Source organism: Coffea arabica, chromosome 9c (genome assembly GCF_036785885.1).
Source record: "Coffea arabica cultivar ET-39 chromosome 9c, Coffea Arabica ET-39 HiFi, whole genome shotgun sequence".
Classification (NCBI taxonomy): Eukaryota; Viridiplantae; Streptophyta; class Magnoliopsida; order Gentianales; family Rubiaceae; genus Coffea; species Coffea arabica.
In genome coordinates this window covers 12,689,000-12,761,088 of record NC_092326.1, presented here as the reverse complement: position 1 = coordinate 12,761,088, position 72,089 = coordinate 12,689,000, and positions in this window count along the sequence as shown.

Sequence of the window (72,089 nt, the reverse complement as noted above, 5' to 3'; positions counted from 1 at the left end):
CCCTGGGGTACGCCCTAGAGAGAGATAGGGCAATTACAATCCAAAAACCCAAGTATAACAAAATTTATACTTCAAATATCTCCAATACGATACAAAAGGGTCACTAGCTTCAACCAAAAATCGCTAGTCTAGAGTCCCCAACTTTCATTTCCGAAACCTGTTAAGGAAAACAACTTAAGGTGAGTTAACGCTTAATGAGGCCAAAAAAATCAAGTAAGCAAACACGTAGCACAAATTAAACCAAATATCACATTTAAAAGTGACTTAACATGAAATTTCATTTAAGTGCACAAATAGAAAGTAAAATACAAGTAGAAAGGATACAGGATCTCTCATGAGCTATTTCCACGTCTCGGCTGGTTCAATCCATCGTTGGTTGACTCTCCGTCAACTCAAGTAGCAACACATCAGTAGAGCTCCACTTACTTCCCCCATCCACCATATCACCCACTCGGATTTGGAACCAAACAAGCACGAGGTGGCAATACTAATTGAGTATGCCAAGCAAGATCTCAAAAGATCAAGCTATAACATTTCTCAAGGTTCACCAAGCTTCTCGACCAAGCCTTTGCCGGCTCGAGTTACAAGGTTAGCCAATGGGTTGGGGCGTCCCCACAAGTACAATTGGTCGATGAGACAACGCTTCAATCAACTTACAATCGATCATAGCACTAAGTCGGGATAAGAGGCACCTCCTGCCCGAATAGAGTGTGATACATGCTACCGCTCAGTGCTCACGAGTCAAAACATGTTCAAGTACAAGTGTAAGTCATACAAATTTAAATTTCAAGTAGCAAGCATTTAAGAAGGAGAGAATGAGAGCGATAAAGTATACCCTCATCTCGACAAGTTCATAAGAATCACATATCACTTGTATAGATATTATTTCAATCATAGCAACATGAATCAAGCACTTGACACTCACCAAAATTCAAAGGCAAAGCAAGAGCAAAAGCAAGAGGTCAGACGAGTTCCTCGGTGTTAACGTGACCACCTGAGATATGCACAATCACGGTTACCTAGGTATTCGACCAAGGCTAATAAGAAAATATCCTCTTGCTACCCATACTCAAAAGTCACAAGTTCAAGTCGAATTAAACAATCACGGTTACCTAGGTATTTGTGACGCTCCACTTCTCCCTAGGGCAAACCCAAGGGTATCGGCGGAACGCCTGCTTAACTCTCGCCAGGACTCGTTACAAAACCCAAAATATAAATACAAGCATTCACTCTTAACCATAGATGGGGTCTATTATACCCACTAGTCAAACATACATAAATACAAGCCCATCCAAAATACAATAATAATATCCCAAGTACTATATTCCAAAAATGCACAGATCAAATCATTCTTATACTGTGAGAACCCTCGAAATTTTCACATTTGTTTCAGCATTTTGGTTATTCTCATTGTCCTTTTTAAATTGAAAAGAAAACCACTCACTATCCATTTCTAAGGAGGGTTTCATTGCATATATATAAATGTGTGTTTGTGTATATATCTTTGTTGGAAGAACGGATGAGCGTCACGTTCAAGCTTGGAAAGAAAACATTTTTATGAAAACGGGAAAGGGCCAAATCCGACCGTAAATCCGGCCGGTTATTGGCCGGATTGCTGGCCGGATTGGTCAAGGGTTTTGAAAAATTTTGGTTTCGCCTCAGCCTCAAATCCGAACGGAAATCCGGCCAGTTCTTGGCCAGATTGCCGGTCGGATTGTTGGAGCCTTTTGAAAAAAAATTTGATTTTTGCTACTGCCCTGAATCCGGCCAAGAATCCGACCGGATTGTGACGTGGCACGGGCGGCCATCAATTTTGACCGCCCATTCCCTTCCATTTTTATACTGTTTTGGCCCCAAAAATATCTTCATTTTGCTCCTTGTTCAGCTGTGCACTTTGAGAGAGGAAAGAAAAGCTCTTCATTTTTCTAGTTTCAATTTTCACACAAATCTTGATTTTTAACCGATGGATTTTCAAACTACTCCGTACAAGTGCTAGCTAAGGAGGGTTAAAGGTGATAGTGGAATTGTTTTTGGAGGGGAAGCCTTAAGTCTCTACCTTTCTTGAGCTCATAAGGTGAGTTGTTAAGAAATTCTCTTTTGATGCTAATATTGGTTAATTAGTGGCTTGTAATGGTTAGAGATGCTATATTGTGGATGATTTCATGGTTTTAAGTCAAGTTGGTTTAATTTCTGATTTATGGGCTATTTTTCTGATTTTATATTAAAAGCATGGATTGGTCTTGGATTGATGGATTGAAATGGTGTTAAATGGAACCTTTATATATTAATTGCAGTTGTTTGCTGAAAATTTCTGCTTATGGGGATGAATTCCGGTCCTAGGGTTTTGAATTTGAGGGTTTTCTAATGGTGGCTTTTGAGCTTCTAATTGGCTTTGATTGAAGGATATTGTGACCTAATTGGACGTGTTTTATTGTTTATAAACCGAATTTGTGATTGTGGTTGATTCTTGTAAGGTTGGGTTTTGATTGTAGGAAGAAAATAAAGTATTTAGGGGGGAAATGCCGTCCGTTTATTTTCTTGTCTTGTGAGTAGGTTAAAATGGTTTTTGATATGTGTTTTGTGTCAAGTTGCGCGTATTTCATGGAAAACTACTTTGGTGCTCTCGAAGGGTGTTCGAGAAGCTATTTTCCATTTGAACTCATATATTTTCGCTGGGTGAATATCATGACCGTTTTACTATTTTAAAACATAATACCTCTTCAATTTGAAATTTCAAATGTTTACTTACTCCTTCCCAAAATAAAGAGATATGAATTAGGGCTTTCTCGGTTACGAGGAAACTACTTTTAAGTGAGGTTTTAAATGTGAGATTTAGGTATTTTTGTCCTCCTTTCACATGATTTTCATCCAAACATTTCATCTATAATATCTATTTGAATATGAGTTGATTTTGAACCACATAAATGATACTGAAAACAATATTTCTTAGCCTATCTAGTAGGATTCCAACTTGTCTTTGGTCCAAGTATTTTCCGTTGGAAATTTTATAACCCTTTTGAGTTTGGTTTATGAAACCCTAGTTATTTCCATCCTCCGATCTAACTACCCTCTTTTCACTAGAAATTCGTTTTTATTTGTTTTACTCGTCATATGTCAGATTTTCTTCGATTTCACTTACTTGTTTTACTAGACGAACGGTGATATTCTTTCTCGTTAATCTTAGGTTTCATCGGGGACTGAGGGTAATATCTAGAAGGATATTTGCACGTTGTTTTGCGTAAATAGGTGAGTGTTCCTTGATTGCTATATTTTTCTTGACTTCATGACTTGTGTTATTGTTTGATAATGTGTTAAGTGCTCTCAATGATTTCCAAAACGAGTTTTCTGGGCGAGTGTGTGCTTTATCGCACTCGACCTAAATGAATGTGAAATTTTCAATGATTTAATGATTGAAATGTTACTTGTGCATGATGTAAGCCTTTTGGCTGAATTGGGCCCTGTCCTTCGTTACCGATTGACTCGAGCCAGAAGCGGACTCCGTCGGGCGATATGGTGACCCTGAGTGAACGTATGTTATACTCAAGTATTACCTTGAATTCTGGTGGAGCCTGGCCAACGTCCCGGAGGGAGTGAATGAAATGAACGAACGAACGAGGGTTTTACTTGCAAAAATGCATTTTCAATTGACTGGAGGAATAAGGGAAATGACAGGAGAACGAATGAACGAATGAATACATGGCTTCCTGTGAGCCCATATCCTTTTAATGAATGTGTTATTATCGCTTTATATTGTAAATGTTTCATGACTTATTGTTTGATTTATGGCTTGATTATATGTTCGGAACCTCACTGAACTTTTAGCTCATCCCTTTAGTTTTGTTTTCCTTAACAGGGGAAGGCAAGCAAGGACGAGAGTTTTGTATCAACTAGCCTAGTCGAGTTTCTTAAATTTTGTAATGGTTCTCGTTCTAGTGTGTGGCACGGGTTGGATGTATGAAGATTGAGAACCTTTGTATATTCGATGGTTGTACTCCTTTTTGAGATAGCAATGTATATAAGTTTTGCTTTAAGTTTGGATCGTTGTTATGTTTATTCTTGTGGGTTTATTTCGGTTTTGATTGACGATTGAAGTGAACGACTGAGTCCAAGCGAGAGTTGGGCAGGCGGTCCGCTGAATCCTTTGCTTCGCCTTAGGGGAAGGTGGGGCTGTCACAGTTGGTATCAGAGCTTAGGCTTCAGATCCCTGTAGTGTATCCTAGGCTTGAAGTTTAGGATGCCAGACTGTGGGTCTGGTTTGAAATATAAGTGATTTCTTGTAGGATTGAAAATCAGACAAGTAGGTGTTGTTTGACTCTTGGTGCTTGTTTAGAATGTTTGAGTGACTTTTGAGGATTTTGGATCTGGTAGGTACAAGTGGGAATGTCGAGGACGACATTCTTTTAAGGAGGGGAGATTGTGACGCCCCGAAAGAAGGAGGGTTTTCATTTATATATATATATATTAGTTGGACGAGCGGAGGAGCACAGCGTTTGAACTTGGAAAGAAGAAAATATTTTTGTGAAAAGGGGAAGGGCCAAATCAGGCCGCAAATCCAGCCAGTTATTGGCTGGATTGCTGGCCGGATTGTTGTTGGTTTTTGAAAAAAAAAAAGATTTCGTCTCTGCCTTCAATCCGGCCAAGAATCCGGTTAGAAATCCGGCCAGATTCCTGCCGGATTGTGACGTGGCAGCTCCGGCAGCCACTTTTGACCAGTTGTTTTCCTTCATATATATCTTGTTTTGGCTGCAAAATATCTTCATTTTTGCTTCCTCCTTGTCCGGCTCTTTGGAGAGAAAAACAAGAGAAAACCTCTTCATTTTCTATCTTCAACTTTGTCCAAATCTTGTGTTTTAATCGGTGGATTTACAAATTACTCCATACAAGGGCTCACTAAGGAGGTTTAAAACTTTTGACGGAATGATTTTGAAAGGGAAGCTCTAAGGTGTTAGTTTTCTTGAATTTGAGGTAAGTTGCTAAGAAAGTTCCCTTTTGGTTTTAATAATGATATAGTAGTGATTTGTAGTGGTTAAATATGTTGTATTGTGGATGATTTCTGTGACGCCCCGAAAAGTATGAGTGCGAGAACCTGAAAATTTTCTAATTTTCTAGGGTTTATTTTATTTAATCGCCCGCCTTTTCTACATTTTCTTTATTAGAAAAATTCCCCAGATAAAGTTTATGAGTAAATATAGTTTTAAGATGATTTTTCTAGTATTGGGTAGTTTTTGAGAAATAAAGAGCGTATATCGGACGTGGGACCCGCTAGTGCGAAAAGTTCGGAAAAATTCGGCCAGTTAGGTTAAGTTTTGGATACTGGGTTTAATTTACCGGATGTTAAGAGATAATTAGAGGTTGCTTAGATGGTTAATGATGGAGAGACAAAAGGATAAGTGTTACAATTAAAAGGTGCTAGGTGTCGCGACCCGATTGGAGTTGGACTTTGACTTAACTTTCTTACCTTTACTAAATACCAAAATTTGACCAAAAATATCCCATTTCTTCTTCCTTCTTGGCTGAACACTTGAGAGAAAGAAATAGAGGAAAAGTTTCATCTTCAACTTCAAATCCAAGCCAAATCTTAAGTTCCAACCATTGGAAACTCAAATTACTCCATACAAAGTGCTAGTTAAGGAAGATTAGGAACTTGAATGGAAGGATTTTTGGAGGACAAAGACTAAGCTCCTACCTTTCTTGTGGTTTTAAGGTATTTTACCAAGAACATCCTCTTTACTTCAATTAATTGCTTATTAGTGGTTTTTAGTTGTTTTAGATGTTGTTTTGTGGAAGATTAGCACTTGAATGCATGAATTCCAGATTAGGGTTTCACTAACCCCTATTTTGCCCGTTTCTGTTTGACCAGGTTAGAGGCCGAATTGGCCTTAGCACAAAACATAAAAGTTGTAGAGAATGATTTTTTATAGTTACCTGTAAATTTTCAGCTCAATCTGAGCTCGGTACCCTGTGAAAAGACCGAAATACCCCTGCTACCCTGTTTCTATCCGAGAATAGTAATCAGCTTTGGTAATTGGGTAGTTTGACTGGGAATACTACCGATTTGGTTGTTGATGTCTTCTTACGAATTATAGCCTTGTATCTTATATTTCAAATGGCTTTGGAATCACTTGAATTGGAGTTGTATATGCTGAGATAATTTGGAAATACCCAGACTGGTCTAGATAGGAGTTCAGCGAACAGGGTTGTCTTTTCACCCAATCTGACTGTGACTTTTCACCATGATCCTTACCGAATTAGATTTTGGCCAAAACATGAAAGTTGTATCCAATGGTATAAACTAGTAGCCTGCACAATTTCAGCTTGATCTGACCACTGTAACATGTGAAATGACCGAAATACCCTTGACTGTCCATGAAACCTGTTTCGCGCCCAGAATTCTGTTTTTGTGTAGTTTTCCATTTTTGATCATGAAAATGCATGATTTGGCCATGGAGGTCTTCATAAGAAATGTAGGGTTGTGTTTTAGCTTCGAAACACCATAAGATACACTTCAATCGGACTTCGGTAGCCTGAATTATTGCTGTTTAACAATTGTGCGGTTAGCCAACCTGTTTGTGAGATTCTGGTTTCATATATGTCAATTTTGACCTAGTTGTACTATGAACTGGACTGAGCGACCTTCTGTAACATTGTAGCCCTATCTCTTAGCTTCGAAATGGTGGGTCTTACAACTCCATCTGACAATCGTAGTGCCAATGGTGCCAAAACCGCTAATGACATCAAATCTGTTTTGGGTTTTAGGGCTTGGATTCGGACAAGATAATGGTATATGACGGATGGGTTCTGAGCCGTGGAGGTGAATGACCCTAAACTATTTCCAAAGTTACTTATGAAAGTACTTGTGAAATGCTTCTTGCATTATTTATTCGATTGCATATCATGCGTGCTTGCATGTGGATTCATGACATGATTTGGTTTCAATGAGTTCTGGGAAAGTCTAGTGCTGGACACCAACGTCTCCACCTCTGTGTACTGTTCATCTGGAGGAAATGGCTCCCCCTCTGATTGTTTACTGTTAAATGTTTGTTTGGAGCGTTGGGTGTTTAAGTACAACGATTTCACTGGCTCACGAGAGCAATAAATGTACATTTGATCTTGGAATCATGGCATCACTGAAATGAACGATTGTGAAACTGATTTGCTTACTGGTTTTATTGGTTACTCGCTGAGCTTTTAGCTCACCCCAAAATGTTTTATTCCCCTCCACAGGGCTCAAGGCGAAGGAAGGCTTGTTGTGATTTTATTGTTGTGGAATTCCTCTTGTATAAGAATTGGGATCATGGATCAGAGTGGCGTAGTGGAAGCATGGACGCTTCGCTTTTGATATGTAAATGTTGGAGAATTTGATGTAATTTTTGAGATTTATATTGTAATCTGTTTGAGGAATGTAGTGAACGACAGAGTCCCGGCGAGAGCTGGGCAGGCGGCCCGCCGAACCCTTTGGTTCGCCTTAGGGAAAGGTGGGGCTGTCACAATTTCATGATATTAGGTAAAGTTGGAACAATTTCTGATTTATTTGGAATTTTTATGATTTAATATGATTATGGTTCATTAGTCTTGGAATGATAGCTTGTTGTGGTATGAAATGGAGCTTGTATACGTTGGATAAGATCGTTTGCAGAAAATTTCTGGTTTGTGCGGAAGTTCCGGTTTCTAGGGTTTAATTTGGGGGTTTTCTAATGGTTGGCTTTAAGCTTCTAATTGGCTTGATTGAAGGGGAATTGTGGCCTAACTGAATGTATGGTATTTGTGACGCCCCGAAAGATACGTGTGAGAACCCAAAACATTTATATATTTTCGAGACATTATTTTGTTTCCTTGTCTATAATTTTATGCCTTTCTTCAATATATTAATTTCCTATACATTTATTGTAAGGGAATATAGTTTTCCAACCATTTTTCTAGTACAAGTTAGTCCAAGTTAATTTTGAAGTGCGTTTTGAACGTGGGACCCGCTAGTGCGGTAAATGCAATATATTTTTGATAACTTGTTGGAGTTTTGTATTAAGTGATATTATTTTGCAAGATGTTAAGAGATAATTAGATGTTACTTATATGGATTATCATTGGAGAGACAAAAGATAAGTTTTAAACCAAAAGGTGACAAGTGTCACCATCCAATTCACCCTTGGACTTTTGACCAAGATATTTATATCTTCTTAAAGCTAATTTTGACCAAATATTTCTTCATTTTAGCTCCATGGCCGACTCTCTCTCTCTACAAAAAAAGGAAAGAAAGCTCTCAACTTGTTTCTTCAATTTCTTGCTTGGATCTAGCAAATCAACCGTTTAAACTTCCAATTTCTCCATAAAAACCCTTAGTTTAGTGGTTGTGAGGTTGGTTGTGAAGTGGTTTGGAAGAAAGTGGTGTTAAGTTGCTTCCTTTCTTGAGGTTCCTAGGTGAGTAGCTAATGGATTCCTTCTTTGGTCTTGATGATGTCAAATTAATGGTTTGTATTGGTTAAAGATGTGATTGTATGGAGGATTAACACTTGAATGCATGAGTTTCAGATTAGGGTTTCATTTTGTTTCCAATTCTGCCCGTTTCTGTTTGGCTCGTATAGAGGCTGAATTGGCCTTAGCACAAAACATGAAAGTTGTAGAGAATGATGTTTTCTAGTTGCCTAAAATTTTTCAGCCCAATCCGAGCTCGGTAGCCTGAGATAAGACTGAAATACCCAGACTGGTCTAGGTAGGAGTTCAGCGAACAGGGTTGTCTTTTCACCCAATCTGATCGTGACGTTTCACCATGATCCTTACCGAATTAGATTTTGGCCAAAACATGAAAGTTGTAGCCAATAGTATAAAATGGTTGCCTACAAAAGTTCAGCTTAATCCGACCACTGCATCATGTGAAATGACCAAAATACCCTTGACTGTCCATGAAACCTGTTTCGCGCCCAGAATTCTATTTTCATGTAGTTTTCCATTTTGGATCGTGAAAATGCATGATTTGGCCTTGGAGGTCTTCATAAGAAATGTAGGGTTGTGTTTTAGCTTCGAAAAACCATAAGATACACTTCAATCGGACTTTGGTAGCCTGAGTTATTGCTGTTTAACAATTGTGCGGTTAGCCAACCTGTTTGTGAGATTCTGGTTTCGTATATTTCAATTTTGACTTAGATACATTGCAAACTGGACTGAGTGACTTTCTGGAATATTGTAGCCCTATCTCTTAGCTTCGAAACGGTGTATCTTACACCTCCATCCGATAATCGTAGTGCCAATGGTGCCAAAACCGCTAAATGACATCAAATCTGTTTTTGGGTTTAGGGCTTGGATTCGGACAAGATAATGGTATATGACGGATGGGTTCTGAGCCGTGGAGGTGAGTGACTCTAAACTATTTCTAAAGTACTTGTGAAATGCTTCTTGCGTTATTTATTCGATTGCATATCATGCGTGCTTGCATGTGAGTTCATGACATGTTTTGGCTTAAATGAGTACTTGGAATTCGTGTGCTGAACACCAACGTCTCCACCTCTGTGTACTGTTCATCTGGAGCAAATGGCTCCCCCTCTGACTGTTTACTGTTAAATGTTTGTTTGGAGCGTTGGGTGTTTAAGTACAACGATTTCACTGGCTCACGAGAGCAATAAATGTACATTTGATCTTAGAATCATGACATCACTGAAATGAACGACAGTGAAACTGATTTGCTTACCGATTTTATTAGTTACTCGCTGAGCTTTTAGCTCACCCAAAAAAAAAAGTTTTATTCCCCTCCACAGGGCTCGTGGCGAAGGAAGGGCTTGTTGTGCTTATTCACGTGTATGGATGGCCTATATTTTGTACAATTTGGATTTGGAATCATTTTATGTATAGTGGAGAATCGTTTCCGCTTCGCTTGTGGCATGTAATTATTGGAGACTTGGATGTCTATTTGTGGACCATGTGATGTATATTTGAGATTTATATTGTAATTTATTTGAGGACTGTAGTGAACGACTGAGTCTCGGCGAGAGCTGGGCAGGCGGCCCGCCGAACCCTGGGGTACGCCTTAGGGGGAGGTGGGGCCGTCACAGTATTGCTTATGAACCATATGGGTGATTGTGGTTAATTGTTATGAGAATTGGTATTTGGTTGTAGGTTGGACAAATAAAGAAATGAAGGGGAAATGCTGTCCAAACTTTGAAAGTGTTTGATTGCTTTGAGGTTGTGATCTAGGGCTTGGATTTGGGCAAGGCAATGATATATGATGGATGGTTCCTGAGTCGTGGAGGTGAGTGACCCCAAACTATTTGCAAAGCTACTTATGAACTATTTCTTGCATTATTTATTCGATTGCATATCATGTGTGCTTGCATGCGGATTCATACCATGATTTGGGCTCCAATGAGTTCTTGGGAAGTCTTGTGTTGAACCCCAATGTCTCCACCTCTGTTTATTTGGAGCAAATGGCTCCCTATCACTATCTCACTATTAATTTATCATTTTGAGCGTTGGATGCTAAGTACAATGATTTCACTGGCTCACGAGAGCAATAAACGTACATTTGATTACTGCTTCATGACATCATTGAAATGAACTATTGTGAAACTCATTTGATTCTTGATTTTACTGGTTACTCGCTGAGCTTCTAGTTCACCCCAAAACTATTTTATTCCCCTCCACAAGCTCGAGGTGAAGGAAGCATTTGTATTAAAGTTCTCTGTGTGAATGGTTGGATGATCTTCTATACAGTTGGAGTTCTAGTTTTACTTTGTGTAATATTTGAGGCTGCAATTGTACTTGTATTTGTAATTATGTGAGAACTGAGGACCCTTGTCTTATTCGGGAAATTAGTATTGCTTTTATCTCTTGAGGTTTTAGTTTGTAGTGTAATCGAATTTGTGGAACATTTGATGTGTATTTGAGATTTATATTGTAATTCAATTGAGGACTGTAGTGAACAACTGAGTCCCGGCGAGAGCTGGGCAGGCGGTTCGCCGAACCATTTGGTTCACCTTAGGGGGAGGTGGGGCTGTCACAGTTGGTGTCAGAGCCTGCTTCGCGTGATCTCTGCGCGGAGTGAGCCTGGACTAAGTGGTGAATAAGTATGAAGGACTAAATGCTTGTTCGAGCATAAGTTATGAATTGTGTGAGGATCGTAAATTGCCCTAATTTTATATTATTTATTTTATTTCCTCGCCTGCATTTCTCTTCATTATACCCCACTATTTCGATTTTTCCAGAGCTTTTATAAGTTAAAAGAGTTTTAAAATCATTTTTCTAGTGTAAGTTAGTTCATGAGAAATTAGGTGTGAATATTGGACGTGGGACCCGCTAGTGCGGAAAGTTCGGTAAAATTCAGCCAATTAGGTTAAGTGTTGTATACCGAGATTAATTTACTAGGCGATAAGAGGTAATTAGAAGTTACCTATATGGATTAGTATTAGAGAGACAAAAGGATAAGTGTTAAACTTAAAAGGTGCCACATGTCGCTTTTCCATTCGAGTTTGGACTTTGACCATTATTTCTTACCTTTACTAATACTCAATTTTGATCCAAAAATCATATTGTTTCTACTCCTCTTGGCCGACTCCCTCACTAGAAGAAAAGAAAATAAAGCTCTCAACTAGTTTCCTCAATTTCTTGCTTGAATCTGTGAGAACCCGTAATTTTCTCATTTTCTCGGGTTTTATTCTATTTAATGGCTTGTTTTCTGCATTTTCTTTATTAGGAAAATTTTCTAGATAATTTTTATGAGTAAATATATTTTTTAGGTGATTTTTCTAGTATCGGTTAGTTTTTGAGAAATTAAGAGCGTATACCGGACGTGGGACCCGCTAGTGCGAAAAGTTTGAAAAAATTCGGCCAACTAGGTCAAGTTTTGGATAGTGGGCTTAAATTATCGGGTGCTAGGAGATAATTAGAGGATACCTTATGGATTAGAGTGAGAGGGAACAAAAGGATATTCATGCATTTAATGGGGTCACAAGTGTCACCATGTGATTAAATCTTGCCATTTTGACCACTATTCATGCCTTTACCAAATTAATATGGGTTAAATACCAAAAACCCCCCTGTGGTTTGCCTAATGTTCACTTTACCTCCCTATGGTTTGGAAACCTACAATTTGACTCCCTGTCGTTTCAACTAAAGTAAAAGTCTAACGAAAAACATCTAAACTAACGTCTGAAAGGAAAATGTCAAAATTGCCCCTCTATAAGGGTTTTGCATTAAGTACCAAAAACCCCCCTGTGGTTTGTCAAATGTACACTTTACCTCCTTATGGTTTGAAAATATACAATTGAACTCCCTGTCGTTTCACCTAAAGTAAAAATCTAACAGAAATTCCGTTAAATACACTTTAGTTGAAACGACAGGGAGTCAAATTGTAGGTTTCCAAACCATTGGGAGGTAAAGTGAACATTAGGCAAACCACAGGGGGGTTTTTGGTATTTAACCCAATTAATATCAAAATTCACCAAAAATTCACCATTTTTCTCCCTCTCTTGGCCGGCCTCTTCAAGCAACAAAAGAAAAGAAAACTCTCCACAATCTTGTCTTCAATCTTGCCCAATCTTTCAATTAAACCGATTAATCTTCCAATTACTCCATAAAACCTCTTAGTTTGGTGGAGTTAATCTTGGTTGTGAAGTGGTTTGGAAGCTTAAGGTGTTAAGTTGCTTCTTTCTTGACTTTATAAGGTGAGTGGTGGAGGAACTCCTTTTCTCTCTTCAATAATGCTTAATTAGTGATTAATGTGAGCTTAAGTGATGATTTTAGTGGTTATTTTGTGATTTTTGGATGAAATTGGTGAAGTTTTATATTTATTTGTGATTTTTCTGTTTTCATATGATTATTATTGTGTGACCATGTATGATGGTTGGAAATGATCTAAAATGAAGCTAGAGGATGTGAGTGGTGGTTAATTGCGGAAAATTTCCGCATTGAACGGAAATTTCGGAAGTTAGGGTTTCGATTACCCCCTTTCTGCCTGGCACTGTTCATCATAGCTAGAGGCCGAATTAGCCTTGGGTTAAAACATGAAAGTTGTAGGGAATAATATTTTAGAGATTGCTACAAAATTTCAGGCCAATCGGAGTAGCGTAGCTTGTGAAAGGACTGAAATATCCCTGCCACCCTGTTTTTACCCAAACTTGAGAATTGCTTCTGTTTCTGTAATTGGTTAATTTGGTTGGGAATACTTCTGATTTGGTTGTTGACATCTTATTAAGAAATGTATCCTGGTGTCTTAGCTTTCGGATGGCTTTGGAATCACCTGAATTAGATTTTTGTACCCTGAATTATGGATGTTTAACCAGAATGTGGTTTGTTAACCTGTTTATGCGGTTCTGGTTTAGTGTACTGAACCTTTGACCTAGTTCCTCTACAAACTGGACTGAGTGACCTTCTTCAACATTATAGCCCTTTCTATTAGATTCAAAACGGTATAAATTACACCCCAATCCGATAAGCGTAGCTTAGGTTGCGATCGAAACATCGAGAGACGTCAAACCTGCCTGTTTGGCCTATTGTCTTTTAAATTGGTTTTTGGTTACATTATTAACCTTGTGTTGTAATTGATTATATATGAAGGGTATTGTGACCCTAATTAGATGTTTTTAATAGCTTGTGAATTATATTTGAAGTTGTGGTTGATTTCGGTTGAATTTCGTGTTGAATTGTAGGGTGAAAAGTAAGAAAAATAAGGGGAAACGCTGTTAAAATTTTCGCAGGAACCCCGGAGCAGTTCTGGGAAATCTGCAATATCTGGATGTCAAAATATTGGAATTGAGTTCCGTTTGTTGTGTTTTAAACTATATTCACAGGGCTATGAACCGTGTAAATTTCAGTCTCTGGTTTGGTCTGTGGGATTTATGGTGATTTTTCAAAGTTAACCGAAATTGTATACCTGTTCTGCCTTTTCTGGTTACCAATTTGAGGCTCGAATTTGATTGGCTTGTGATCTGAATTTTCTAAATGTGTCTTCTGAGAAATTTTACCCCTTTGAGTCTATTTTCCAACGGTGTAAATTTTACCAATTTCGGACTTAAGAATCCTGAGATATGATTTTCAATTAGGGGTGTGCAAAACTGGAAAAAAATTCTGTTTTCTTGGAATTATTCTCGCTTTCAATTTCACCTTGAGATATGAGCTAGTACACCATTGTAAGTATAATTTTGAGAGGAGTGAGGGGTTTTGGGGTCATGTATGTCCTTAGGACCAACCATTTTTTTTATTCTTAAGCCATCTTTTATTTTTCATACTAGTATATAACTTGGAGAGGTACCTGACTAGTAATCGAACCTCATTTGTGCATCCTATTTACTCGGTTTTGGATGAAGAAATGTCAACTGTTTTACCTTTGTTATTCTTAGGGTTTCACGGTGATTAGGCCACTTTGGGTGGAAATTTTTGGAAGTACCTGTACCTGAACTGGTGAGTGTACCACTCCCCTTATTTGTTACTTAACTTGATTTCTGTACTTGCAATCTGTGATTTGAATGACTGTACTATCTATTTATTCTGTTGGAGACGAGGGTGTACTTTATCACACTCGCTCTCTTGTCTGTCCATAGCCTATTTACTGTGTATAGTCTGTTAACTGTATCTGAATCTGTTCGGACGTCGTTTGGAGGCTGGTATCCAACAACCTTTCTGTGACCTCTAAGCTCAACACCTGTGGCTAGTGACTCAAGTCGGGCCGGCAAGGGCCTGGTCGATTAGATAACGAACCACAGTAGTCTGTTCTGGGAATCTTTGGATATTGAGACTCTTGATTCCGGTATACTCAAGTATTACCATTTTTGTACTGTATAGAGTTCGGGCCCGGTAGGGGTATGTTTGGTGGACGGAAATTGGTGTAAAGTGGGGTCTACGGACATGTTGGTTCTAATTACGTTGACGGAGGGTCAACGGGTTAGGATCAAGTACTGCAAATGGAAATCTGGCTCCTGAGAGCCACTCGTATCCTTTTCCTTTGAACCATGGTGTTTAAATGCTTTCCTTATATCCGGTATATGTATCTGATTGATTCAACATGAAAGGCCATGATTTTATCCCTATATGTTTGGTACCTCATTGAGCATAAACTCACCCCTTTCTGTTACCTTTGTTTTCCTTACAGGGAACCACTCTTTGGAACTGTGACTTTGAAGCCTGAGTTGAGCTAGTTAGATATTTTGTATTGCTCCTCAATGGTTGGAAACCCTAATTGTACTTGCTCTTTTGAAAACGAAGCCCTAATTGTATTTTGTGTAGTATGAATACCTCGGATTGTATTGTATGTTAATTTGTTCAAGACTCCAATGAAAATATATGTAGTTTCCGATTGTTCGTTTTCTTTGGATCCTTTCGCACGTACTATGTTGGGTTTGTGGGAGTGGACTCCGTAGTCCTGGCGAGAGTTGGGCAGGCAGTCCGCCGAACCCTTTGGTTTGCCTTAGGGTAAGGTGGGGCTGTCACAGAATCTCACAAACCAACCATTTAAATTTCAAAATTCTCCACAAAAGTGAGTTGCTAAGCTAGTTTAAGGTGTTGTGTGGAGGCATTTGTGAAGAACAAGCTCTAGTTGTCTTGCTTCTTGGAGTTAGAAAGGTAAGTTGTCAAAGAAATTCTCTTTTGTCCTTAATAATGTGGAATTGGAGGTTTATAAAGGTTGAATATGTCAGTTTGTGGATTATTTCATGACTTATGGTTGAGATGTACAAATTTTCCTATTTATTGAGGATTTTCTGTTTTAATATATAAATTATTGTTTAGTCATGGATCAATGGTTTTTTATGGTGTAAGATGGAGTTGGTATGTGTTGGAAATGATTGGTTGTGAAAATTTGTGGGTTTGAAGCTAACATTCCAGATTAGGGTTCCAAACAGGCCTGTTCTGCCTGGATTTTTTTGAGCATGCTAGAGACCGAATTAGCCTTAGGTTAAAACATGAAAGTTGTAGAGAATAATGTTTTATAGTTGCTTGTAAATTTTCAGCCCAATCTGAGCTTGGTAGCTTGTGAAAAGTTGGAAATACCCAGACTGGCCTAGGTAGGAGTTTAGCGAACAGGGTTGTCATTTCACCAAATCTGATAGTGACTTTTCACCCTGATCCTTACCAAATTAGATTTTGGCCAAAACATGAAAGTTGTAGCCAATGGTATAAATTAGTTTCTTACAAAATTTCAGCTCGATCCTAGCACTGTAGCTTGTGAACTGACTGAAATACCCTTGACTGTCCATGAACCCTGTTTCGCGCCCAGATTTCTATTTTCATGGAGTTTTCCATTTTTGACCATGAAAATGCATGATTTGGCCTTAGAGGTCTCATAAGGAATGTAGGTATATGTCTTAGCTTTCTAACTCCCCTGGAATCACCTCGTTTCAACTTCGGTAGCCTGAGTTATTGTCGTTTACGCATAAGGCGGTTAACCAGCCCAAATGTGAGATTCTGGTTCTGTGAATGGCAATTTTGACTTAGATACACTACAAACTGGACTAAGTGTTCTTCATCAAAGTTTTAGCTGCTTGTCTTAGCTTTGAAACTGTATAAATTACACCCCAATCTGATAAGCATAGCTTCAGTTGTGTCTGTTCCGCTAAGAGACACCAAACTTGCTATTTAGCTTTTGTCTTTAAAAACTTGATTTCTAGTTGCATTCCTGGGCTTGCTTTGTGTTTGGATGAACTTGAGCCTAGTTGAAGGGCTATTGTATTAAGATTTCTTATGTGTTGAATTGGACTGACTTGAGGAAAGACAATGAAGCCATGATGGCTGGAAAAGTAAGCAAATTTATGGGGAATGCTGTCCAATTTTCTAGGCCGTTTGGTTCCTTTAAGTTTGAGTTGATCTTAGTAAAAATGAAGGGGTTTGAGGGTTGTTTGTAACCCTAGGACCAACTGTTATTTTTTGCTCAAAAGTCATATTTTATTCTTCTGTACTAGTACTTAACCTGGAAAGACGTACGACATGTAGTCGAGCCTCACTTGTACATTCCGTTCACTCGATTTTGGATGTGAAACCTTCAATTGTTTTACTTTGATGATTTTAGGGTTTCTTAGCGATTAAAGCTAGTTTGAAGTGAAAACTTTTGAAGTATTCGTACTTGAACTGGTGAGTGTACCACTCCCCTCACTTGTTGTTTAACTCTGTTTCTGTACATGCAATCTGTGATATGAACGACCGAACTATCTGTTTATTTTGTTTGAGGCGAGAGTGTACTTTATCACACTCGTTCTCTTGTCTGTTCATATGCCAATTTTTGGTGCGAATCTGAATCTGTTATCTATTATCTGTATCTGTATCTGTTCTGACGTCGTTTGGAGGCTTGTATCCAACGACCTTTCTGTGACCTCTGAGCTCAACACCTGTGGCTAGTTACTCAAGTCGGGCCGACAAGGACCTGGTCGATTAGATAACGAACGACGGTAGTCTGTTTTGGGATCTTTAGGTATTGAGACCCTTGATTCCGGTATACTCGAGTATTACCATTTCTGAACTGATTGGAGTTCGGGCCCGGTAAGGGTATGTGAGGTGGAAAGAGTCAGAGAAAGTGGAGTCTACAGTATTGGTTACTCCTTTAGCGTTGACGGAGTGTCAACTATTATTTCGATCAAGCTTCGGTGAAGCAAATGGGGAATTTGGTTCCTGAGAGCCACCCGTATCCTTTCTATCTATGGTGTTTGTCCATTTCTTTATTTGATTCGCATATGTGACTAATTGAATATGAAGTTCCACTTTTCTTACTTGCTATTATTTTGGTACCTCATTGAGCGTAAACTCACCCCTTCCCGTTATCTTTGTTTTCCTTACAGGGGACAAACTTTGAAACCACGATTTTGGACGAAAAGGAGTCGAGCTAATGTATATGTTATTTTGTTAAGCTCCTTTGTGACCGAAACCCTAATTGCATTTTATGTAGCATGAATACTTTGGCTTGTATTTTGGTTCACTTGTTCAAGACTCCGATGTAAAAATATGTATAAGTGTTTAACCAACGTTCCGTACTTCCGTATGGTTTGGTAAGCTCTGTTGTAACTATTGGTGGTCTAAAATTATTCGTTTTCCTTAGATCCTTTCGCGCGTACTATATTGGGTTTGTGTGAATCAACTCCGTAGTCCCGGCGAGAGTTGGGCAGGCGATCCGCTGAACCCTTTGGTTCGACTTAGGGTGAGGTGGGGCTGTCACAAATTGTGAAAACTATAGGCTTTAAATTTTCTTATGGTATCTAAGAACCATAGATAGGTACGTCAGGGAGAAATTTCAATTGTAGATAGTTTACTCTTGGGACTGGCCAGCTCAAGATGTGAATTGTCTTATTTCGGATTCTCAGGGCCGAGTACTCTAGAGTTGAGGCGATGCTAAGTACGTGAGATTTGTATTTTGGGAACATGAACAGACCTTGTTCGGCTGGAATGAGTACAAGAGGTCAACAGATGTCTAGTTTGGATAGAAAGTGACATGAGAGATCGAATGGGGTTATCTTAACTGAGACTGGGATGACTTCACCTTTTCCTTTTGATTCGTCCGTATATTGTTACTACATGACGTTAGTATGTGTGTTTGTGTACATGGTTATCTGTCCAACTTGATATGTTTTTGTATATTTGATTATCTGTCTCCTTGATATGGCATGTTATGTGCGTATATGTTTATTTGTGTATTTGGTACGTTGGATTTTGTTATTTTAGTCAATTTACTTCATTCATTCATTAAAGTACCCTTTTGAAAAGAAAAGAGAGAGAGGGGGAAAAATATGGAGGGAAGACGTAGTCGCGGACATGGTCGTGGCCATTGAACTAAGCGAGGCCAAGAGTCAAGAGAAGAAAGGGAAATAACAGCTGAACAAAAACAAGGACTGAGAGTGCCACTTGTATTTAGGAATTTATTATGACCCATTGTTTAGCCCGGCAGGCTATCATCTGAGTTCCAGCAACTCCGTGAGATGGCACATTGGGTTGATATGTATAAGGAAATTACGGTTCTTCGAGACGAAATAGAAGTCCAAAAGAAACTAGCCGAATACTACGAAGGGCGATGAAAGCATGAGTATTCAGAGAAAATTGTGCTCTTGCACAAGAACTTAGAGCTAAAAAGGAAGTACGAAGGGATTTCCGAGGAGGCCTTAGCAATGGCACAAAGCACTACTTCTATGGGGGTTCCAGAGAAAGCTCAAAGGACAGAAATTGCAAGGCCACAAGTGAAGACCTTCCATGCAAAGAAAAGGAGCGCATCCCGTGAAAGTCAAAGGCCAGAACAAGGTGAGCGAGGTAGGCCATTCGCTAAGACGGGTCATGGAGCAAGTGCTGTGAAAATTTTGGAGACGCTTGGGGAAAATACTTCAGGAGGAAACCCGAGTGCAGAAAGACCACTGAGAGGTATCTCCCAAGGAGATCAAACCTCAATCCCTTTCCCATTTTGTGGCTATTGTAGAAAAATTAACCATATTGAGGTGGATTGTTGGAAAAAAAGGGGGGAAGATGTCTGCGTTGTGGGAGCGCCGAGCATCGGATTGCTAATTGCCTGGTTCAATCGCGCGAAAAGAAAGGAACCCAGCAGCCAAACCAGACCGACCCTAGACCATCAAATGGAGAAGGGACTGGAATGAAGATCCTCGATTCTTCTGAGAACGTAGAAGGTACAAGCCATTCGTTATTGCAAATTTTCATGGATCCTGTTAATAGGAAAATTTCGAGGAGAAAATTTCTTTAAGGGGGAGAGAGTGTGAGAACCCTCAAAATTTTCACATTTGTTTCAGCATTTTGGTTATTCTCACTGTCCTTTTTAAATTGAAAAGAAAACCACTCACTATCCATTTCTAAGGAGGGTTTCATTGCATATATATGAACGTGTGTTTATGTATATATCTTTGTTGGAAGAACGGATGAGTGTCACGTTCAAGCTTGGAAAGAAAATATTTTTGTGAAAACGGGAAAGGGCCAAATCCGGCCGTAAATCCGGCCAGTTATTGGCCGGATTGCTAGCCGGATTGGTCAAGGGTTTTGAAAAATTTTGGTTTCGCCTCTGCCTCAAATCCGGCTGCAAATCCGGCTAGTTCTTGGCCGGATTGCCGGTCAGATTGTTGGAGCCTTTTGAGAAAAAATTTGATTTTTGCTACTGCCCTGAATCCGACCGGATTGTGACGTGGCACGGGCGGCCATCAACTTTGACCGCCTGTTCCTTTCCCTTTTTATACTGTTTTGGCCTCAAAAATATCTTCATTTTGCTTCTTGTTCAACCGTGCACTTTGAGAGAAGAAAGAAAAGCTCTTCATTTTTCTCGTTTCAATTTTCACACAAATCTTGAGTTTTAACCGATGGATTTTCAAACTACTCCGTACAAGTGCTAGCTAAGGAAGGTTAAAGGTGATAGTGGAATTGTTTTTGGAGGGGAAGCCTTAAGTCTCTACCTTTCTTGAGCTCATAAGGTGAGTTGTTAAGAAATTCTCTTTTGATGCTAATATTTGTTAATTAGTGGCTTGTAATGGTTAGAGATGCTATATTGTGGATGATTTCATAGTTTTAAGTCAAGTTGGTTCAATTTCTGATTTATGGGATATTTTTCTGATTTTATATTAAAAGCATGGATTGGTCTTGGATTGATGGATTGAAATGGTGTTAAATGGAACCTTTATACGTTAATTGCGGTTGTTTGCGGAAAATTTCCGCTTGTGGGGATGAATTCCGGTCCTAGGGTTTTGAATTTGGGGGTTTTCTAATTGTGGCTTTTGAGCTTCTCATTGGCTTTGATTGAAGGATATTGTGACCTAATTGGACGTGTTTTGTTGTTTATAAACCAAATTTGTGATTGTGGTTGATTCTCGTAAGGTTGGGTTTTGATTGTAGGAAGAAAATAAAGTATTTAGGGGGAAATGTTGTCCGTTTATTTTCTTGTCTTGTGAGTAGGTTAAAGTGGTTTTTGAAATGTGTTTTATGTCAAGTTGCGCGTATTTCATGGAAAACTACTTTGGTGCTCTCGAAGGGTGTTCGAGAAGCTATTTTCCATTTGAACTCATATATTTCCGCTGGGTGAATATCATGACCGTTTTACTATTTTGAAACATGATACCTCTTCAATTTGAAATTCCAAATGTTTACTTACTCCTTCCCAAAATTAAGAGGTATCAATTAGGGTTTTCTCGGTTACGAGAAAACTACTTTCAAGTGAGGTTTTAAATGTGAGATTTAGGTATTTTTGTCCTCCTTTTCACATGATTTTCATCCAAACATTTTGTCTATAATATCTACTTGAATATGAGTTGATTTTGAACCACATAAATGATCTTGAAAACAATATTTCTTAGCCTATCTAGTTGGATTCCAACTTGTCTTTGATCCAAGTGTTTTCCGTTGGAAATTTTATAACCCTTTTGTGTTTGGTTTATGAAACCCTGCGATCTAACTACCCTCTTTTCACTAGAAAGTCATTTTTATATGTTTTACTCATCATATGTCGGATTTTCTTCGATTTCACTTACTTGTTTTGCTAGACGAACGGTGATATTCTTTCTCGTTAATCTTAGGTTTCATTGGGGACTGAGGGTAATATCTGGAAGGATATTTGCACGTTGTTTTGCGTAAATAGGTGAGTGTTCCTTGTTTGCTATATTTTTCTTGACTTTATGACTTGTGTTATTGTTTGATAATGTGTTAAGTGCTCTCAATGATTTTCAAAACGAGTTTTCTGGGCGAGTGTGCACTTTATCGCACTCGACCTAAATGAATGTGAAATTTTCAATGATTTAATGATTGAAATGTTACTTGTGCATGATGTAAGCCTTTTGGCCGAACTGGGCCCTGCCCTTCGTTACCGATCAACTCGAGCCAGAAGTGGACTCGGTCGGGCGATATGGTGACTTGGGGTGAACGCATGGTATACTCGAGTATTACCTTGAATTATGGTGGAGCCTGGCCAACGTCCAGGGGGGTGAATGAAATGAACGAACGAATGAGGGTTTTACTTACAAAAATGCATTTTCAAAAGACTGGAGGAATAAGGGGAATGACAGGAGAACGAATGAACGAACGAATACATGGCTCCCTGTGAGCCCGTATCCTTTTAATGAATGTGTTATTATCGCTTTATATTGTAAATGTTTCATGACTTATTGTTTGATTTATGGCTTGATTATATGTTCGGAACCTCACTGAGCTTTTAGCTCATTCCTTTAGTTTTGTTTTCATTCACAGGGGAAAGCGAGCAAGGACGAGAGCTTTGCATCAACTAGCCTAGTCGAGTTTCTTAAATTTCGTAATGGATCTCGCCCTAGTGCGTGGCATGGGCTATGTGAGGCCCCAGTCCGTTCGCAAGTCGATATTAGGGTTATTTGATATTTGGTATAGAAAAAAATCAGGGTTTTATGACTAGGAAGGAAACCCTAATTCGGTTGAGCTTGAAAATCCTAGTTTACGTATTATGATTATAAGGTTCAAGCTATAGTTTATATTCGGTATTCTAGTGTGTGCCTTGACATAGGTAAATATAGGATTTGTTTTAATTACAAAGGTTTAGTAAGTTTGAATGATTAGCAAACCTCTAGTGTTACTATATTAGAAAGCTTAAGTGGAGTTTTATTTATCGCCCGCCTTTTTCCACATTTTCTTTATGAGAAAAGTTCCCCAGATAATTTTTATGAGAAATTATAGTTTTTAGATGATTTTTCTAGTATTGGAGAATTTTTAGAAAATTAAGAATATATATTGGACGTGGGACCCACTAGTGCGAAAAGTTCGGAAAAATTCGGCCAATTAGGTTAAATTCCGGATACTGTGTAAAATTTATCGGGTGTTAAGAGATAAGTAGAGTGTGTGAAATGATTGATGTGAGAGAGAAAAGAAAGGATAGGAGTGCATTTATGAAGTGCCACGTGTCACTTGGTGATTGGTTTTGATTTAAGAACACTATTCACCTTTTTTGACTTTTGACCAAAATTGGTTAAATATCTAAAAATTTCACAAAAAAATCACCATTTTCTTTCACCTTGTGGCCGGCCCTCTCTCTTGCCAAGAAGGAAGAAAACTTCTTCAATCTTCAAGCTTTCCTCTAGCTCAAATCATCCAAATCAATCACATAAACTAGTTTCCATTCCATACAACTTTTCCATTTGGTGTTGGTGGTGAGTTTGGTGAAGTTTTTGGAAGAGCTAAGGTGGTCTACAACTCCTCTTCTCTTGTTTCTTAGGTAAGTGATGATTGACTATTCCCTTACACCTAATGATGCTTAAATTGTGCCTAATGGTAGTGATAGTGAAGCCTTTTGTGATTTATTTCTTGGTTTGAAGTGATTTAGTGAAGTTTTCATTTTATTGATGAATTTTCTGGTTTAATGTAATCATGGTGTTGTGGTTGTTTATGATGATTGATAATGAGGGGTTATGACTCTAGTGGATGGAAATGATTGATATTTGCAACCAATTTTGGGTTTGGATTGAAACATGAAAAGTTAGGGTTCATAAACCCCCTTTTCTGTCCGGTTTTGGATCAGGTGGTTAGAGGCCGAATTGGACTTTGCTTAAAACATTAAAGTTGTAGGTATTGATGTGCTTGAGGTGACTGTAAAATTTCAGGTCATTTGGATTAATGTAGAGTGAGATATGTCGATTTTACTGTTGCTGTTCTGGGTTGATCAAAATGCGAAAACTGCACTTGTAATTGGCCATTTTGACTGGAATTGCTTTGGTTTTAGATGTTGGTGTCTTCTGATGAAATATAGAGGAATGTCTTAGCTACCATATGCCTTTGGAATCAATGCATTTGGACTTGTATAGACTGAGTTGGACTCATTACAGCATTATGTGATTTGCAAACCTGTTTTGGTAATTCTGGTTTCGTATTTTGCATATTTGACCTAGTTGTGCTAGGATTTGGACTGATTGGCCTTCTACATTCTTGTAGCATTGTTTCTTAGCTTCGAAACGGTGGGTCTTACACCCCCATCCGATAACCGTAGTGAATTTGGTGCCATTACCGCATATTGAGGTCAAATACGGTTTGTGATCCTGTTTTGCGATTCTGGTATAGTGTCTTGCATTTTTGACCTTGTTACATTCAAAATTGGACAAAGTTTCCTTCTTCAACATTGTAGCCCCTTAAGTCTTGGATATTCCTGTAAATTTTTAGGTTAAAGGGATTAGTATATCCTGAGCTATAAACGAAATACTCAGACCTGTTTTGACCATCAAATTCTGTTACGTTTTTGGAAAGTTTATGACTGGAACTTTGGCTTCACATTTGACTGGGTTACAAGCTGTTTGGGCTTGCGACCAAAACACCAAACTTATAGCCTTATATCAGAGCTTTCTAACGCCCTTCGAATTTCATGAATCGGATTTATAAAACCTGAGATATAGCCGAACAAATAAGGCCTGGCCGTGAAGATGACCATTTTCTGGTCAGATCTGTTTTGGTCCTGATGACCAATTTCCGTTCCGAATTTGGATTACCGACCTTCATGAAAGTTGTTCCATTTGGAATGAACTATCTAACTGCCAATGTTCAGCTCTTTTGACCATGTGTACCATAGAAAACAGTTTGCACTCAAAACTGACCATTTGTGCATTGGCCAGATTTCGTAAGTGATTGTGTTTGGTTCATTTGGGATTGAATCCTCCAGTTTCAGTTCTGGATGTCTTCATAACAGTTGTTGTTCATCCTTTAAGCTTCAATCTGGCATCTCATACGCCTTAATCCGATATTCGTAGCTCAACTTATGAGTAAACTAGAAATGAGTGTCAAATCTGCCGTTTCCGCTAACGGCCGTTTCCGTTTCCGTTCGTCATATTTACGTGCGCGCGTGTCGTTTTGCCGTTTTACTTGTTTTAGGCACGATAGTAGCCGTTTGCGATATTATGTGACACAATCTTCTATTTCAGACGGTGGTGAGTTGGGCGGAACTGGTGGGGCCCACTACTAGCTGTTCATTTCGGTCCGACTTCGTACTTTTGCTATTTCAGTTTCTGAGTAAGTATTCATGCCAGTTTGATGTGTTTTCTTTGCTATGTGTTTGAGATATGTGAAAAGGGTACTTAGGCGAGGGTGTAGTCTATCGCACTCGACCTAAACCCTAATTTGAATGTATAATTGCACTTGGCATATGTATATGAACCTTTTGGAACCAAAACCCTTGAGCTTGTGGCTCGGGGCGACTTTCGAGTAAAGTTTGTGAAGTTTGCAAAGTTTGTGAGTTCGTGGGCCCGATCTAAGACCTGTTTGGACTATTCGAGCCGGTTAGGGCTTGGTCGAAGTCAGTCCAACTTAGTCTGAGGTCACCAAGTTTGTAGGTTCATGTTATGAACCAATTTTGTGAATCGGGTTCACCGAGAAGGTGACCAAGTTTGTGACCCGAGCTTGTGACTCAAGCTCAAGTTTGTGATTTCGTTCGCCCGGGCAAGTTTGTGAGGTGACTGGCCAGTGAGGGTGATAAGGTGTCGGTGGGTGTACAAGTGAAGTTCTACGGACCATTAAGTGTGGTCGACGGAGTTTGGGCAGGAGATCACGCATGGCATATGAATTGGCTTTGGAGCCACCTGTATCCTTATTATGTGATGTTACCTTTCTGCTTTTGCTTTACTCTTACTATGTCACTGTTGTTACGTGAAATTTACGCTTTTGCCCCTGTTTACTTACTAAGCATATAGCTTACCCCATTCCTTTTGTTTTCCTTAGCAGGGGCCGACGCGGGGACTTTTGTTACAAACACTAGCATAGTTAGGTTTGATTGTAATAGTTGGACTTATAGTATGTTTGTTTTTGTTTTAGTTTTAGTGGTTTGTATAAGGACCCTCCTTAGGGTCTACATTTTGGTTTTGGTGGTAATTATAAGGATGTAATAGTGTGAGCAGGTACTTTTGGAGAATGTAATTATAACTCTTTTGGGATTGTATATAGAACTCTTTTGAATTTTCTGGCTTTTATTATTTTAAGTTTTGAGTCCTGGCGTGAGCTAGGCAGGCGGCCCGCCGATACCCTTGGGTTCGATCTTGGGAGAAGTGGGGTCGTCACAGTTGGTATCAGAGCCTGCTTCGCGTGGTCTCTGCGCGGAGTGAGCTTGGGCTGAGTGGTGAATGGGTATGAAGGATTAAGTGCTCGTTCGAGCATAAGCTATGAACCCTGAAGTGTTATAGGTCTTCAATCCTTCTCATGATATCTAAGGACCATAGATAGGTATATCGGGTAGGAAGTTCGATTTGTAGATGGTTTACTCTTGGGACTGGCCAGCTCGAGATGTGAACTATCGTATTTCGGATTCTTGTGCCCGAATACTCCAGAATTGAGGCGATGCAAGCTACTAGGTATTTGAGACTTGTATTTTGGAAACATGAACAGGCTTTGTCTGACTAGAATGAGCACAAAAGGCCAATGGACATCTAGTTGGTGTACATGGTTATCTGTCCAACTTGATATGTATTTGTATACTTGCTTGTCCGTCTTTTGATATGGCGTGTTATGTGCGATATGTTATTTGTGTAATTGGTATGTTGGATTTTGTTATTATAGTCAATTTACTGCACTCATTCATTAAAGTACCTTTTTGGAAAGAAAAGAGAGAGAAGGGAAAACTATATATATATGTATATATGTGGAAGGAGGACATAGTCGCGGACATGGTCATAGCTGTGGAACAAAACGAGGCCAAGAGTCAAGAGAAGAAAGGGAGGAAACAATAGCTGAACAAAACCTGGACCGAGAATGCCACTTGTGTCCAAGAATTGATTATGACCCATTGTTTTGCCCGACAGGCTACCATCGGAGTTCCAGCAATTTTGTGAGATGGCACATTGGGTTGAGATGTATAAGGAAATTGCGGTTCTTCGAGACGAAATAGAAGTCCAAAAGAAACTAGTCACATACTGGGAAGGGCGATGGAAGCACGAGTATTCAGAGAAAATTGAGCTCTTGCACAAGAACTTAGAGCTAAAAAGGGAATACGAAGGGATTTCCGGGGAGGCCTTAGCAATGGCACAGAGCACTACTTCTATGGGGGTTCCAGAGAAAACTCAAAGGACAGAAATTTCAAGGCCGCAAGTGAAGACCTTCCATGCAAAGAAAAGAAGCGCATCTCTTGAGAGTCAAAGGCCAGAACCGAGTAAGCGAGGTAGGTCATCTGCTAAGAAGGGTCGTGGAGCGGGTGGTGTGACAATTTGTGGTTATTGTAGAAAATCCAATCACATTGAAGTGAATTGTTGGAGAAAGGGGAGGAGATGTCTGCGCTGTGGGAGCGCCAAGCATCAAATTGCTAATTGCCAGGGTTTATTGCACGAAAAGAAAGGAACCCAGCAGCTAACCCAGACCGACCCTGGACCGTCAACTAGAGAAGGGACTGGAATGAAGAGCCTCGTTTCTTTTAAGAACGTGGAAGGTACAGGCTTCTGGTTACTTTAGATTTGATAGATTCCGTTCATAGAAATTTCGAGGACGAAATTGTCCTAAGTGGGGGAGATTGTGAGGCCCCAGTCCGTTCGCAAGTCGATATTAGGGTTATTTGATATTCGGTATAGAAAAAAATCAGGGTTTTATGACTAGGAAGGAAACCCTAATTCGGTTGAGCTTGAAAATCCTAGTTTACGTATTATGATTATAAGGTTCAAGCTATAGTTTATATTCGGTATTCTAGTGTGTGCCTTGACATAGGTAAATATAGGATTTGTTTTAATTACAAAGGTTTAGTAAGTTTGAATGATTATCAAACCTTTAGTGTTACTATATTAGAAAGCTTAAGTGGAGTTTTATTTATCGCCCGCCTTTTTCCACATTTTCTTTATGAGAAAAGTTCCCCAGATAATTTTTATGAGCAATTATAGTTTTTAGATGATTTTTCTAGTATTGGAGAATTTTTAGAAAATTAAGAATATATATTGGACGTGGGACCCACTAGTGCGAAAAGTTCGGAAAAATTCGGCCAATTAGGTTAAATTCCGGATACTGTGTAAAATTTATCGGGTGTTAAGAGATAAGTAGAGTGTGTGAAATGATTGATGTGAGAGAGAAAAGAAAGGATAGGAGTGCATTTATGAAGTGCCACGTGTCACTTGGTGATTGGTTTTGATTTAAGAACACTATTCACCTTTTTTGACTTTTGACCAAAATTGGTTAAATATCTAAAAATTTCACAAAAAATCACCATTTTCTTTCACCTTGTGGCCGGCCCTCTCTCTTGCCAAGAAGGAAGAAAACTTCTTCAATCTTCAAGCTTTCCTCTAGCTCAAATCATCCAAATCAATCACATAAACTAGTTTCCATTCCATACAACTTTTCCATTTGGTGTTGGTGGTGAGTTTGGTGAAGTTTTTGGAAGAGCTAAGGTGGTCTACAACTCCTCTTCTCTTGTTTCTTAGGTAAGTGATGATTGACTATTCCCTTACACCTAATGATGCTTAAATTGTGCCTAATGGTAGTGATAGTGAAGCCTTTTGTGATTTATTTCTTGGTTTGAAGTGATTTAGTGAAGTTTTCATTTTATTGATGAATTTTCTGGTTTAATGTAATCATGGTGTTGTGGTTGTTTATGATGATTGATAATGAGGGGTTATGACTCTAGTGGATGGAAATGATTGATATTTGCAACCAATTTTGGGTTTGGATTGAAACATGAAAAGTTAGGGTTCATAAACCCCCTTTTCTGTCCGGTTTTGGATCAGGTGGTTAGAGGCCGAATTGGACTTTGCTTAAAACATGAAAGTTGTAGGTATTGATGTGCTTGAGGTGACTGTAAAATTTCAGGTCATTTGGATTAATGTAGAGTGAGATATGTCGATTTTACTGTTGCTGTTGTAAGACCCAAAGACAACCAAGAGGGGGGGTGAATTGGGTTGATTAAAATTCTAACCAAATTTATGCACTTTTTCTTTAATAAAAATTTACCTTCTTTTCTAGTAATGATTAACCAAGTAGATTAGAAGACAGGTGCAATATTGATCAGAAAAATAAGTATAGAAAAGCAATGAGAATTTTATTAAACAGAAAAGTAAAATAGGGAATCAAACCAGGTGTCTACCAAGCTATCCTCAAACTTGAAGACCAAACACTAGGAAGAGCAACTTCTCTTTGATGAAAGAAGATCAACTAGATGTACAATGGAGGGAGCACTTCCTCCTTGCCCTAAGCCTCACTTAGTCAAGCTAAGAAGTTTTACAATCACTCAGAAAACCCTCAACAAAGCTACACTAAAGATCCTTTCAACCACAAAAGAAATGCTCAACAGAAATTCACACCACTTTAATACAAATCTGCTTTGGAGACTATTTTCTAGCTAAAATATCTCTTGAGAACTTGTAAACAAAGTGTGCAAAAGTCTTTTACTTGGTTCAGACCAGTTTGATTTTAAAGGGATCCAGAAATGGGCTTCATCAATGCTTCCAACGGATAGAAGGCAGCTGAAGAGTCAACTAGCCGTTGGGGCTGTCGGACGTCCGACGATCGAATCATCGTCCGAACCAATCGTCCGATGATAGCCAAGTTGAGGTTCGGACGTCCGATAAGTTTTTTGTCGTCCGACAGCACAGCGTCCGACCTTGGGCCGAGAGCTAGCAAGTTATCTTGGAATTTTTCGGACGTCCGATGCGGTTGATGAGCGTCCGATGGCAAGCGTCCGATCCTTCCGGACGTCCGATGCTTCCATGTGAGCGTCCGACGGTGCTTTCTTCCTGATGTTCTTTATCTTTTCGGACGTCCGACAGTTTCCTTTCGGCCGTCCGACCTGATTGTCCTGTTTTTGCTTCTCATTTTGGTTGTTTTGCATTTCATGACATATTTGAACCTGATTCTTGGATGGACAAAAAACACTTGTATTTGAAGAAGGTTAGACAAATATTTCAAAGTACCAAGAATGACAAACTAGACATACTTAAAAGACAATATCTTTGATCGAAACAAAACAATGACTAAATTCATTCATATTATTCCAATCTTGTTTGCCACATCCAAAGCAACGTAGTCAGGAGATAAACGAACATATGCTTTCTTTGTTCCAACAGACCTGATCAAGGTGTTCACTTTCTTGGTCTGTATAAACAAACTTTTGTGATCATCAAAACCAAGAATAACATTCTCCCCCTTTTTGATGATGACAAAACAAAAGTTTGAAATGAATTTTGATTGATTGCAATGAAAACTCCCCCTTTCTAAATAGACTAGAACTCCCCCTTTCTTAGTGAATCATAAAAAATTTGAAAACCTCCCCCTCACTAGGCTGCCCAACCGAGTTCCAAAAACATGACAATTAAGCAACTCACAACCAACATATTACCAGTTCAATCCATCATCAAAATCCAATTTTAATTAAACCATCAATCAATTCAACATATCCAACATCATCAAATCCAACATATCAATCATCAATCAGATCTCTCCCCCTTTTTGTCATCACAAAAGGGCAAACCAAAAACATCCATCTTATACACAAATACATCTTATCCACAAATGCAAACCAAAAACAATTCATTCCATTCACACAAACAGAATAGACAAACATCACCAGTACTTAAACATCACCAATAACATCCATCAAGATACTTAGACCACCAGTACTTAAACATCAGATGACTTAAACATAAACAAGAATATCCATTATATTACACCACAGTACTTAGAACATCCATCAAAACACACCAAAAGAAACTTAGAATATCCATTACATAACATATTCATTGTTGAATTCCACAAACACCTAAAAGAGACAAACAAAATGCAAATGTCCTAAATGATGATCTAAGTGGATCCAGGTGTCCTCCGAGAAAGCTGATATTGGTCGAGATCCTCCTCTTCAGTTTCTTCATCATCTTCAGCAGCTTCTACAACTGGTGCCTTGCCTTTGTCTGATGTGGAAGGGCCATGAGGAGTCACAGGAGTTGATGGATTCGGATCTGGAACAGATGAACCTGGATCAGTGGTTCGAGGTTCTTTGACATGTGAGACTTCCTCAACCACAGGTGGAGGAAAAAGAAGGTTCTTTTTGTCAAGAAAGGCAGTTTGTTGCTCAGAAGACATGGTGAGCATTAGGCCATGTTCTAGAAGAAGAACATGCTGTTTGAGTTCATTAAGAAGCTCAATTACTTCATTACTTGAAGATGAAGATGCTTTAGTGGCAGACCTCCTAGGGTGAATAGGAGTGAGTGAAATGGGAGAAGGATCATGTACAGTCTTAGACCTCTGTTCACTAGATTGTGCCCCCTTATATGCCCACAAATTATCCTTATAAACAAGATTTTTCCTTTCAAAATATGCCTTGGTAAAGACATAAGAAGATGCTTCTTTTGGACAAACACCTAGAGTTGGAACTTTGTAAAACTCAAAAATCTTTTGAAGAAACTTGCCATAAGACAATTTTCTGCGAGAATCAGTGGTGTAACGAAGTAAAAACTTGCACATGACAAACCCAAAATCAATGCGAATTTTTTCTCGAAAACAATAAAACAGATACAACTCCATTTTATTTGCATCAGTTCTGTGTCCATCAGTGGGTACAAGTAGGTTTGAAATGATTGAAAAGGCAATAAGATTCACCGGAGCAAGATCATTTAGTTTAGCATCAGTGGGTGAGGAAAAACTTCTTTTGAAATAAGTTAACATTTTTGTCCCATCAAAATGATTAGCAGTAGTAGGGAGCTCTTCATATGAAAAGAAATTAGCAACTTTATCTTTGCATAAACGTTCAATGGTAGTATTTAAAATTGAATTCACAGTATCAGAATCAAAGAGTATGTCTACCCCATTTACCCTGGACATGATCTCAGTTTCATCCGTGCCTTTCCTAAGATTTGCAAAAAATTGATGCAGCATTTCAGGATAGTAGACATTGGGCATAGAGATCAGATGAGACCATTTTTGAAAAGCAAATAGACTCAGAATGGAATCTAAACCTATGGAGCGAAATTCAGAGGGGTTTACAGTTCGTTGAGGAATGATACCCTTCTGGGATATCCAGGAGTATTTTTCTTTCGCCGCATCATCAAAGAAAGTAGGGAGAGTGGCTGATTTTGGAGGCGGTTGAGAAGATGTTCCCTGACCAGATTCAGGCTGAGATGAGGGTTGTGGTGTAGGCCGTGACATTTGACCCTTGATAGCTCCCCTTTTGAAGCGTTTGGATGTCCGTTTGACAGTAGGAAGATCCTCATCTTCATCCCTGAGTGGATGCTTGCGTCCGGCAGTAACTTTTCCTCCTCTAAGATTCACCATTGTGTGAAATGTATGGAATGCAGGATGCAAATGATGCACACAGTAGTAAGGAAGTGAATCGCACAGAAATTTTTGGACAAAAAAGGGTTTGAACAAGATTTGTCAGAGCGGTTATAAGAATGTAGGGTTTAGAGGAAAATTTGGGAATTTGTGAAATGATAGATGATTCTGTGAAATGATCAGGAAAAATGACTCGCAATTGATCAGGAACTGTTTTGGTTGAGTCAATTTTGAAATGAGGGTCTCAGAATGATGTGAATTTGAGAGTGAGAGATGAGAGGGTTTTCGTCCGAGAGGAAATAGAATAGGAAAAGTCTGAAGCAAATGAGGAAGAAAGTAGTTTTAAAAAATGAGCCGTTGCACTGTCGGACGGCCGAACGAAGTTGTGCGTCCGACAGCTGCGTCCGAACAGGCGCAATCTGGAAAATGGCTGAAGAACATCATCGGACGTCCGTTCATCCTCTTTCGGACGTCCGAAGGCAATGAAAAATTTATGATGATTTTTCGAACATTCCTAATTTTGATCTTAGATGAATGAATTGATCTAATGGCAAAGCTTTTGTAAAAATATCAGCAAATTGATCTTTAGAACAAACATAATTTACACAAATTTCACCTTTTTGAACAAGATCACGAATAAAGTGGTGCTTTATTTCAATATGCTTTGTCCTAGAATGCTGAATAGGATTTTTGGTCAAATTTATAGCACTAGTATTATCACAGAATACAGGCATGCAGTCATACAACAATCCATAGTCATTCAGGGTATGCTTCATCCATAAAAGTTGAGCACAACATGCACTAGCGGCAATATATTCCGCTTCGGTTGTAGACAATGAGATTGCATTTTGTTTCTTGCTAAACCAAGAGACTAAACAATTTCCAAGAAAGTGACAAGATCCACTAGTACTCTTTCTATCTACACGACACCCTCCAAAATCAGCATCCGAATAACCATATAGTGCAAACTCACTGGATTTAGCATACCAAAGACCATAGTCTAATGTACCTTTCAAATACCTAAAAATTCTTTTTACAGCATTCAAATGTGATTCTTTTGGACACGATTGAAATCTAGCACATAAGCAAACAGCAAACATGATATCCGGTCTACTTGCAGTTAAATAGAGTAAGCTTCCGATCATACCTCTATAATGCTTTTCATCCACATGATTACCTTCTTCATCTTTGTCAAGCTTTGTAGAAGTGCACATTGGAGTTCCAACTTGCTTTGAGTCCTCCATGCCAAACCTTTTCAGTAATTCCTTGGTATACTTTGCTTGATTTATAAAAATTCCCTCAAGAGCTTGATGTATTTGAAGTCCAAGGAAGAAATTTAATTCTCCCATCATACTCATTTCAAATTCATTTTGCATAGTGGTGGAAAATTCCTTACATAGATACTCATTAGTAGCACCAAAAATAATATCATCAACATATATTTGCACAATAAGAAGGTCATTCAACACATGCTTAGTAAACAGTGTGGTGTCCACAATACCTCTTTTGAAACCTTTTTCAATCAAGAACCCACTTAATCTTTCATACCAAGCTCTTGGAGCCTGCTTTAAACCATATAAAGCTTTAGAAAGTTTAAACACATGACTTGGAAATTTTGTATTTTCAAAACCGGGGGGTTGATCCACATACACTTCTTGATCAATAAAACCATTTAAAAAGGCACTTTTAACATCCATTTGAAACAATTTGAAACCTTTGAAGCAAGCAAAAGCAAGAAGCATTCTAATAGATTCTAATCTTGCTACGGGAGCAAATGTTTCATCAAAATCAATGCCTTCTTCTTGTGCATATCCTTTAGCAACTAATCTGGCTTTATTTCTTACAACAACACCTTTATCATCCAACTTATTTCTAAAAATCCACTTTGTGCCAATGATAGGTTGATTTTGAGGTCTATCAACAAGTGTCCAAACTTCATTTCTCTCAAATTGATTAAGTTCCTCTTGCATTGCCAAAATCCAGTTTTCATCCTTTAAAGCATCATTGACATTTTTGGGTTCAAAAAGAGAAACTAAAGCAAAATTGTCAATCAATTTTCTAGATGAGGAACGAGTGTTTACCTTCTCGGATGGATCACCAATTATAAGCTCTTTTGGATGATTTTGGCTGAATTTCCAAGCCTTGGGAAGATCTTTGAGTGGATCATCATTTTTGTCTTCATCTTCCACTTCTTGATCATTATGAACTTCATTTTCCATTTCAGTTGCTGCTGGTTTAGAACTTCCTTCATTTCCAATTGATAGTTTTTCCATTCCTTCTCGAACACCTACATCATCATCCTCACACAAACTTTTGGAATTATCATCATTGGCTTCATCAAATGTTATATGTATAGCTTCTTCAATCACAAGTGTTCTTCTATTAAAAACTCTATATCCTCTTTTATTCTCACAATACCCCAAAAATATTCCTTCATCAGATTTTTTGTCAAACTTACCAAGATGTTCCTTTAGATTCAAAATAAAACATTTACAACCAAATGCTTTGAAATAACCAACCGTAGGTTTCTTATCAAAAATCAGTTCATAAGAAGTTTTCTTCAAAATAGGTCTCAAGAGGATTCTGTTCATCACATAACATGCGGTGTTTACCGCTTCAGCCCAAAGATATTTAGGCAACCTACATTCATTCAACATAGTTCTAGCAGCCTCTTGGAGAGTCCTATTTTTCCTTTCTACAACACCATTTTGCTGTGGAGTCCTTGCAATAGAAAACTCATGTGTTATACCATTATGATCACAAAATTCTGGAAAACCACAATACTTGAATTCCGTCCCATTATCACTTCTAATCCTAACAATTTTTAACCCAAGCAGATTTTGCACTTTAGCAAACATTGAAGTAAAATTCTTGAAGGCATCATCTTTATGAGCAAGAAATATCACCCAAGTGTATCTAGAATAATCATCAACAATTACAAAACAATATTTCTTACCTCCCAAGCTAGTGATTTGAGTGGGACCAAATAAATCAAGATGCAAGAGTTCCAAAGGTTTTGAAGTAGATACACACATTTTTGGTTTAAAAGAAATTTTAGTTTGCTTCCCAAATTGACATGCATCACATATTTTGTCCTTATCAAAACTAATTTTTGGCAAGCCTCTAACCAACTCCTTTTTCGAAATTTCCTTTAGTAAATCCATGTTAAAATGACAAAGTCTTCTATGCCACAACCAAGGATCTTCATTTGAAGCTTTAAGACATTTTAAGCTAGAAGAATCAACTTTATCGAGAATCACAATATATATGTCATTAAACCTCTTACCTTTGAACACAACATTATATTTGGAATCAAGTACAATGCATTCATGCTTTTTAAACAACACATACAAGTCTTTATCACACAATTGACTAACACTAAGCAAGTTATAACCTAAATTATCAACCAAGAGCACATTATGAACAAAAGTTTCACCATCCTTACCAACATCACCTATTCCAATTGTCTTAGCTTTCACATCATCACCAAATGTTACCTTTCCACTTGATTTTGATTTCAGCTTTATGAACAAGGAAGGATCACCGGTCATGTGCCTTGAGCAGCCGCTATCAATGAACCATTTGGACTTGTTTGAGCATTTTTCCTGAAAAGAAAAGGTGTTTGGTACCCTTTTTAATTTTTGGGTCCATAATAGTTAGCATTGTATCTAACTAACCACATGCACTTCATCCCTTTGTTCAGATTTCTTTTCACATAGCAATTACCTTTCAAATGCCCTCTTTGACAACAAAAACCACACATAATGGAAGAGTCCTTAACATGTACTGGTTTGATATATCTCAATCCACCTCTTCTATATGTTGTGAAATCATGTGCAATTTTGTTGTGTGCAAATGTTCTTTGAAAAGTAGTAGGATGGGTAAATAACATATTCCTTTTGCTAAACTCCTGCTTTCTTGCTTTCAAAGTCTCATCCAAGTTGTCCATTCTTTTTTTCAAATCACCCTGTCTTTCCTTCAGCATTTCACAAATATTTGTCTTTCTATCAAGTTCATCTTGAATATTACATCCGGCTCTCACTAGACTTTCATTGTCGGTCTTTAGTTGTTTATTTTGTTGAAAAAGACTTGCATTTTCTTGAATGAGAAAAGCCATTTTCTGTTTTAACTGCTTGTTTTTATCATAGGATTCCTTCAAGGCATTATGCAGTTTTTCAACAAAAGATTCAAGATCATCATCTTCATCATTATCACTTTCAGATTGAGAGTGTGTGGAAGTTACCTCATTATTTCCAATAGCCATGAAGGCCATTTGAGCTGATTCTTCCTCTTCTTCAACTTCCCCTTCGGAGTTGCATTCATTCCAAGTAATCTGAAAGTTGTTGAATCTTGGCTTCCGATCAGCTTTTCCATCTTTCATCTTCTTCATGGGGCATTCGTTTGCATAGTGTCCAGGCTGTCCACATTCGAAGCATTTGTCCAACTGTTTTTTGTTGAAATCTTGTTTTCCTTTGTACTTTGTGATAGATGGCTGATTCTGGAAATGATTGCTAGGTCCTCCCCTTCTAAACTTTCTTTTATTCAAGATTCTCTTGAAGCCTCTGGTGATGAGAGCAAGATCATTATCATCACCATCTGAGTCTTCATCATCCAAGTGAGCTGTATCATCTTCACCTTGAGTAGTCTTTAGAGCAATGTTTCTCTTTGCTCTAGCATCCTCTTCCTCCTGCACTTTAGATTTCAGTTTCAACTCATAAGAGGTTAGTGAGTTAATGATAGATTCAATAGGCACAGAACTTAAATCCTTGGCCTCCTCTATTGCAGTCACTTTATTTTCCCATTCTTTGCCCAAGGCATTGAGAATTTTCCTGTTCTTCTCTCCCAAGGTGTACTCTTTGCCCAACGCCTCGAGATCTTTGATCAAGTCAGTGAACCTGCAATACATTTTGTCAATATCCTCAAGAGGTTCAATTTTAAATGATTCATATTTCGTGACCAAGATGGCCTTTTTCTGTTCTTTCACATTGTCACCACCCTCATGGATTTCTCTTAGTTTATCCCACATTTCTTTAGCCGATTTGCAGCCTTTTACTCTGATTGATTCATTTGAATCTAGGGCACTATAAATAACATTCATGGCCTTGGCATTCAATGTGAGGTTAGTCCTATCTTGAGCATTCATTTCAACTCTTGTTTTTGGCCGAAGCAAGCCTGTATCTGCATCAAGAAAGTTAGCTTCATGCGGTTTATGGTTTTATTTTTAAGTTTTAGCATAGAATTTCTCGAAAAGGAAAGAAAAAACATTCAAAAATATGTTTTAATTGTTTTGATTCAAATTCACTGTTTTCTTGAAAAAATGGAAAATGAGGAAAATGGAAAATGAAAAAAGGAAAAATGAAAATTTGCATTTTTATTGTTTCTAGTTTATTTACTTTTCATCCAATGATTAATTATTTTTTCTTTGTTATTTATTTTTATTTTTATCATTTTAGTCTTATTTAAAAAAAAAAAAAAGTGTGTCGCGCATGCAAGCTGCATATTTCGCAGCTTGCCAGAAAGGGGCTTCGGGCAGCCCTTGGCAGCAAATATGAAAGAAAGGACAAGGGTTTTAGGGATTTGAAAGTTCCATATAAATAGAAGAGGAAGGAGGTAGCCGCTAGAGAGGGGGGACGGCGAAAAAACTGATTGAATCTTAAGGGAGTGGAGAGATAGAAAACAACAGAAAGGGGGAGGAGGGGATCAAAGACGAAAAGGAAAAAATCTAGAGCAAGATAGGAGAGAGGGAGAGGAACGGCAAAAGGAAAAAAAACCAGAGAGAAGTGACGACCGAGAGCAGGGAGGGTTGGTGGTAATAATTGTTGAGAGAAAAGAGGAAGCTGGGAGAGTGGGTCGGAGATAGGAGAAAACGAGAGTATGAGAAAGGAAATCAGCAAAGGAAGGTGAAAGCGAAAAGCAAAAGGAGAATTTTGAGAGGTCCTGGCGGCTGGAATTTGAGAGAGAATCAGAGAAGGGAGGTTTGTGGCAAGGAACGAAGCAGAAGAAGAAAGTGATAGGGGCTGGGGTTGTAACGGGGTTTGAGAACAGAAAAGGAGCAGCGGCTAGGGTCGAAAGGAGGAAGACAACCAGAAAAGGAATAGATCTTCGGCTAGCATCCTTTGCATCAGAGCCGGAATTTGTCGCAACCTCAGTCGGTGGATTTTGCTTGCCTGACCATTCGACTTAGCAACCTAAGTGCTCTCAGGTAACCACAGTTTCTCCCTTTTGATAGTCTTAACACTATTTTCCTTTTCATGAGAGTTCAAGTTCACAAGGCATGAATATTGTGTTATTTGCTGCTGTCCGTGTTTTATGATCACGATCGAGATTTTATGGTTTAGATCTTCATGAACATTAGTTAGGTGCTGGTCTTTTCAATCATCTGATGCGTTTTCATTAGTCTCTGATGGGTTTTGACCTGTTTTGTTTTACCTTCCGTGGTGATAAAGTGACAAAAAGGATTGGTTTTTGTTGGAGTTCATACATGTAAATGGTTGTTGTATTTGTTCAGTGTTGGAAATTAAAAAGCAGCTAGAAATATTGTAATGAACATTTTTGTGGATTGCATGATACTGCCGCAGAAAATCCTTGTACATATGTTCAAAATCTTGGTTGTTTTATGGTCCGGGTTTAGCATGTTTTGTTGAATTTTCTGGTTTGATATTTGGAGCCGAGGTTAAGGACCTTTTTTGTTTCTTTCCCTGTTTTCTTGTTTGGCTCCTCTCTGTTGGGATTCTTAAGGGTAGACAACCATGCTTGGGCCGGGTTAGATTTGGTGATTTGGGTTTTAGGTGAGTTTGATTGGTAAATTTTGGAGCTTTATGCAATCTTTTGGTATGAAATCTACGTGGGTTAGAGCTGCAAGTTTGCGGCAAAAATTTGCAGAAGGCCTGCGTTTGTTCATGTTTATTTGCACGATGTCTTCCTGTGTTTTTATTGGATTGGATGTCCAAGTTATGTTTTGTGTTGTTTAGTGTAAAGGTTTGGATGTTAGACCAAGGAAGCTTTGGTTAAAGCATGTGATTAAATCTGAAGTTGGTGTTTGCCAATGAATAAAAAATGCAGCAGTCTTGTTTCATTGTTTCCCTCTCTTGTTCCAAGTTGCATGTTGAAATCTGGTTTAAGAGCAAGGAATGGAATGTTTTGATGTTGAGTTTGGGTGTTTGGGTCTAAAAATGCTTAAGCTGTGATTGAATGTTTGCTGGCCAAATAAAAATCAGGTTGCTAAGCCATCTTTGCATGAATGTTTTGTCCAGATATTTGCATCAGTTCATCCTACGTTCCTTGCTGGTTTTGAGGTTGAAATTATATTGTTTTGTTGTTCAGTTACAAATCATGATTTTGGCTGAAAAATCTTCGAGCAAAGTTTTTTTTTTGGGTCCGAAATCTGAGTTTGAAACTCAATCTATAACAAGTTTTCACTTTGGTGGCAAAATCTGGTTCCTTGGTTGCATTGCAGAAATATAAGCTTCGTACATTTGCATGGGTTGCATGAAAAAGTTCCTAAAACTTGTGCTTTGACCCCTCAATTTGTGTTTAACACTACAAAGGCCCAATTACATTCCAATTGCTTGCAATCAAGTCCTAGAATAATTGCACTTTGACCTCCCAAGCCTCCCTTTGTTGCTTAGCGGCCCAATTATGTGCAGATTCCTTGCAATTAAGTCCTAGAATAATTGTCTTTTGGCCCCTCAAGTCTCCCCTTGCTCCACTATGACCCAACCAATTGAATGATTTCCTCAATTTGGTCCTTGGCATTTCTAATTTTCCAACTTTTCATTGTTTGTTTGTTTCAATTAATTACTATGCTTTGTTTCAATTGCACTTAAGTCATGATTTTAGGGGCTTTATGATCAAGTGAGCTTTGTGTTGCGCATTTCTTTTAATTTTTCTTAATTAAATTGGTACCTTGACTATTTCTTTTATTTTTGAGGATAAATAAGTGACTTCACCCCCACTATAGCTCCATTTCAAGGGAGGTATAATTTCTTTATCTTTTTTTGTCTCTCCTATGTGAACCAACGTGCTACGTGAGAAATACATGTCTACTTTGCTTTCCTAGCCTTTCTTTAATTTCTTTTATTTATGTCATTTACGTTTGCTTTTTATTTAAGTTATTCTTTATGGGGTATGTGTACACCTCTTGGCTTGTAATAGATAGGGCTTGGAGGAGCATTCGATGAAAACCTGTCGAAGACATGTGCCTAGCTAGCAAATGTAATAGTTAGGGCCTTAATTGCTTTGTGAGACTTGCATGCTTAAGTGCTACGTGTTAACTTGCTTTATTAGGCCCTTGCATCTAGTCGAGCATGCTAAATGTTATGTGCTATGTGTTTATAAGTGTTTGGCATGTCTACTCGCTTTCCATAGCCTGAATGAATGTGATGGATGAATGCACGTTTCCACTAGTCCAACGCTAGTAGGAATTCATAGAATGGGCTGGTCCAACGCTAGACCCTTAGGGACTTCCCCTCGTTAGTACATATTTGCATGTTCATTACATGTCATGCATTTCTTTTTAGTTTTATCATTTTGCATGCCCCTCCAACCCCTTTTCCCTCCATTTTAGGATTCTTGCATCTCATGCTAGTTATAGGGTTCATTTGTTTGAGAGTCCCCTTAAATATGGGATATAGACGAGTGTGGCTTTTTCTAAGCCTTAGCACGCTTGTATTCCCTCTATAAAAGGGTAAATTGAGTCACGATTTAGGTCTCCCCGTACCCAAAATGCATACATTCCTTAGGATCATGCATCCATTCTACCATTTTCTACCCACATCACACTTTCATCTTTTTCTCCCATTTTGCACACGTGCACCTTTATGTTTTCACTTGCACACGAACACTTCATATTATCATTTCACATACCATACCTTGCCCACTCACGTGCACATTTTCATTTACATATTTATTGTCTTTTATTACTTTTTCAAACTCATGTCCTCACATTGCATACATGCATTCCATTCATTTGCATCCCACTCGCATTATTCGTGACTTCTTCAAAGGATCGTTATTGGGCTTCACAATTAATGTGATTGACACCACTCAACCTTTGAAGAGAAATTTCCCCCAATCCCCCTAGGTCTAGGGTTTGCATTCATGTAGTGCATCCAAATGTAATAAATTCTTTGGTTAAAACAAGAAAATCTTTGATTAAATCAACGCAACTAGCCTTGGCTAGGTCGAAGGGGTGCCTTGGATTTTTATCCTTGCCTTCCCCTTCGTCAAATGTGACTCCCGAACCTTTTTCGTTGGTTTACGTGGACTAGGAGTCGTTTAAAAGGGGTTTCTTACTACTTTTTCCTATTTTTTCTAAAAATTCATTTTTTTTGGTGACTTGGTACACCTTAACTCATTACCAAGTGGCGACTCCAATTTTTATTTCAAACCCTTTTTAAACTATAATTTTGGGTCAAATCGTCGCATTCTCAACCTCCCATTTAGGCCCACTTTAATTTTAAATCACAATTCAGTTTTTCAATCACAAAAATACATTTTTAAACCATTTTATTTATTTATCAAAAAATGGGGCGCGACAGTTGGCGACTCCACTGGGGACTTTCGAGAGTCCGAGCAAATTTGATTTAATCAACCCTTTTCTTCTTTTAACCTTTTCATATATCACATTTGGGTGTTTTAGGATTGCATTTTTTCCTTTTTTAGGATTTTGCATTTCACGCGTGTCCAACTACGCCCTCGCTCGCGAATGTATGATTGGTTGATTGGATGTATGTTTACTTGCTTATCTCGCGCTTGCATTGCATTTGGGGGGGATATGTGTCACCTTAGAGCCTCACGTTGGTTCTTGATCCCTCCCCTCCAAACGAGCACTAGCATACGTGCATACGCTTTAATTATTTTTACCCCTCATTTATTTTTCTTTTAGTGGCTTGTCACGCCACTCCTCCCTATTAGGATTTTAGGTGATCCACTTGGACATGTGATCACGACACGATGTGTGTGTAGCATGATCCAATGGGTCACTCAATCTTCCACTTTAAGCTATGGGTTGATAGCCTTTAGCTTTTAGTCGAAGGTTGAGGATTTTTGATAGATTCACTCAAACACGTAGCCGCGACACGATGTGTGCGTAGCGGTGTTTGGGGAATTACTCGAGCCACCGACAAAGAACCTTGGGATTGATGACCCTTGGTTTCTAAGTCTGAAGGCTCGGGGACCTGAGCTTATCGAGTCTAGATGCATTAGCGAACCCTAACCTCATGCATCCATTTTAGAATTGCCTAGGGTAGAGTCGACCTTACCCTATTAGGGACACCATGCACGAGGGGAGGGATCCCATCCTCTTTCCTTATTTCTTTGTTGCTTTTGTATCATCTAATTGTCCAACGTGTTATGTGATTATGTGTTGAACTAACGTTTCCTTGTTTCTTATCTTTTGCATTCACAAATGTTAGGAAATAAGAGGTCTGGCATGATCCTCTTTTAGGACCTACCCTTGTAGATAGGTTATTGCATGTTTGAAAATTATGGTATATTTTGTTCATAAATTAATAATGTCATACCATTTTAGGCCAGCCTTGGCAAATGAAGGGCTCCTTAGGTCACGTTTCCATTTCAAATTGCATGTTTTATCGCTTTAATAAACTGGCATCACGCATAAACTATAGAAGGGAATGCCATTTAGGGGATCCCGTGTTAGGAATAAGCCACCTTGTGTCTCGGATACTTAATCCAACGAGACTTGCACGTTTACATTTTGTACCATCCAAAAGGGTAGTGCACAAGGTAAGGTAGGATCCAATCATTTTCATAGAGTGATTTTTGGAATATGAACGTCTAATAATCACTTTTTGGCCATTTTATCAAACTTGGTAAAAATCCCTTGCGTAAAGGACATTAATTTGAAGAAATTCACAAATAATGCCTCCTATTGAGACAATAAATAAATTGAGGCCAAATCGTGATTTTAGAAGGCTCATAGACTAATCTTTTGAAGCCACCAATGGCCGGACGATTCAATCGATCCATTTTTGTCAATTCATAATCAATTTTGAATAAACCATTCATTTGACCAATTTACCCTTTTTAGGGTCATCCGGTCAATTTTTGAAAAATCATCCATTCATTTGACCAATTTATCCTTTTTAGGGTCATCTGATCAATTTTGAATAAATCGTCAATTCATTTGACCAATTTACCCTTTTTAGGGTCATTTGACCAATTTACCCTTTTTAGGGTCATCCGATCGATTTTGAATAAATCGTCAATTCATTTGACCAATCTACCCTTTTTAGGGTCATCCGATCGATTTTGAATAAATCGTCAATTCATTTGACCAATCTACCCTTTTTAGGGTCATCCGGTCGATTTTTAATAAATTGTCAATTTCATTTGACCAATTAAGGTTTCAATGTCGAATTTCAAAATGGAAAACCTAGTCGATTTTGAGAAAAACATCCATTGCATCCAGCCATTTGATCAGTTGGAGTTTTGACCCGTGCTTCACTGAGAAAAGTTGTCAAAACGAATTCCAATCTCTTTGATAGGAAGTTCGTCAACGTCAAACCCGTACGTTTTCCGTAAATTCTTGTATCGATCAAAAGTGATCAATCCCTTCGGACGAGGTCCTCATTTTGACCAACGTCTCTTCTCATTCCAATGGGCCAAATTTTTTTAAAATTATTTTTCACTCCATGAGTTGATCGGATCCATCAGGTATTGTATAGTGCCTACTCTAGCGGATTGCATTTTCATGCTAGGCCTACCCTTGGCACAAAAAGGGTTCCCCCATAGGACATGCATACCGATTTTGCAGTTTTGCCTACTAACTCTGGGTATTTTTCTTTTGTTTTCCCCCTCCCCTGCATTCATAAAAATGTTTCAATAAGACGAAAATATTCTTCTATATCTGATGATAATTTTAATCCAATAAAGTTTGAAGATTACAAGTGTTATTTGATTCTTGGGCAGATCCTACAATGAAAACATAAATGATCTATCTGGAAGCTCTACGCTAAAGCCTCTGAGAGATTTTGTAATTATTTTCCAAAGGAAAATTCTGTTTATTTGATTTGTTAGTACATTTTGTCCCAAAAGAAAAGGAGACAAAAGTGTATATGTTGAGTTCTTTACGAGTTTTTCTTTTTGAATGAGAAATTTTGTTTCAAACTTTTTTTCAGCAATAAATTCTTGGACAATTATTGTTTTGTGTATATTTATGTACACTTCATTCTTTATTCCTACTCATTGGAGATTTCATGATGAATTTTGAGAAATAAAACAAATTGAGATTTTTTCAACCTCTAGCCTGAAAATTCACAAGTGTATGCTTCCTAAATCCTTACACTAGATTGGTGATCCGAGTTATACAATAAAAGTGCTCAAAAATTGAAAAGAGGTCACTCAAAAGGCCCCATGAGATATCTTTTCTCCTTTACTTAACCCCAAAATAAAATCAGTCGCATTGATTGATAAATTACAAATTGGGGCCATCCTTGCTTGAGAAATGCCTATTGGTTTAGCCAGATTCAATTCACATCTAAGTGAAAGCAAAAATGTGCATTATTCTTGTTTGTTTTGAAAATTTGGAATGATACTTCGAGCATTGTTTTCTCTACCTATACACATTTTATCATTTGCTCTCCTATTTGAGCCTTTGAAAGAATAATTTCGCTTCAAATAAGAGCCTTAATGATCACTACCTTACATTGGGAAGATTTTCAAAAGAGGAATGGATTTTCAATGACCATTTCACTACTTTGGTTGTCATGAGGTGTAAGAATGATACTTTGGCCATCGTTTCTACAACCTAAACACCATTTATCCCTTGCATCCTCATTTGAGCTAAAAATTGGGGGTTCTTTTCGAGTGCACATATGATCGCACCCCACATTGGGGAAGGAGATTGGGGATTTTTGAAAAAAAAGAAAATGAGAGAAGGGGAAAAGCAAAAATGCTAGAATAAGGAGGGAACCACAAAATTAGGGAAATTTGATTCCACTTGGGGTCCAATTTTGAAAAAGAAGAAAGAAAAGGAAGAGATTTGTCCGCACGGACCGACTTATGTTTCATAGATATGAATGAGCAAGAGTCTTGCTCAGTCAATTAATTCAGATACATGCAAAAATTTCGCATTAATGAAAGTTTCCTCTCAGAGTTATTGTAAGGAACGGAATAAAAGTCAGGCCCTCTTCTTTTCCAATCAAACATTCTATCCCTAGTTATCCCTTTTGAGCCTTCAGAATAAAATACTTCGTTTGGCAACACCTGAGAATCGCAAACCCCACACTGGGGCAAGTTTGGGTTGAAAAGGAAAATTTCAAGAAGTGAAAAGGTGAAAAGCCACAAAATCAAAAGACAAAAGAAGAAAAGAGAACCTCAGTTCAAAAGTAAACTGGGGCAAATTTTGTGAAAGTTCAAAAGAATGGCAGAAAGCCGAAAAATCAAAAGAATAAAGAAAATGAAAGAGAAAAAGCCTCAATTGAGCATAAACTGGGGCAAATTCTGATTTAACCCTAAAATAGGGTAGGCGCAACAATGCGATCTCAGATTCTTCAATCCACTTTTGAAATCCGCTTTCAAGCCTTAACTTTTCTAAACACCCCACCTGACCCCATTACAAAAGCCGAAAGTCCTGACTTCTGTTATTTGCAATGGCCCTGTCAAGAAAATTTCTGATGCCGGAAAATTTTAGCTGTATTTCTGAATTGTTTGGGTATGGGGTTGACGCTACTCACCATGTGAAAACCCACCAGATCAAAGAAAAGAAAACGGAAAAGCAAAAAGGAAAAATGAAATACAAAAGATTCGATGGTGAAGTCCCTTTTGAGTGATCAAACAAAGTTCAGAATCTTCGGGTTCAAAATAGGGGCAATTTTGGAAAAATGCGATCTGTGGTGCAATGTCCTTGAAAGTCTTATCCTTCAACTATCGTTTCAAGCCACATTACAAGCTAACAAAGTCCATCGTTGACTTATTTCTTCATGACAATCCAAAGTGAGGATTATGCTCGTAAGAAATCCATCAATCATTTGTGATCATAGGGGTATAACCATTTTTCACTGGTTTAGCTATCGCTTCTACCCATATTGTTGCAAGCCTATAAAGCTTATACGTTGACTAAGTTTTCTTAAGAAATAAGAGTGACAAACTCTTTGCTTTCACTAAGATGTGGTATTGAAAGAATTACAATTTTGGGCACAAGAACCAAACAAATCTTGACTTCTCATTTCCCTTAACCCCTCAAAAATCAGAAATAAGATCACTGGATTGCTCCTGAAAAATGAGCCAATAAGGATTGGTGACCCATCACCCAAAGCATTGATGCTAAAGTGGGAAAAATCTTTCGTAATTTGGCATTATTTTGAAATTCATCATGAAATTTCCTGTATGAGTTAAGCAAGACATTCAATTTCATTCACATTGTATAGGAAACACAGTTTCTTACTTGGAAGGGCATCCAAATCAATTTTTGCAATCAAATGGGCCCACACTGGGGCAAAATTTTTATTTGCAAGATTGCGTAAAATAAACCCACACTGGGGCAAATTTTTTCAGTCACGCTACTCTTTCTATGAATAGTAGTTGCAATTTTTTCAAATTCAAGTGCATGTCATAGTGAGCCCCTGTGCAGGTATTCATAGTTGAAATCGACGAAAAAGCATCTGGTGATGTGGGAGGCCGATGCCGAAGAAAGAGAAGAAAGAAGGGAAAAGGGCCCTACACTGGGGGCAAATTATTTTGGAAAAGATTCTCTCGAAAAATCAGAAAAATTCAAAAATCAAAAATCAAGTTCAAATTCTTGTTTCTTGGAAAATCAAATTTAATTTCTAGTTTTTGACAAATCAAGTTCAATTTCTTGACCAATATTGGCAGGACCGGGGCTAATCCCGCTGACCAAGTGAATGGCAGGACCGGGTTTTATCCCGCTGACCGCTTACTTCGGCAGGACCGGGTTTTATCCCGCTGACCGCTTACCTCGGCAGGACCGGGTTCTATCCCGCTGACCGCTTATTTCGGCAGGACCGGGTTTTATCCCGCTGACCGCTTACCTCGGCAGGACCGGGTTCTATCCCGCTGACCGCTTATTTCGGCAGGACCGGGTTTTATCCCGCTGACCGCTTACCTCGGCAGGACCGGGTTTTATCCCGCTGACCGCTTATTTCGGCAGGACCGGATTTTATCCCGCTGACCGCTTACCTCGGCAGGACCGGGTTCTATCCCGCTGACCGCTTACCTCGGCAGGACCGGGTTCTATCCCGCTGACCGCTTATTTCGGCAGGACCGGGTTTTATCCCGCTGACCGTCCACACCCCGTCAGGCTCAGATGTTATCCCACCGACCAATTCATCACACTGGGGCAAATTTTTAGATAATTTTTCAAACAAGTCTTATACAGTTTGTCGCGCCCCACTTTTTTTTGGAAAAAATAAAATGATTGTTTTTGGGATTTTATTGGTTTGGAAAAAGTGAATTTTTTTTTGATAAAAATAAAAATGGGTCTAAATGGGACTTTTGAAAATGCGACGATTTGACCCAAGAAAAATAGTTCAAAAAGGGTTTTTTATATGAAAAATGGAGTCGCCACTTAGTATAGAGTTAGGGTGTACCAAGTCACCCAAAAAGTGAATTTTTTAAGGAAAAAAGTAAGAAACCCTTTTGAACGACTCCTAGTCTACGCAAACAAAGAAAAAGGTTCGGGAGTCACATTTGACGAAGGGGAAGGCAAGGATAAAAATCCAAGGCACCCCTTCGACCTAGCCAAGGCTAGTTGCGTGATTTAACCCTTATTTTCCTAATTTTTTTTCTACCCAAAGTATGTATTCGCAATTTGGACAAAGACTAATGAATGAGAAATGCAATCCTAAATTCTACGATGTCTCTCGTGAGGTTTTTGGTCCCAAACCACATGAATTGTGGCGGCCAATAAAGGAAAACCTCATAGAGGTCGATTGATGCAAATGGTGACTCAAGTGCAAGTGTGCAAGTGTATGAAAAGATTCATGTATGAAATGGTGTAAAAAAACAAAGTATTTGTGTGCGAATGTGTAAAGAAAGTGCATGTGTGAATTTGTATGAAAAATCAAAGTGTTTGTGTGTGCAAATGAATGAAGATAGAATAGTACATATATAAGTGAAACTTGAATTTCATTTGTGAAGTAAAGTAAATAAATGATAAAGATGTAGTGAAAAATATGGATTGCGAAATGTAAGAAAAATGTGATTAAAAGAGTATGGAAGTGATAAAAATGAAAGTATGACCCTAGGGGAATGCAACAAGTCGGGTACGGGGGTTGACTTCTAACTTTTCGACTTCGATTTTCCCTTTGATTAGAAGGCGAAACTAGCGTGCTAAGGCTATCGAGTAGCCACACTCGCTCGTTTCCCTTATCGGAAGGGGATTTTCACGCAAATGAACCCTAACTAACATGAGATGCAAGTCCTAAAGTGAAGGGGAAGGTGTTTGAGGAACATGCCAAATGATAAACTAAAGAAAAATGCGTGATATGTGGTGATCATGCACTTAATGAAAAAGGAAAAAAAGAACCTATTGGGTCTAGCATTGGACTAGCCCTTTCTATGACATCCTACTATCATTAGATTAGTGAAAAAGATGAACCACAACTAGCGTTGGACTAGTGTGGTGACGTACATTCATCCATCACACTCATTCAGGTTATGAAAAGCGAGTAGACATGCCAAAACACTCATAAACATATAGCACATAACACTTAGCACGCTCGACTAGATGCAAGGACCTAACAAAGCAAATTAACACATAGTAACTAAGCATGCAAGACAAATAAGATGATTAAAGCCCTAACTATTACATTTGCTAGCTAAAACAAAGGGGAAAGGGAAAATGGACCAAATTGCTCGCCAAAGCCCTATCTATTACAAGCCAAGAGGTGTACACATACCCCATTAATAGAAATCGAAAGTAAATGAAATAAATGAAATGAAATAATGAGCGGCTAGGAAAGCAAGTAGACATGCAAATTTCTCACGTAGCACGTTGGTTCACATAGGAGAGACACAAAAAGGGATAAAAGAAATTATACCGCCCCCTTTGAATGGTGTCCAAATGGAAGAAAAATGGCTTCAAAACAATAAAAAGGTCACGGTACCTCAAATAGTAAAGTATAACAAAGTCACCAAATCTCTCCTAATTGCAATTTAAATGAAATCAAAATAATACATAATTTCCAATAAAGGGATCCACCAAGGACCCAATTGCAAGCATTCATCAAGCATTCAAAGCCAATTAAAACATTTTAGAAAATTTGAAAGTCCAAGAGTAAGAAAAAGGCCAAAGCCAATTTATTTCAGAAAATTCAAGAAGATAGGCGAACACAAGCTCATTTAGACACCAAGTTTCACAATCCATGCATTAAGCATCACCTTAGCAAAACATGATAACCAATGAAGGCAAACAAGCAATTGAATTGAAATATTAGTGCTGCCAAAGACTCAATTGTAAACACTAACCAAGCATTCAAGCTTAATCAAACACTTTTAAGAACTTCAAGGGTCCAAGGGCAAAGAGAAAGGCTAATAATAGTTCAGGTTGCAAATACTTTAGGACTCAATTTCAAGAACATGGAATGTACTCGGGCCATAATGCATTGCTGCAAAAATCACAGGGACCCAATTGATTAGTTTTCTCAAATTTGTGGGTCATAAAAGCATAAGGTAAAACTTGAGGGGGTTTAGAGGCAATTTTTGGAAGTCATATTCATGCAGACTCATGCAAACAACGTAGAAGCTCTTCTGCAATTTCTGCCGCAACTCTTGCATCTCCAAACCAGGCATGTTTCATACCAGAAAAATGCACAAAACCCATTGTTTGCCAAACCGACTCAGCTAATGGCTTAACAAACTAAAACTTAGATCAAAGAAGCAAGATCATCAAATGTTTTTCCCAGCTTTAACCTTAAACTCCTACATTCAGCAGAAGGTTCAGAGGGAAAAGAGTGCAGAAATCTGGAACATATGCAAACATTTGAAGAAAGAAAGCTGCTGCAACTTCACGTAATCTCAGCAAACCAAATTTATGCCACGGCTTTGAAACAAATTCCAATCAAAACATGGCTGAACATGTCTAAATAATGCACTTGTTGGAAAAGTTTCATGCAGGTTTTCATTCAAAGCTACAAAACAAGCTTCTGCAAATCAAGAACCAACGCATGCTGCTGCCCTTTTGTTTCCAAAACTTCAGCAATTTTTAGCAGCAAATACATCCATTTCATCATACAAACAAGTTCACCAAACCAGAAATTATTGACCCAAATCAAAACATGAAATTTTGTTTGCAGGATTAAGATGACAAATCTGATTTTTGATCGACAGAGAAAAGGAAAGTGCAGCAAAGTTTTTCGGCAATTCTTATCCGCAAAGCTTTCCACAGCTCCTAAACACACTCAAATTCAATATGAACTAAAGCAACAAGGCAACCACCTAATCATCTCACTTTGCAACACAAAACTTTAGGATTTGAAGCACAAAATTCAGGTAGAGAAAGCGTGCAGCACTGGATATAAAACTGCTGCAATTTCCTTGGTTTCTTGACCAAGCACAGAAAAATCAGCGTTATCCACTTCGTTAGAAGCCAAGTAATTTAAACGCCAAATCTAATCATTCTAATGAGGTTGAATACTGAATTTAAAACACAAACCAAAAGGCATGCACCTGCAACTTTCCTCCTATTTGGCCATGAGACAATGATGAAACCAGATTCATCAAAGTTCAAACCGTGAAACAAGGAGGAACCGTAACATTTTTAGCACATTCAAAAGGACAACTAGTTATGAAAAACTGCAGCAAAGATGCAAGAGAAAAGGCCCGTGGCAAACATGCTCAGGATACACCAATTAACAAACAAAACTGAAACTTGCACATAACAGGAACCTTAGTAACCAATCAAATGATCATTGCGGCAATAAAACAAACAGCTCCAATCTTGTTGCTGCAATTTTGTTCCAACTTCCAACACCAAATTCAGATCCAATCACATACCTTAACCAAGTTTTCTTGATATAACATCCGAACTTAGAACTAAACAAACAAAATTTTGACAATCGAACAAGCAAAGACATAGGAAGGAACTCAAAACGTAGAAATAATTGCTGCAACTAACCTTCACTTGACACATAAAGCTAACGATTTTTATGCCTTACCAACATAAATTTCTGTTATACTAGAATCACAAGCTGCAAAACAACATGCAAGCTCTCGGTTCCTCACTTTAGGTCCAACTCACATTTTTTTTATATATCAAAATTCCCTTCAGCCACAAATTATTAGTCACGGCTTAAATCCAACATGCAACCCGTATTCAGCTACATGCATGATCAAACAAACAGCTACCCATCAGATTTAATCCAAAACCAATTTCGGATGTCATAAAAAAAACATCTAACCAGAATTTCATCCAATTCTCTCGGTTGACATGCATGCAACCAGTTTTCTGTTTCATTTTCTTTTCTTGTTTAATCCGAACTGATTACCCTCGCGTATAGCATAATCATTTAGTTTCCAGCTAGCTAAGCACATAACTAACTCAGATTATCATAAGTTGGTCAAATAAAGTTGCAAATTTCCAGCTTAAGCTCTCGGCAACCACAGTTCCTTCAACATCAGATTTTTCTGTGACTTAATCTAACATCTAACCACACAACCACCACATGCAAGCCCATAGTCAACACCTCCTACCCTTAACTAGTCAATTTAATTCCAGAAATTACCTCAGCTTGGAGTACACACACACGATTAGCAGCAGAAATTATTTTCCTCCCCTCGGCAGTCCAGAAAAATGCAGACCGCTAGCTCTCTCCCTCTCTCCCTTGCTCTGGCTTGCGGCTGGATGAGGGAAATCTGGTCTCAAGCTCTTCTCCAGCTCATGGATGGAAGACAGGCTAAATCGCAAGTCTCTCTCTTCCCTCTCTAGTTTTACGGACCGAAAGAAAAGAATCAAGAAGCTCGGCTCCCTCTTTCTCACTCTCGTCGATGATACCAAGGCAGGAAAATGGAAGTGAAGTGTTGTTGTTGTTTTTTTAGGTGTGATAGTGGATAGGGAATGGTTCGCAGTTGAGAGAGGTGGAGTCTTTAAGAGGAGAAGATCATCCGGCAGAAATGGAATTGTGATTTTTTGATTTTTTTTTTTTTTGTTTCTTTGTTTTTTTTTTCGCCTTAATTATTTAACAAAAATAATAGTAAAACTAAATAATAATAAAAACCACAATTTTAATTACAAACACATCGAAATAAACAAACTAAAAATAACAAAATTACCATTTTCGATCTTTTCTTTCATTTTTCATCATTTCTCATCATTTTTTTCTTTTCTTTTTTTTTTCAAAATAAATTAACAAAAATAAACCAAAATGCCAAAAAATTAAATTTGAACGTATTTTTGTGAACAATTTTCCTTTTTTTCTCTTTTTCCATGATTTTTCTACGTTAAAACTTAAAAATTAAAATAGAAACTAGAAACTAAAAAAAACTAAAAGCAACCACGACAAATGAGAATAAAAAGTAAAAGAAATTACACCAAAAATTTGGTGTCTACAGTTTGCCCCTCTTTGTCTGAGTTTTGGAAAAACTTGAGACAAAGAAGTAGACACCAAATACTTACCTGCTTTATTCGGTGGCAAACGTCACGAACGGTGGACGTTTTAGAAATAAGGACTGACCCCTTTTGGCAAAACTTTTAAAATGGAATTGACTTAGACAGGAGATTTAAAGTGGGATTGACCCGAACGAAATTTAAAGACGGGACTGGCCCAAACAGGAACTTAAAGCGGGACTGACCCGAACAGGAATTTAAAACGGGACTGACCCGAACATGGATTGAAAACGGGACTGACCCGGACAGGAATGTAAATGGGATAGACCTGAACAGGAATTTAAATGGGATAGACCCAGACAGAAATTTAAATGGGATAGACCCAGACAGAAATTTAAAACGGGACTGATTAGAGAAGGAAATTCAAATCATGGGACTGGCCCGAACAAGCTTTAATCGCGGGACTGACCCGAATGAGCTTTTGAATCGTGGGACTGACCCGAATGAGCTTTTGATCGAGGGACTGACCCGAAAATGCTTTTGATCGAGGGACTGACCCGAATGAGCTTTTGATCGAGGGACTGACCCGAAAATGCTTTTGATCGAGGGACTGACCCGAAAATGTTTTTGATCGTGGGGCTGACCCGAATAAGCTTTTGATCGAGGGACTGACCCGAAAATGTTTTTGATCGAGGGACTGACCCGAAAATGTTTTTGATCGAGGGACTGACCCGAATGAGCTTTTGATCGAGGGACTGACCCGAAAATGCTTTTGATCGAGGGACTGACCCGAAAATGCTTTTGATCGTGGGGCTGACCCGAATAAGCTTTTGATCGTGGGACTGACCCGAAAATGCTCTTGATCGTGGGACTGACCCGAAAATGCTTTTGATCGTGGGACTGACCCGAATAAGCTTTTGATCGAGGGACTGACCCGAAAATGCTTTTGATCGAGGGACTGACCCGAATAAGCTTTTGATCGTGGGACTGACCCGAAAATGCTCTTGATCGTGGGACTGACCCGAAAATGCTTTTGATCGTGGGACTGACCCGAATAAGCTTTTGATCGTGGGACTGACCCGAATAAGCTTTTGATCGTGGGACTGAGCCGAATAAGCTTTTGATCGTGGGACTGACCCGAAAATGCTTTTGATCGAGGGACTGACCCGAATGAGCTTTTGATCGAGGGACTGACCCGAAAATGCTTTTGATCGAGGGACTGACCCGAAAATGTTTTTGATCGAGGGACTGACCCGAAAATGTTTTTGATCGTCGGTCAGTGGGATTAAACCCGATCCTGCCGTGACGAAATTTGATTCGATTTTTGTTTTTGATTGATGATTTTTGCTTCTTTTTGACTTTTCTTTTTGACTTTTCAAAATCTTTACAAAAAATTAATTTGCCCCAGTATGATGAATTTTTGCTATTTGAGTCCAGAGTTGATTCTGTATCGCCATGCTGTTGTATTTTTTGATGAAATTTACTTGCGACATTTTCAATCTGCCTTTGTTCACCAGAGGACTCTTTCCGACACCGATTTCAGTGCGAGGTGTGATTGTTTTCATCCATGCATGAAATTTCCTGCAAAAGAGAAAAAACAAAGGAATTGCCACCATTATTTGATCCGTTTGTCCTTGAGAATCGTGTAAACATGAGTCTTTGGATGCCTTCGTCAAAGTTGACCGTGGCATCTGACTTGGTTGGATTTGTCATTTCTAAACGTCTCTGATTTTTTCCGACTAACCGAGCGTGCATTTTGCCATATTGTGAAGCTTGCGTAACCGACCTTGCTGAATTTCAACCATTTTCGCAAGATGACTGAACCCAAGTATGCTTTGAATAAACCATGGGGTTATCATTCACCAAAATTCGATGATTAAAAAGTAATTTCACCTATCATGCAGAAATGAATATGTGAAAGAATGCAAACACAAACCATTTGTGCTTAAAGCCTACAAAAATGCCATGAATACAAGCAATTGAGAAAAAATGAGCTTCCTAAGAATGAATTTGCTAAAGAAATATTTTTACAAAACGACACAGTTTTGGCCAACGGATGTCATATTCGAGTTCCTGAATATCTTTGTTCTGCAATTCGACACTGGCAGAAGTATTATGAAGAGAAATTCCAAATGAACCAAGTCATCAACTGTTCTTCCTCGTGTTTGCTCATTGAAGAAACCTACCTAGCGCCCTTTCGGGTTTTCATCAAGGTTGCCCCCACCCCCTTTTTTTTTGTTTTGTTTTGTCTTTTCTCTTTTTTTCTTTTTTTTCTTTTTTTCCTTTTTTTTTTCTTTTTGAGGTGCCCTTTCGGGTTTTTACGTAAGAAAGCAATGGAAGAGCTCAACCATAATCGCCTCAAAAGTATGAGTTAAAGATTTCTGACATCAGTAAAATGCACTTCCCTTGTAAGATTAAGCGAAGGCATTATGGACATCACTTGTCAGTTGATTAGCAAACTTTCCAATAGAAATATAGCAAGTGACGAAAGCCAGGACTTTGGGCTTTTGTAATGGGGTCAGGTGGGGTATGTCAAGAAAAGTTAAGGCTTGAAAACAATTTGCTCTTATGAGAGGTGAAATAACCTGAGATTGCATCATTTGAAATCATCTTCAATTTCGAACGAAACTGAGGGAAATTTGCCCCAGTTCGATTGAATCCTCTCTCCTTGCATTTTCATTGCATTTTCCTCACTTTTTGCATTTTTCTTCAAAGCTAAATTTGCCCCGGTGTGGGGTTTATTGTCTTCCATCTTTCTTTCAAAGATAAATTTGCCCCAGTGTGGGGTTTTACCTTTTCTTTCTGATCGTCTCTGTTCACAATGAATTTGCCCCAGTGTGGGGCTTGCAATCCTCAGGGGCTGCCAAACGAAAAAATTATTGTTCTGATAGCTCAAAAAGGATGACTAGGGATGAAATGTTTTGATTGGAAAAGAAGATGGCCTGACTTTTGTTTCGCCCCTTGCATAATTTCCAAAAGAAATTTGCATAATCAGAAATAAAACTTCTTACACATGTCTGAGTTGATAGGTTGAGAGACTGTTTGTCCGTCCATCTCTTCAAGGATAAGTGCTCCACTCGGTAGCACCTTTTTGAATGACAAATGGCCTTACCAGTTTAGGCCAAATTCGTCTTTGATTTCATCTTGCATTGGCAAATCTCACTTTAACTCTTTGTCCTTCTTCTCTAAAGGACCGGTGGCGGACCTTTTTGTTATGAACACAGGCCATACGACATTCAACTGCTTTTCATCCATCAAAATCAATTGTCGGTGACGCTGCTTTAACCAATCAGCTTAGAACTTGGCAGAGGAGGGATTTCTTGATGAAAGGCTTTCTTAACGAAAGGATTTTCAATGAAGAGCTTTCTTAATGAAGGGATTTTTCAATGAAGGATTTTTAATGAAGGGATTTCTTAATGAAGGGACTTTTGGATGAATGGTATTATCGGAATCCAGAACAGTGATATTCAAAGGGTCAAATAATTTCATCTTTGGCCATTTAAAAGAATTAAAATTCAGGACAATAATCAAATAAACAAATTGTACATTTAATGGAAAAACTAATCAAAGCGGAAACAAGACAAAAACTTAATTGCGAAAGATGTTTTCATGAAGCTATTCACATATGCAAGAAATGGTTTTTGTGAGCTTTAGTAAATAAAAACCCCTAGATTTACCGAAATTCCCTTCGAGAGGGAAGATACTCGGCCATCCAAATTGTGCAAAGCTCCTTCAGGATTTTCAAATTTCGTCGCTGGAGGTGGATGCCTCGAAGGTGTCCTGGTGTTCAGGAAAAGGATTTGTACTTATGATCGGCCCTTGTTCACCTCTTTTCCTTAGCACTATTTCTCCTGCCTCGATCATGTCTTGGACTTTGTGCTTAAGTGCCCTGCAATCGGCGGTTGAGTGGCCAGGTACTCCCGAATGATAGGCACAAATAGCATGTGGATTGTACCCAGCAGGCATGCCATGAAGGTAAGTTGGAGGGGGAATCACGCCTATTTTGTTGGCAACCTTCAATTGCTCATACAATTGGTCCAAAGGTCTGCCTAGGTTGGTGAAGGTTCGGGTACGGCTTTGATTGTAGGTTTCAGTGGGTCGGGGATAGTTGTAGGTGGGTCTATTTGGTGGGGAAAATCTTTGGTGGTAAGGAGGTCGAGGACAAACTTGTTGAAAGCTTGGTTGAGATATTTGGGAAGGGGTTGTAGGCGGGTTGGCATAATTTGGGCGAGGTCGAGGATGAGTGGTATTGGTGTGATAAACGGGATGATGGTTTGAATGGTAAGGGTTTGAGTAGGTAGGGTATTGTCGAGGTCTGGGTCTTGGGACAGGGTTTTGATTCCATGTGAAGGCAGTTTCTCCCTCTTTCTTTTGGAATTGCGGGTTCTTCTCACTAGTCCCCTGTCCTTGCAAAGCATCCAACTGTGACTTGAGGGTAGAGACATTAACAATCTTCCCAGCTTTCACGAAATCATCAAATTCCTCAAGCTTATTAACAATAGCAGCGAACGAGCATCCAGTCATGCGAAAAATTTCTTCGAAATATGGAGGATCATGTGCCTTAATGAAAGTGCGTATGATTTCGTCCTCAGTCATCGGTGGCTCCACTTTGGCAGCTATTTTCCTCCACCTCTTGGCATAAGTCTTGTGATCCTCGGAGGGTTTTCTTTTTGTTCCTTCCAACGTGGTTCGTGTCGGAGCCAGCTCGCAGTTATACTCGTATTGCTTTACAAAAGCATTGGACAAGTCAATCCAGGTTTTTACTTCTTCGGGCTTCAAATTTGAGTACCAGTCGAGGGCATCCCCCTCCAGACTTTCCGGGAACAACCTTAGAGGCAGGTTCTCGTCGTCTACAGGCTTTCCTAACTTGTTAGCAAATAGTCGGAGGTGTGTCTTGGGATTACCCGTCCCATCGTACTTGTTAAACTTAGGGGTTTTGAACCCCTCAGGCAATTGCACATTGGGAAAGAGACAAAGCTCATCGTAGTCCAGGACTCCTTGCTTGTTCAACCCCTGACTCTTCCTCATAAACTCATCAAAACGATCAAGGCGTTTGAGCAGCTTTATATCAACAGGAGCAGAAGATTCCCCCATTTCTGCCTTGGTTTGAACAATATGGTCTGGTAGGAATGGCTCAGCAACAGGGTGATAAAAGGTATGTGGCTCAGGTGGTATATTTGAAGTGATTTGGGGTGGTGGACCTCGTGTGTGAGTAAGAAAAAATGAAGGATGATGAGGGTAAGTGTATGGCAAATTTGTGGTGGGATAGGTGAGAGTTTCTTCGGGTGTAATAGGAAATGATGGAGTAATAGGGGCTTGGACCGAAGGTAGGACCAATGGCTCTTGCTCAGGCTGTCTGGCGGGTATAGGTTCGGATTGAACTCCGCTGCTAATTAGCTCATCACTCAACTTCCTTTGGGCGGCCATCTCAGACGCCATCTCTCCAAACTTGGTAAACATCTCAGTCAACTGAATCCCCAAACTTGCAGTCTCGGGTTGAGCGGTAGTAGCAGACCTATCTGACTATTCCGGTTGTGAACTCATGTTTACACGACTCCTCTGGGCTTGACTACGGGATCGCGTTATGATGGGGCTTCGACGAGAAGCTATATTTAAATATTACCTGAGAATTTTGAAAGGAATTGCCTTTAGATTTAACCCTTGCTTAGTTATTCCAATAAAAACAAAGAAAAAGAAAAGAAAAAAACAAGAGTTAGTAGATATTCAGAAAATTCGGATGCATGTCCTATGGGGGAACCCTTTTGTGCCAAGGGTTGGCCTAGCATGAAAATGCAGTCCTCCAGAGCAGGCACTATACAATACCTGATGGATCCGATCGACTGATCGTGTGAGGAATGATTTGAAAAATTTGGCCACTTGGAGTGAGAAGAGACATTTGCCCTAAAACATGAGGACGAAGTCGGAACGGATTGCTTGCTTTGATCTACACATAAAATGATTTGTGAAAGGGATTGCCATGTCTCGATTAATTTATTCAATGAACCCTAAAGGGGAAAAAGCGAGTCAAATGGATAAAATTGGTGATTTATTCAAAATCGACCGATTTACCTAAAAATAGGTAAGCTGGATAACATTGACGATTTATTCAAAATTGATCGAATAGACAGATTTGGTCAACTGAATTGAATGAAATTGATGATCTCTTCAAAATCAACTTGATTTCGCCCTAAAAATGGATAAATTGGCCAAATGAATGAAATGGAGTTAATGAAATCGGCCAAATCACCTTAAAAGGGTAAATTGGTCAAATGAATTGATGATTTATTCAAAAATCGACCGGATGACCCTAAAAAGGGTAAATTGGTCAAATGAATTGATTTATTCAAAAATTGACCGGATGACCCTAAAAAGGGTAAATTGGTCAAATGAATTGGATGAAATGAATTTATTCAAAAATGATTAGATTGAACTAAAATTGAATGAATTGACAAAAATGGATTGGATAAAATGGATGATTTGTTCAAAAATCGATTGAGTTCTCTACCCATTGGGTAGTTTCAAAAAAAATTACAATGCCTTAGTCTATGAGCCTTCTAAAATCAAGATTTGGCCTCTATATTTATCGTCTCATCAATGGGGAATCATTTGTGAATTTTCTTCAAATTAATGTCCTTTTACGCAAGGAAATTTTACCAATTAAGTTTAAAAATGGCCAAAAAGTGATTTTTAGACGCTTATATGCAAAAAAAATTGCTGCCGTCTTTGAAAAGATCAGATCCTACCTTACCTCGTGCACTACCCCTTTGGATGGTACAGGAAATGTAAACGTGCAAGTCTCATTGGATTATGTATCCGAGACACAGGGCGGTTTATACCTAGCACGGGATCCCCTAAATGGCATTCCCTTCTAAGGTGGATGCATGATGCCAGTTTATTAAAGCAGGAAAATATGCAACTCGAAATGAAACGTGACCTAAGGAACCCTTTATTTGCCAGGGTAGGCCTATAATGCTATGCAATTATTAATCTATGAATGCAATATACAAAAATCTTTAAATGTGCAATAACCTATCTATGAGGGTAGGTTCTAAAAGAAGGTCATGCCAGACCTCTTATTTGCTAGGGTTTGTGAATGTAATAGGGACACAAAACCAAGAAAAGTTAGTTCAGCCAGATAAATACACATAACACATTGTAGCAACAAAATCAACACAAGGAAATAAAGCAATAAAAAGAAGAAAGGGGTTGGACCCCTCCCCTCGTGAATAGTGTCCCTAATAGGGTATGGCTGACTTTACCCTAGGCAAGCTAAAATGGATGCATGAGGTTAGGGTTTACTAATGCATCTAGACTCGATAAGCTCAGGTCCCCGAGTCTTCAGACTTGGAAACCAAGAGTCATCACTCCCAAGGTTCCTTGTCGGTGGCTCGAGCGATTTCCCAAACACCGCTACGCACACGTCGTGTTACGGCTGCATGTTTGAGTGAATCTATAAAAATCCTCAACTTTCGACTAAAAACTAAAGGCTATTAATCCAAAGTTTAAAGCGGAAGATCGAGTGACCCATTGGATCGTGCTACGCACACGTCGTGCCACGATCACACGTCCAAGTGGGTCTCCTAATCCTACTAGGGTGGAGTGGCGTGACAAGCCACTAAAAAGAAAATAAAGAGGGATGAATAATAAAGCGTATGCGCGTATGATAGTGCACGTTTTGGAGGGGAGGGATCGAGAATCAATGCGAGGCTCTAGGGTATATCCCCCACCCAAATGCAATGCAAAGCGCGAGATAAAACAAGTACAACATACATCCAATCAACCAATCATACATACGCAAGTGAGGGAATAGTTTGATACGCGCGCGAGACAAAAGGCCCTAAAATGGAAAATGCAACCCTAATAACCAAATGCTATACATAAAAAGGGTAGAAAAAGGAAAAGAATAGCTAAATCGAATGCTTGGACCCACTTAGGAAATCCCCAGTGGAGTCGCCAACTGTCGCGCCCCACTTTTTTTTGGAAAAAATAAAATGATTGTTTTTGGGATTTTATTGGTTTGGAAAAAGTGAATTTTTTTTTGATAAAAATAAAAATGGGTCTAAATGGGACTTTTGAAAATGCGACGATTTGACCCAAGAAAAATAGTTCAAAAAGGGTTTTTTATATGAAAAATGGAGTCGCCACTTAGTATAGAGTTAGGGTGTACCAAGTCACCCAAAAAGTGAATTTTTTAAGGAAAAAAGTAAGAAACCCTTTTGAACGACTCCTAGTCTACGCAAACAAAGAAAAAGGTTCGGGAGTCACATTTGACGAAGGGGAAGGCAAGGATAAAAATCCAAGGCACCCCTTCGACCTAGCCAAGGCTAGTTGCGTGATTTAACCCTTATTTTCCTAATTTTTTTTCTACCCAAAGTATGTATTCGCAATTTGGACAAAGACTAATGAATGAGAAATGCAATCCTAAATTCTACGATGTCTCTCGTGAGGTTTTTGGTCCCAAACCACATGAATTGTGGCGGCCAATAAAGGGAAACCTCATAGAGGTCGATTGATGCAAATGGTGACTCAAGTGCAAGTGTGCAAGTGTATGAAAAGATTCATGTATGAAATGGTGTAAAAAAACAAAGTATTTGTGTGCGAATGTGTAAAGAAAGTGCATGTGTGAATTTGTATGAAAAATCAAAGTGTTTGTGTGTGCAAATGAATGAAGATAGAATAGTACATATATAAGTGAAACTTGAATTTCATTTGTGAAGTAAAGTAAATAAATGATAAAGATGTAGTGAAAAATATGGATTGCGAAATGTAAGAAAAATGTGATTAAAAGAGTATGGAAGTGATAAAAATGAAAGTATGACCCTAGGGGAATGCAACAAGTCGGGTACGGGGGTTGACTTCTAACTTTTCGACTTCGATTTTCCCTTTGATTAGAAGGCGAAACTAGCGTGCTAAGGCTATCGAGTAGCCACACTCGCTCGTTTCCCTTATCGGAAGGGGATTTTCACGCAAATGAACCCTAACTAACATGAGATGCAAGTCCTAAAGTGAAGGGGAAGGTGTTTGAGGAACATGCCAAATGATAAACTAAAGAAAAATGCGTGATATGTGGTGATCATGCACTTAATGAAAAAGGAAAAAAAAAACCTATTGGGTCTAGCATTGGACTAGCCCTTTCTATGACATCCTACTATCATTAGATTAGTGAAAAAGATGAACCACAACTAGCGTTGGACTAGTGTGGTGACGTACATTCATCCATCACACTCATTTAGGTTATGAAAAGCGAGTAGACATGCCAAAACACTCATAAACATATAGCACATAACACTTAGCACGCTCGACTAGATGCAAGGACCTAACAAAGCAAATTAACACATAGTAACTAAGCATGCAAGACAAATAAGATGATTAAAGCCCTAACTATTACATTTGCTAGCTAAAACAAATGGGAAAGGGAAAATGGACCAAATTGCTCGCCAAAGCCCTATCTATTACAAGCCAAGAGGTGTACACATACCCCATTAATAGAAATCGAAAGTAAATGAAATAAATGAAATGAAATAATGAGCGGCTAGGAAAGCAAGTAGACATGCAAATTTCTCACGTAGCACGTTGGTTCACATAGGAGAGACACAAAAAGGGATAAAAGAAATTATACCGCCCCCTTTGAATGGTGTCCAAATGGAAGAAAAATGGCTTCAAAACAATAAAAATGTCACGGTACCTCAAATAGTAAAGTATAACAAAGTCACCAAATCTCTCCTAATTGCAATTTAAATGAATTCAAAATAATACATAATTTCCAATAAAGGGATCCACCAAGGACCCAATTGCAAGCATTCATCAAGCATTCAAAGCCAATTAAAACATTTTAGAAAATTTGAAAGTCCAAGAGTAAGAAAAAGGCCAAAGCCAATTTATTTCAGAAAATTCAAGAAGATAGGCGAACACAAGCTCATTTAGACACCAAGTTTCACAATCCATGCATTAAGCATCACCTTAGCAAAACATGATAACCAATGAAGGCAAACAAGCAATTGAATTGAAATATTAGTGCTGCCAAAGACTCAATTGTAAACACTAACCAAGCATTCAAGCTTAATCAAACACTTTTAAGAACTTCAAGGGTCCAAGGGCAAAGAGAAAGGCTAATAATAGTTCAGGTTGCAAATACTTTAGGACTCAATTTCAAGAACATGGAATGTACTCGGGCCATAATGCATTGCTGCAAAAATCACAGGGACCCAATTGATTAGTTTTCTCAAATTTGTGGGTCATAAAAGCATAAGGTAAAACTTGAGGGGGTTTAGAGGCAATTTTTGGAAGTCATATTCATGCAGACTCATGCAAACAACGTAGAAGCTCTTCTGCAATTTCTGCCGCAACTCTTGCATCTCCAAACCAGGCATGTTTCATACCAGAAAAATGCACAAAACCCATTGTTTGCCAAACCGACTCAGCTAATGGCTTAACAAACTAAAACTTAGATCAAAGAAGCAAGATCATCAAATGTTTTTCCCAGCTTTAACCTTAAACTCCTACATTCAGCAGAAGGTTCAGAGGGAAAAGAGTGCAGAAATCTGGAACATATGCAAACATTTGAAGAAAGAAAGCTGCTGCAACTTCACGTAATCTCAGCAAACCAAATTTATGCCACGGCTTTGAAACAAATTCCAATCAAAACATGGCTGAACATGTCTAAATAATGCACTTGTTGGAAAAGTTTCATGCAGGTTTTCATTCAAAGCTACAAAACAAGCTTCTGCAAATCAAGAACCAACGCATGCTGCTGCCCTTTTGTTTCCAAAACTTCAGCAATTTTTAGCAGCAAATACATCCATTTCATCATACAAACAAGTTCACCAAACCAGAAATTATTGACCCAAATCAAAACATGAAATTTTGTTTGCAGGATTAAGATGACAAATCTGATTTTTGATCGACAGAGAAAAGGAAAGTGCAGCAAAGTTTTTCGGCAATTCTTATCCGCAAAGCTTTCCACAGCTCCTAAACACACTCAAATTCAATATGAACTAAAGCAACAAGGCAACCACCTAATCATCTCACTTTGCAACACAAAACTTTAGGATTTGAAGCACAAAATTCAGGTAGAGAAAGCGTGCAGCACTGGATATAAAACTGCTGCAATTTCCTTGGTTTCTTGACCAAGCACAGAAAAATCAGCGTTATCCACTTCGTTAGAAGCCAAGTAATTTAAACGCCAAATCTAATCATTCTAATGAGGTTGAATACTGAATTTAAAACACAAACCAAAAGGCATGCACCTGCAACTTTCCTCCTATTTGGCCATGAGACAATGATGAAACCAGATTCATCAAAGTTCAAACCGTGAAACAAGGAGGAACCGTAACATTTTTAGCACATTCAAAAGGACAACTAGTTATGAAAAACTGCAGCAAAGATGCAAGAGAAAAGGCCCGTGGCAAACATGCTCAGGATACACCAATTAACAAACAAAACTGAAACTTGCACATAACAGGAACCTTAGTAACCAATCAAATGATCATTGCGGCAATAAAACAAACAGCTCCAATCTTGTTGCTGCAATTTTGTTCCAACTTCCAACACCAAATTCAGATCCAATCACATACCTTAACCAAGTTTTCTTGATATAACATCCGAACTTAGAACTAAACAAACAAAATTTTGACAATCGAACAAGCAAAGACATAGGAAGGAACTCAAAACGTAGAAATAATTGCTGCAACTAACCTTCACTTGACACATAAAGCTAACGATTTTTATGCCTTACCAACATAAATTTCTGTTATACTAGAATCACAAGCTGCAAAACAACATGCAAGCTCTCGGTTCCTCACTTTAGGTCCAACTCACATTTTTTTTATATATCAAAATTCCCTTCAGCCTCAAATTATTAGTCACGGCTTAAATCCAACATGCAACCCGTATTCAGCTACATGCATGATCAAACAAACAGCTACCCATCAGATTTAATCCAAAACCAATTTCGGATGTCATAAAAAAAACATCTAACCAGAATTTCATCCAATTCTCTCGGTTGACATGCATGCAACCAGTTTTCTGTTTCATTTTCTTTTCTTGTTTAATCCGAACTGATTACCCTCGCGTATAGCATAATCATTTAGTTTCCAGCTAGCTAAGCACATAACTAACTCAGATTATCATAAGTTGGTCAAATAAAGTTGCAAATTTCCAGCTTAAGCTCTCGGCAACCACAGTTCCTTCAACATCAGATTTTTCTGTGACTTAATCTAACATCTAACCACACAACCACCACATGCAAGCCCATAGTCAACACCTCCTACCCTTAACTAGTCAATTTAATTCCAGAAATTACCTCAGCTTGGAGTACACACACACGATTAGCAGCAGAAATTATTTTCCTCCCCTCGGCAGTCCAGAAAAATGCAGACCGCTAGCTCTCTCCCTCTCTCCCTTGCTCTGGCTTGCGGCTGGATGAGGGAAATCTGGTCTCAAGCTCTTCTCCAGCTCACGGATGGAAGACAGGCTAAATCGCAAGTCTCTCTCTTCCCTCTCTAGTTTTACGGACCGAAAGAAAAGAATCAAGAAGCTCGGCTCCCTCTTTCTCACTCTCGTCGATGATACCAAGGCAGGAAAATGGAAGTGAAGTGTTGTTGTTGTTTTTTTAGGTGTGATAGTGGATAGGGAATGGTTCGCAGTTGAGAGAGGTGGAGTCTTTAAGAGGAGAAGATCATCCGGCAGAAATGGAATTGTGATTTTTTGATTTTTTTTTTTTTGTTTCTTTGTTTTTTTTTTTTCGCCTTAATTATTTAACAAAAATAATAGTAAAACTAAATAATAATAAAAACCACAATTTTAATTACAAACACATCGAAATAAACAAACTAAAAATAACAAAATTACCATTTTCGATCTTTTCTTTCATTTTTCATCATTTCTCATCATTTTTTTCTTTTCTTTTTTTTTTCAAAATAAATTAACAAAAATAAACCAAAATGCCAAAAAATTAAATTTGAACGTATTTTTGTGAACAATTTTCCTTTTTTTCTCTTTTTCCATGATTTTTCTACGTTAAAACTTAAAAATTAAAATAGAAACTAGAAACTAAAAAAAACTAAAAGCAACCACGACAAATGAGAATAAAAAGTAAAAGAAATTACACCAAAAATTTGGTGTCTACACAGTTCTTCATTTTACATTTTCTGTTCGGGTCTATCCCGTGGGTCTATCCCATTTAAATTTCTGTCTGGGTCTATCCCATTTTACATTTGCTGTTCGGGTCTATCCCGTGGGTCTATCCCATTTTTCATTTTCTGTTCGAGTCTATCCCATTTACGTTTCTGTTCGGGTCTATCCCATTTTACATTTTCTGTTCGGGTCAGTCCCGTTTTTAATTTTATGTTCGGGTCAGTCCCGTGTTAGAATTCTTGTTCGTTGGAATCTTTTGCAGCCAAATAACACAGGTAAGTATTTGGTGTCTACTTCTTTGTCTCAAGTTTTTTCAAAACTCAGACAAAGAGGGGCAAACTGTAGACACCAAATTTTTGGTGTAATTTCATTCACTTTTTATTTTTTAGTTTTTTATTTGTCGTATTAATTTTATTCGTTTCTTAGTTTTAGTTTATGGTTTTATTTTTAAGTTTTAGCATAGAATTTCTCGAAAAGGAAAGAAAAAACATTCAAAAATATGTTTTAATTGTTTTGATTCAAATTCACTGTTTTCTTGAAAAAATGGAAAATGAGGAAAATGGAAAATGAAAAAAGGAAAAATGAAAATTTGCATTTTTATTGTTTCTAGTTTATTTACTTTTCATCCAATGATTAATTATTTTTTTCTTTGTTATTTATTTTTATTTTTATCATTTTAGTCTTATTTAAAAAAAAAAAAAAAAAAGTGTGTCGCGCATGCAAGCTGCATATTTCACAGCTTGCCAGAAAGGGGCTTCGGGCAGCCCTTGGCAGCAAATATGAAAGAAAGGACAAGGGTTTTAGGGATTTGAAAGTTCCATATAAATAGAAGAGGAAGGAGGTAGCCGCTAGAGAGGGGGGACGGCGAAAAAACTGATTGAATCTTAAGGGAGTGGAGAGATAGAAAACAACAGAAAGGGGGAGGAGGGGATCAAAGACGAAAAGGAAAAAATCTAGAGCAAGATAGGAGAGAGGGAGAGGAACGGCAAAAGGAAAAAAAACCAGAGAGAAGTGACGACCGAGAGCAGGGAGGGTTGGTGGTAATAATTGTTGAGAGAAAAGAGGAAGCTGGGAGAGTGGGTCGGAGATAGGAGAAAACGAGAGTATGAGAAAGGAAATCAGCAAAGGAAGGTGAAAGCGAAAAGCAAAAGGAGAATTTTGAGAGGTCCTGGCGGCTGGAATTTGAAAGAGAATCAGAGAAGGGAGGTTTGCGGCAAGGAACGAAGCAGAAGAAGAAAGTGATAGGGGCTGGGGTTGTAACGGGGTTTGAGAACAGAAAAGGAGCAGCGGCTAGGGTCGAAAGGAGGAAGACAACCAGAAAAGGAATAGATCTTCGGCTAGCATCCTTTGCATCAGAGCCGGAATTTGTCGCAACCTCAGTCGGTGGATTTTGCTTGCCTGACCATTCGACTTAGCAACCTAAGTGCTCTCAGGTAACCACAGTTTCTCCCTTTTGATAGTCTTAACACTATTTTCCTTTTCATGAGAGTTCAAGTTCACAAGGCATGAATATTGTGTTATTTGCTGCTGTCCGTGTTTTATGATCACGATCGAGATTTTATGGTTTAGATCTTCATGAACATTAGTTAGGTGCTGGTCTTTTCAATCATCTGATGCGTTTTCATTAGTCTCTGATGGGTTTTGACCTGTTTTGTTTTACCTTCCGTGGTGATAAAGTGACAAAAAGGATTGGTTTTTGTTGGAGTTCATACATGTAAATGGTTGTTGTATTTGTTCAGTGTTGGAAATTAAAAAGCAGCTAGAAATATTGTAATGAACATTTTTGTGGATTGCATGATACTGCCGCAGAAAATCCTTGTACATATGTTCAAAATCTTGGTTGTTTTATGGTCCGGGTTTAGCATGTTTTGTTGAATTTTCTGGTTTGATATTTGGAGCCGAGGTTAAGGACCTTTTTTGTTTCTTTCCCTGTTTTCTTGTTTGGCTCCTCTCTGTTGGGATTCTTAAGGGTAGACAACCATGCTTGGGCCGGGTTAGATTTGGTGATTTGGGTTTTAGGTGAGTTTGATTGGTAAATTTTGGAGCTTTATGCAATCTTTTGGTATGAAATCTACGTGGGTTAGAGCTGCAAGTTTGCGGCAAAAATTTGCAGAAGGCCTGCGTTTGTTCATGTTTATTTGCACGATGTCTTCCTGTGTTTTTATTGGATTGGATGTCCAAGTTATGTTTTGTGTTGTTTAGTGTAAAGGTTTGGATGTTAGACCAAGGAAGCTTTGGTTAAAGCATGTGATTAAATCTGAAGTTGGTGTTTGCCAATGAATAAAAAATGCAGCAGTCTTGTTTCATTGTTTCCCTCTCTTGTTCCAAGTTGCATGTTGAAATCTGGTTTAAGAGCAAGGAATGGAATGTTTTGATGTTGAGTTTGGGTGTTTGGGTCTAAAAATGCTTAAGCTGTGATTGAATGTTTGCTGGCCAAATAAAAATCAGGTTGCTAAGCCATCTTTGCATGAATGTTTTGTCCAGATATTTGCATCAGTTCATCCTACGTTCCTTGCTGGTTTTGAGGTTGAAATTATATTGTTTTGTTGTTCAGTTACAAATCATGATTTTGGCTGAAAAATCTTCGAGCAAAGTTTTTTTTTTGGGTCCGAAATCTGAGTTTGAAACTCAATCTATAACAAGTTTTCACTTTGGTGGCAAAATCTGGTTCCTTGGTTGCATTGCAGAAATATAAGCTTCGTACATTTGCATGGGTTGCATGAAAAAGTTCCTAAAACTTGTGCTTTGACCCCTCAATTTGTGTTTAACACTACAAAGGCCCAATTACATTCCAATTGCTTGCAATCAAGTCCTAGAATAATTGCACTTTGACCTCCCAAGCCTCCCTTTGTTGCTTAGCGGCCCAATTATGTGCAGATTCCTTGCAATTAAGTCCTAGAATAATTGTCTTTTGGCCCCTCAAGTCTCCCCTTGCTCCACTATGACCCAACCAATTGAATGATTTCCTCAATTTGGTCCTTGGCATTTCTAATTTTCCAACTTTTCATTGTTTGTTTGTTTCAATTAATTACTATGCTTTGTTTCAATTGCACTTAAGTCGTGATTTTAGGGGCTTTATGATCAAGTGAGCTTTGTGTTGCGCATTTCTTTTAATTTTTCTTAATTAAATTGGTACCTTGACTATTTCTTTTATTTTTGAGGATAAATAAGTGACTTCACCCCCACTATAGCTCCATTTCAAGGGAGGTATAATTTCTTTATCTTTTTTTGTCTCTCCTATGTGAACCAACGTGCTACGTGAGAAATACATGTCTACTTTGCTTTCCTAGCCTTTCTTTAATTTCTTTTATTTATGTCATTTACATTTGCTTTTTATTTAAGTTATTCTTTATGGGGTATGTGTACACCTCTTGGCTTGTAATAGATAGGGCTTGGAGGAGCATTCGATGAAAACCTGTCGAAGACATGTGCCTAGCTAGCAAATGTAATAGTTAGGGCCTTAATTGCTTTGTGAGACTTGCATGCTTAAGTGCTACGTGTTAACTTGCTTTATTAGGCCCTTGCATCTAGTCGAGCATGCTAAATGTTATGTGCTATGTGTTTGTAAGTGTTTGGCATGTCTACTCGCTTTCCATAGCCTGAATGAATGTGATGGATGAATGCACGTTTCCACTAGTCCAACGCTAGTAGGAATTCATAGAATGGGCTGGTCCAACGCTAGACCCTTAGGGACTTCCCCTCGTTAGTACACATTTGCATGTTCATTACATGTCATGCATTTCTTTTTAGTTTTATCATTTTGCATGCCCCTCCAACCCCTTTTCCCTCCATTTTAGGATTCTTGCATCTCATGCTAGTTATAGGGTTCATTTGTTTGAGAGTCCCCTTAAATATGGGATATAGACGAGTGTGGCTTTTTCTAAGCCTTAGCACGCTTGTATTCCCTCTATAAAAGGGTAAATTGAGTCACGATTTAGGTCTCCCCGTACCCAAAATGCATACATTCCTTAGGATCATGCATCCATTCTACCATTTTCTACCCTCATCACACTTTCATCTTTTTCTCCCATTTTGCACACGTGCACCTTTATATTTTCACTTGCACACGAACACTTCATATTATCATTTCACATACCATACCTTGCCCACTCACGTGCACATTTTCATTTACATATTTATTGTCTTTTATTACTTTTTCAAACTCATGTCCTCACATTGCATACATGCATTCCATTCATTTGCATCCCACTCGCATTATTCGTGACTTCTTCAAAGGATCGTTATTGGGCTTCACAATTAATGTGATTGACACCACTCAACCTTTGAAGAGAAATTTCCCCCAATCCCCCTAGGTCTAGGGTTTGCATTCATGTAGTGCATCCAAATGTAATAAATTCTTTGGTTAAAACAAGAAAATCTTTGATTAAATCAACGCAACTAGCCTTGGCTAGGTCGAAGGGGTGCCTTGGATTTTTATCCTTGCCTTCTCCTTCGTCAAATGTGACTCCCGAACCTTTTTCGTTGGTTCACGTGGACTAGGAGTCGTTTAAAAGGGGTTTCTTACTACTTTTTCCTATTTTTTCTAAAAATTCATTTTTTTTGGTGACTTGGTACACCTTAACTCATTACCAAGTGGCGACTCCAATTTTTATTTCAAACCCTTTTTAAACTATAATTTTGGGTCAAATCGTCGCATTCTCAACCTCCCATTTAGGCCCACTTTTCTTTTAAATCACAATTCAGTTTTTCAATCACAAAAATACATTTTTAAACCATTTTATTTATTTATCAAAAAATGGGGCGCGACAACCAAGAATGACAAACTAGACATACTTAAAAGACAATATCTTTGATCGAAACAAAACAATGACTAAATTCATTCATATTATTCCAATCTTGTTTGCCACATCCAAAGCAACGTAGTCAGGAGATAAACGAACATATGCTTTCTTTGTTCCAACAGACCTGATCAAGGTGTTCACTTTCTTGGTCTGTATAAACAAACTTTTGTGATCATCAAAACCAAGAATAACACTTTTGTTTTCCTTAGCAGGGGCCGATGCGGGGACTTTTGTCACACACACTAGCATAGTTAGGTTTGATTGTAATAGTTGGACTTATAGTATGTTTGTTTTTGTTTTAGTTTTAGTGGTTTGTATAAGGACCCTCCTTAGGGTCTACATTTTGGTTTTGGTGGTAATTATAAGGATGTAATAGTGTGAGCAGGTACTTTTGGAGAATGTAATTATAACTCTTTTGGGATTGTATATAGAACTCTTTTGAATTTTCTGGCTTTTATTGTTTTAAGTTTTGAGTCCTGGCGCGAGCTAGGCAGGCGGCCCGCCGATACCCTTGGGTTCGCCCTTGGGAGAAGTGGGGTCGTCACAGGCTAGATGTATGAAGATTGAGAACCTTTATATATTCGATGGTTGTACTCCCTTTTGAGATAGCAATGTATATAAGTTTTGCTTTAAGTTTTGGATCGTTGTTATGTTTATTCTTATGGGTTTATTCTGATTTTGATTGAGGATTGAAGTGAATGACTGAGTCCCGGCGAGAGCTGGGCAGGCAGTCCGCCAAACCCTTTGGTTCCCCTTAGAGGAAGGTGGGGCTGTCACATATACAAAAGAATGAAAATCCTACGAAGATACTAAGTTCCTCGAGTATCGAACTCTGCTTCAAAATCTGTTAAGGAAAACAAGCTTATAAGTGTGAGCTAACGCTCAGTGAGGCCAAGAAAAAACATGCAAACACATAAGTTCAAGTAACAATAACGCTTGTACAAGAAGTATAGCTAGAAAGTTTATGTAATTCACAAATAACAGTAAAGCACAATCAATAAGGATACGGGAGCTCTTTGGAGCTAAATTTTCATTGCTTTGCCAAGGCTTGATCTAATACCTCCACGTAATGACACTCCGTCAACTAGATAGGTAGCAAGTCCGTAAAACCCCTGCTTACTTCCTCCATCCACCATTTCACTCTCTCGGATCTGGAACCAAACACGCACGAAAGGATAATACTACTCGAGTATGCCAAGAAAGATCTCAAAAGGTCAAGCTTATGATTTTCTTATGGTTTACCAGGCTTTTCGACCAAGCCCATGCCAACTCGAATCGCAAGGTTAGCCAATGAGTTTTGGGCGTCCCCAGATGTACAAATACACTTTGCCAAGTTCACGTAATTCAATTATCACTTCACTTCACACAATTCAATTGTATAGTTAAGTACAAGAGAACGAGTGCAATAAAGTACACACTTATCTTGACAAGTCCCAATCACTTAATGAACAAGAAACAATTCAAGTATTTAGCAACAATTCATGCACTTGACACTTACTAATTCAAAAGTGAGTGAGCAAATAAGGCCC